At 44.8% G+C, this 55,752-nt stretch overlaps 2 protein-coding genes across 2 annotated transcripts; one reads left to right on the forward strand and one right to left on the reverse strand.

The window, feature by feature from the left end:
- On the reverse strand, positions 24,727–40,383 carry METTL6 (methyltransferase like 6). Its single transcript, XM_005675713.2, has 6 exons — positions 40,260–40,383; positions 39,019–39,405; positions 38,158–38,292; positions 32,596–32,766; positions 27,374–27,515; positions 24,727–25,038 (listed from the first exon to the last, which is right to left on the reverse strand). Exons 2-6 carry the CDS (start codon positions 39,241–39,243, stop codon positions 24,857–24,859), a joined length of 855 nt encoding a protein of 284 aa, XP_005675770.2. The 5' UTR covers positions 39,244–39,405; positions 40,260–40,383; the 3' UTR covers positions 24,727–24,856.
- On the forward strand, positions 40,299–54,518 carry EAF1 (ELL associated factor 1). Its single transcript, XM_018052973.1, has 6 exons — positions 40,299–40,671; positions 42,620–42,714; positions 44,630–44,766; positions 46,674–46,870; positions 48,464–48,703; positions 51,183–54,518. The coding sequence occupies exons 1-6, from the start codon at positions 40,299–40,301 to the stop codon at positions 51,227–51,229; spliced, it is 1,089 nt and encodes a 362-aa protein (XP_017908462.1). The 3' UTR covers positions 51,230–54,518.

Consider the following 55,752-nt stretch of genomic DNA (forward strand, 5'->3'; position numbering starts at 1 on the left):
AAAAAAAAATTTTAAGTCCTCTATTACTCCTTTAATTTTCACTTTTATAGCCTACTATTACTTTGCAAAAAAAAAGACCCTATTTTTTAAAAGCAAACTTCATATGTATATATTTTATAATTTTTGTGACTTTTTTTTCTTCTTTTCTTTAATATTGTATTTTTGAAATTCCAAACTCTACTCTAGATTTTTAATCTTTGCTTTTTGGTATTTGTTATCAATTTTGTACTTTTAAGAACCCAATCTTCAGTACCCATTTTTACTTGGGAGCGAGATTACTGGCTTGATTGCTCTCTCCCTCTTTGGACTCTCCTTTTTCTCCACCAGGTCACCTGTGTCTCCTCCCTACCCCCTCTCTTCTCTACCCAGCTCTGTGAGTTTCTGTGTGTTCCAGACAGTGGAGAACACTTAGGGAACTGATTACTGGCTGGATCTGTCTCTCTGCTTTTGATTCCCCCCTTTTATCCTCCTGGCCACCTCTGTCTCCTTCCTCCCTCTTCTCTTCTCTGTATAACTCTGTGAACATCTCTGACCAGTCCAGACTGTGGAGCGCACATAAGGAAGTGATTACTGGCTAGCTTGCTCTCTCCTCTATTTATTCCACCTCATCTCATCCGGGTCACCTCTAACTCCCTCCTCCCTCTTCTCTTCTCCATGTAACACTGTGAATCTCTCTGGGTGTCCCTCACTGTGGAGAAACTTTTAATCTTTAACCTAGATGCTTTATCAATGGTGTTGTATAGAAGGAGAAGTCTTGAGACTACTGTAAAAATAAGACTGAAAACCAGAAGCAGGAGGCTTAAGTCCAAAACCCTGAGAACACCAGAGAACTCCTGCCTCCAGGGAACATTAATTGACAGGAGCTCATCAAACGCCTCCATACCTACACTGAAACCAAGCACCACCCAAGGGCCAACAAGTTCCAGAGTTCCAGAGCAAGACGTAACATGCAAATTCTCCAGCAACACAGAACACAGCCCTGAGCTCCAATATACAGGCTGCCCAAAGTTACTCCAAAACCACTGACATCTTATAACTCATTACTGGACACTTCATTGCACTCCAGAGAGAGGAAATCCAGCTCCACCCACCAGAACACCGACACAAGCTTCCCTAACCGGGAAACCTTGACAAGCCACTGATACAACCCCACCCACAGTGAGGAAACTCCACAATAAAGAGAACTCCACAAACTGCCAGAATACAGAAAGGACGCCCCAAACTCAGCAATGTAAACAAGATGAAGAGACAGAGGAATACCCAGCAGGTAAAGGAACAGGATAAATGCCCACTAAACCAAACAAAAGAGGAAGAGATAGGGAATCTACCTGATAAAGAATTCCAAATAATGATAGTGAAAATGATCCAAAATCTTGAAATCAAAATGGAATCACAGATAAATAGCCTGGAGACAAGGATTGAGAAGAGATGCAAGAAAGGTTTAACAAGGACCTAGAAGAAATAAAAAAGAGTCAATATATAATGAATAATGCAATAAATGAGATCAAAAACACTCTGGAGGGAACCAACAGTAGAATAACAGAGGCAGAAGATAGGATTAGTGAATTAGAAGATAAAATGGTAGAAATAAATGAATCAGAGAGGAAAAAAGAAAAACAAATGAAAAGAAATGAGGACAATCTCAGAGACCTCCAGGACAGTGTTAAATGCCCCAACATTCGAATCATAGGAGTCCCAGAAGAAGAAGGCAAAAAGAAAGACCATGAGAAAATACTTGGGGAGATAATAGTTGAAAACTTCCCTAAAATGGGGAAGGAAATAATCACCCAACTCCAAGAAACCCAGAGAGTCCCAAACAGGATAAACCCAAGGCGAAACACCCCAAGACACATATTAATCAAATTAACAAAGATCAAACACAAAGAACAAATATTAAAAGCAGCAAGGGAAAACCAACAAACAACACACAAGGGGATTCCCATAAGGATAACAGCTGATCTTTCAATAGAAACTCTTCAGGCCAGGAGGGAATGGCAAGACATACCTAAAGTGATGAAAGAAAATAACCTACAGCCCAGATTACTGTACCCAGCAAGGATCTCATTCAAATATGAAAGAGAAATCAAAAGCTTTACAGAGAAGCAAAAGCCGAGAGAATTCAGCACCACCAAACCAGCTCTCCAACAAATGCAAAAAGATATTCTCTAGACAGGAAACACAAAAAGGGTGTATAAACTTGAACCCAAAACAATAAAGTAAATGGCAACGGGATCATACTTCTCAATAATTACTTTAAATGTAAATGGGTTGAATGCCCCAACCAAAAGACAAAGACTGGCTGAATGGATACAAAAATAAGACCCCTATATATGCTGCTTACAAGAGACCCACCTCGAAACAGGGGACACATACAGACTGAAAGTGAAGGGCTGGAAAAAAGATTTTCCATGCAAATAGAGACCAAAAGAAAGCAGGAGTAGCAATACTCATATCAGATAAAATAGACTTTAAAACAAAGGCTGTGGAAAGAGACAAAGAAGGACACTACATAATGATCAAAGGATCAATCCAAGAAGAAGATAAAACAATTATAAATATATATGCACCCAACATAGGAGCACCACAGTATGTAAGACAAATGCTAACAAGTATGAAAGGGGAAATTAACAGTAACACAATAATAGTGGGAGACTTTAATACCCCACTCACACCTATGGATAGATCAACTAAACAGAAAATTAACAAGGAAACAAACTTTAAATGATACAATAGACCAGTTAGACCTAATTGTTATCTATAGGACATTTCATCCCAAAACAATGAATTTCACCTTTTTCTCAAGTGCTCACGGAAACTTCTCCAGGATAGATCACATCCTGGGCCATAAATCTAGCCTTGGTAAATTCAAAAAAATTGAAATCATCCCAGGCATTTTTTCTGACCACAATGCAGTAAGATTAGATCTCAATTACAGGAGAAAAACTATTAAAAATTCCAACATATAGAGGCTGAACAACATGCTGCTGAATAACCAACAAATCACAGAAGAAATAAAAAAAGAAATCAAAATATGCATAGAAACTAATGAAAATGAAAACACAACAACCCAAAACCTGTGGGACACTGTAAAAGCAGTGCTAAGGAGAAAAGTTCATAGCAATACAGGCATACCTCAAGAAACAAGAAAAAAGTCAAATAAATAACCTAACTCTACACCTAAAGCAACTAGAAAGGGGAGAAATGAAGAACCCCAGGGTTAGTAGAAGGAAAGAAATCTTAAAAATTAGGGCAGAAATAAATGCAAAAGAAACAAAAGAGACCACAGCAAAAATCAACAAAGCCAAAAGCTGGTTCTTTGAAAGGATAAATAAAATTGACAAACTATTAGCCAGACTCATCAAGAAACAAAGGGAGAAAAATCAAATCAATAAAATTAGAAATGAAAATGGAGAGATCACAACAGACAACACAGAAATACAAAGGATCATAAGACACTACTATCAGCAATTATATGCCAATAAAATGGACAACTTGGAAGAAATGGACAAATTCTTAGAAAAGTACAACTTTCTGAAACTGAACCAGGAAGAAATAGAAAATCTTAACAGACCCATTACAAGCACAGAAATTGAAACTGTAATCAGAAATCTTCCAGCAAACAAAAGCCCAGGTCCAGACAGCTTCACAGCTGAATTCTACCAAAAATTTAGAGAAGAGCTAACACCTATCCTACTCAAACTCTTCCAGAAAATTGCAGAGGAAGCTAAACTTTCAAACCCATTCTATGAGGCCACTATCACCCTAATACCAAAACCTGACAAAGATGCCGCAAAAAAAGAAAACTACAGGCCAATATCACTGATGAACATAGATGCAAAAATCCTTAACAAAATTCTAGCAATCAGAATCCAACAACACATTGATAAGATCATACACCATGACCAAGTGGGCTTTATCCCAGGGATGCAAGGATTCTTCAATATCTGCAAATCAATCAATGTAATACACCACATTAACAAATTGAAAAATAAAAGCCATATGATTATCTCAATAGAAGCAGAGAAAGCCTTTGACAAAATTCAACATCTATTTATAATAAAACCTCTCCAGAAAGCAGGAATAGAAGGAACATACCTCAACATAATAAAAGCTATATGTGACAAACCCACAGCAAACATTATCCTCAATGGTGAAAAATTGAAAGCATTTCCCCTCAAGTCAGGAACAAGACAAGGGTGCCCACTTTCACCACTACTATTCAACATAGTTTTGGAAGTTTTGGTCATAGCAATCAGAGAAGAAAAAGAAATAAAAGGAATCCAAATTGGAAAAGAAGAAGTAAAACTCTCACTGTTTGCAGATGACATGATCCTCTACATGGAAAACCCTAAAGAGTCCACCAGAAAATTACTAGAGCTAATCAATGAATATAGTAAAGTTGCAGGATATAAAATCAACACACAGAAATCCCTTGCATTCCTATACGCTAATAATGAGAAAATAGACAGAGAAATTAAGGAAACAATTCCATACACCACTGTAACGAAAAGAATAAAATACTTAGGAATACATCTACCTAAAGAAACTAAAGACCTATACATAGGAAACCATAAAACACTGGTGAAAGAAATCAAAGAGGACACTAATAGATGGAGAAATACACCATGTTCATGGATCAGAAGAATCAATATAGTGAAAATGAGTATACTACCCAAAGCAGTCTATAGATTCAATGCAATCCCTCTCAAGCAACAACGGTATTTTTCAGAGCTAGAACAAATAATTTCACAATTTGTATGGAAATACAAAAAACCTCGAATAGCCAAAGCAATCTTGAGAAAGAAGAATGGAACTGGAGGAATCAACCTGCCTGACTTCAGGCTCTACTACAAAGCCACAGTCATCAAGACAGTATGGTACTGGCACAAAGACAGAAATGTAGATCAATGGAACAAAATAGAAAGCCCAGAGATATGGACATCTTATCTTTGACAAAGGAGGCAAGAATATACAAAGGATTAAAGACAATCTCTTTAACAAGTGGTGCTGGGAAAACTGGTCAACCGCTTGTAAAAGAATGAAACTAGAACACTTTCTAACAACATACACAAAAATAAACTCAAAATGGATTAAAGATCTAAACGTAAGACCAGAAACTATAAAACTCCTAGAGGAGAACATAGGCAAAACACTCTCCGACATACAACACAGCAGGATCCTCTATGACCCACCTCCCAGAATATTGGAAATCAAAGCAAAAATAAACAAATGGGACCTAATTAAACCTAAAAGCTTCTGCACAACAAAGGAAACTATAAGCAAGGTGAAAAGACAGCCTTCGGAATGGGAGAAAATAATAGCAAATGAAGCAACTGACAAACAACTAATCTCAAAAATATATAAGCAACTCCTGCAGCTCAATTCCAGAGAAATAAATGACCCAATCAAAAAATAGGCCAAAGAACTAAACAGACATTTCTCCAAAGAAGACATACAGATGGCTAACAAACACATGAAAAGATACTCAATATCACTCATCATCAGAGAAATGCAAATCAAAACCACAATGAGGTACCATTTCATGCCAGTCAGAATGGCTGCTATCCAAAAGTCTACAAGCAATAAATGTTGGAGAGGGTGTGGAGAAAAGGGAACCCTCTTACACTGTTGGTGGGAATGCAAACTAGTACAGCCACTATGGAGAACAGTGTGGAGATTCCTTAAAAAACTGGAAATAGAACTGCCTTATGACCCAGCAATCCCACTGCTGGGCATACACACTGAAGAAACCAGAATTGAAAGAGACACGTGTACCCCAATGTTCATCACAGCAGTGTTTATAATAGCCAGGACATGGAAGCAACCTAGATATCCATCAGCAGACGAATGGATAAGAAAGCTGTGGTACATATACACAATGGAGTATTACTCAGCCACTAAAAAGAATACATCTGAATCAATTCTAATGAAGTGGATGAAACTGGAGCCTATTATACAGAGTGAAGTAAGCCAGAAAGAAAAACACCAATACAGTATACTAACACATATATATGGAATTTAGAAAGGTGGTAATGATAACCCTGTATGTGAGACAGCAAAAGAGACACAGATGTATAGAACAGTCTTTTGGACTCTGTGGGAGAGGGCAAGGGTGGGATGATTTGGGAGAACAGCATTGAAACACGTATAATATCATATATGAAACAAATCACCAGTCCAGGTTTGATGCATGATACTGGATGCTTGGGGCTGGTGCACTGGGATGACCCAGAGGGATGGTACGGGGAGGGAGAAGGGAGGGGGTTCCAGGATGGGGAACACGTGTATACCTGTGGCGAACTCCTGTTGATGTGCGGCAAAACCAATACAATATTGTAAAGTAATTAACCTCCAATTAAAATAAATAAATTTATATTTTAAAAAAACACATAGATCTATGGAACAGAATAGACAGCTCAGAACTAAACCCACATGGACATGATCAGTTAATTTACAACAAAGGAAGGAGGGGAAGAAATGGTCTCTTCATTAAATGGTGCTGAAAAATTAGACAGCTACATGCAAAAATTTAAAAAAAAGGAAAAGAAAAAAGAAACTGTACTACTATTATACACCATTTACAAACATAAACTCAAAACGGATTAAAGACTTAAATGTAAGACTTGAAACCATAGGACATAGTCAGTATATCTTTGACACTGATTTTAGCAATATTATTTTGGATTTGTCTCCTCAGGCAAGGGAAACAAAAACAAAGATAAACAAATGGGACTACATCAAACTAAGAAGCTTTTGCACAACAAAGGAAACCATCAACAAATTAAAAAGGCAACCAACTGAATGGGAGAAGATATTTGTAAACAATATGCCCAATAAAGGTTTAATGGCTAAACTATAAACAGAACTCACACAACTCAACATTGAAAAAAACAATAATTAAAAAATGGGCAGAGAATCTGAATAGACATTTTTCCAAAGAAGATATACAGATGATCAATAGACATATGAATAGACATCACTAATCATGAAGGAAATGCAAGTCAAAACCACAAGGAGATATCACCTCACACCTGTCAGAAAGTTATTATCTATTATTTCATTATCCAAAAGACAACAAAGCATTGGCAAGACTGTGGAGAAGACAGAACCTGCATGCATGGTTGGTGGGAACATAAATTAGTGCAGCCACTATGGAAAACAGTATGGAGGTTCCTCAAAAAATTAAAAATAGAACTATCATATGATCCAGCAATTCTACTTCTGGGTACTTATTTGAAAAACATGAAAACACTAATTCAAACAGATATATGCACTTCTACATTCACTGGAGCACTATTTACAAGAGCCAAGAAATGGAAACCCCCTGTGTCCATCCATACAGGAGCAGATGGAGGGCGATGCATGCAGTTGGCCCTTGAGAACCGTGAGGATGAACTGCGCGGGTCCACTTACACGTTGTTTATCAATAAATAACTGCTATTACTACACAGTATACAGTTGGTGGAGTCTGTAGAGTTACCTGTAAATTGAATTGTGGATATAGAGGGCCAAATCAAGAGTTATACACGGATTTTTAAAATTTACTTTTGGCTGTGCTGGGTCTTTGCTGCAGGAGCGCTTCTCTCGTTCTGGCGAGTGCGGGCTCCTCTCTAGCTGTGAGGTGCGGGATTCTCATTCTGGAGGTTTCTCTCCTCGTGGGCACAGGCTCTAGGCATGCAGCTTCAGTGGCTGCGGCCGAAGGATCCAGAGCACAGGACAGCTGTGGAGCATAGGCTTAGCTGCTCCACAGGCTTAGCTCCTCGGCATGTGGCGTCTTCCCAGTTTAGGAACTAAACCTGTGTTCCCTGCATTTGCAGGTGGATTCTTAACCACCGGCCCACCATGGATTTACAACCACACAGAGGGCTGGTGCCTATAACTCCTGGGGTTATTCAAGGGTTAACTGTATACACAAGGGTATATTACCCAGCCATTAAAAAAAAAAAAAAAGGAAAACTTGCCATTTGTCACAATGTGGATTCACTTAGTATTATTATAAGTGAAGTAAGTCATACAGAGAAAGGCAAATACTGTATGGTTTCACTTATATGTGTAATCTAAAAACCAAAAGAAATAAACATGCGCAACGAAACGGAAAGTCTTAGATACAGAGAACAAACCGCTGGCGGCCAGAGGGGAGCAGGCGGGGAGCTGGGCGAAAGAAGTGAAGGGGATTAAGAGGTACAGACTGCTACTTATAAGACAAATAACTTATGGGGCTGTGGTGTATGTAACAGCATAGTGGGCATAGCCAGTCGTAATAACTTTTTATGGTGGCAGATGGTTACCAGGGGCCTTCCCAGGCAGTGTCAGCAGTGAGGAAAAACCTGCCTGCCAATGCAAGAGATGTTAGTGATGCAAGTTTGACCCCTGGGTTGGGAAGATTCCTGGAGGAGGGCATGGCAACCCACTCCAGTACTCTTGCCTGGAGAATCCCATGGACAGAGGAGCCTGGCGGGCTACAGTCCCTGGGGTCTCACAGAGTTGGACGCAACTGAAGCGATGGCATGCATACATAGTGACTAGATTTATCATGGTGATCAATTTGTGTTGCTTATAAATGTCAAATCACTGTGCTGCCCACCTGAAACTAACAAGATGCTGTATGTCAACTATAATACTTCAGTAAAAAGGGGAGATAGTACAGCTGCTATGGAAAATAGCACTGAGGTTCCTCAGAAACTTAGAAATAGAAATACCATATGATCCAGCCATTCTACTTCTGAGTTTATAGCCAAAGAATTAAAAGCAGGGTCTCATGGAAATATTTGTACCCCATGTTCACAACAGCATTACTCACAACAACCAAAGGTAGAAGCATCCCAAATATTTGTTGATTGATGAACAAAGTGTGGTATATACATAAAATGGAATTCTAACTTTATTTCCTTCCTTAAGCGGGAAGGAAGTTCTGTCACATGCTACAACATGGATGAAGCTTGAGGGTATTATGCTAAGTGAAATAAGTCAGGCACAAAAAGATAAAACTTGTATGATTCCACTCATCTGAGGTATCTAAAGCATTCAAATTCATAGAAACAGAAAGCAGAATACAAGGCTGGGGAAAGGGAAATGTTATTTAATGGGTAGAGAGTTTCAGTTTTGCAAGATGAAGTTCTATTGCACAACAATGTGAGTATAGTTAACACTATTGGACTGTACACTTAAAAATGGTTCAAATAGTAAATTGGGTTTTTTTTTCTTTACCAGTCAAAAAATAGCTGGTAAACTGGTGTGATGCCCCTTAACTGGCTTAACCATTCTTCTACTAGCTATTCAGATCAGAAGTCAGCAAACTGTTTCTTAAAGGACCAGACAGTAAATATTTTAGGCTTTGTTGGCCATAGTCTCTGCTGTTACAGCAGGAAAGAAGATGTAAACAATATGTCCTTGAGGGTGGCTGTGCTTCAGTACAAATGCATCTGCAAAAGTAAGAGGAAGGCCATCATGTGTTGAGCCTGGGTTTAGACTGTTTCTACAATTTCTAATTTCTAATATTATAAAAATGCTGCTAATGAATGTCTTTGTGGAAAAAGTCTATATATATTATTTATATAATACATATACTTTCCTAAGTTTTTTTTTTTTAATCGACTTCTGCTTCATTGATTATGCTAAAGCCTTTGACTGTGTGGATCACAACAAACTGTGGAATATTCTTAGTGAGATGGGAATACTACACCACCTTACCTGCTTCCTGAAAAACCTGTGTGCAGATCAAGAAGCCACAGTTAGAACCAGACATGGAACAACAGACTGGTTCCAAATTGGGCAAATACATCAAGGCTATATATTCTCACCCTGCTTATTTAACTTATATGCAGAGTACATCATGCGAAACGCAGGGCTGGATGAAGCACAAGCTGGAATCAAGATTGCTGGGAGAAATATCAACAACATCAGATATGCAGATGATATCACTTTAATGGCAGAAAGCAAAGAAGAACTAAAGAGCCTCTTAATGGAGATAAAAGAGGAAAGTGAAAAAGTTGGCTTAAAATTCAACATTCAAAAAATGAAGATCATGGCAAATAGATCGGGAAAATATGGAAACAGTATCAGATTTCGTTTTCTTGGGCTCCAAAATCACTGTGGACAGTGACTGCAGCCACGAAATTAGAAGACGCTTACTCCTTGGAAGAAGAGCTATGACAAACTTAGATAGTGAATTCAAAAGCAGAGACATCACTTTTCCAGCAAAAGTCCATACAGTCAAGGTTATGGTTTTTCCAGTGGTCATGTATGGATGTGAGAGTTGGACCATAAAGAAAGCTGAGCAGCGAAGAAATGATGCTTTTGATCTGTGGTGCTTGAGAAGACTCTTGAGAGTCCCTTGGACTGCAAGAGATCAAACCAGTCAATCCTAAAGGAAATCAACCGTGAATATTCATTGAAAGGACTGATGCTGAAGCTGAAGCTCCAATACTTTGGCCACCTGATGTGAAGAGCTGACTCATTTGAAAAGACCCTGATACTGTGAAACATTGAGGGCAAGAGAAGAAGGGGGTGACGGAGGATGAGATGCTTGGATGGCATCACTGACTCAATGAACATGAGTTTGCGCAAGCTCAGGGAGATAGTGAAGGACAGAGAAGCCTGGCATGCTGCAGTCTATGGGGTCACAAAGAGTCAGATGTGACTTAGTGACTGAACGACAATAACAATAGATAGATAGATGAGCCAAGTGTGGTATATACATAAAATGGAATTTTATTTTATTTCCTTCCTTAAGTAGGAAGGAAATTCTGTCACATGCTACCACATGGATGCAGCTTGAGGACATTATACTAAGTGAAATGAGCCTATATATAATAGCCTATATATTATATATACAGTAATACTATGTATATATAGTAACTTTTCTTAGGAAAGTATGTATATTATAAGTATATTATATACTTTCTCTTCTTAGGAAAGAATTCTACAAATTCTTAATGGAGTAAAATTACGGCTATTTCTAAGGTCCTTGAAGCACACTCTTGGATACGGCTTGAAGCTGCTTTCTGATCCTGATTTAGCAACACCTTTGGACTCTGCTGAGGCAGTACCTGGAATGGAGAGCCTAAGGAGAGCCTAAGTTCTAAGGCTGCACCACTCAGTCCAGCTCCGCCTCCTTGTCTCTGCCCCTGCAGGTCTGCCAGGCCCTTTACCCTCAGCCAGCAGGCCATCTGCCTCCTGCTCAACCTGTCCACCAACCCGTGTGCTGCCTTTTCCTTCCCAGCGCACGAGTCACTCAGTTCTCACGTGCAGACTGCACGCAGGGACTTCCTCCAGCTCCTTCTGGAAACCCTAGAATATGACAGCAAGAGGATCCTGCACCGCACAAAAGCACACAGAGACGATAAGACGTGGTGGGGCTTGAACACAGAAGGATGAGTAGCCGCTGACTTGTAGATGACAAGCTGAATCTGAGGCCCAGGGTGAGGAAAGGCAAGGAGCGACTCAGCCTGCTGAGAACTCCCACAGGCTCTGTGGCCCAGTACTTGGTGGTACCAGCTGTTTCCAGAAGTGTGGGTGCAGATGGCACTGGGTGAAAGTCATTAGAGAGTGTCTCTTCCCCACGTTCACACAGCCAGACCACTGCATGGCCCCAAGCCCGCAACAAGACTAAACGGCTGAAAACACAAGTCTCTGGATAAAGGCACAGCAGGCAGCCGTGAGGACGGGGCACCGGACTGAAGACAGCACGATACTAGAGATTCTCACAGTGAACTGAGAGAAAGCTTACGTGCCAAGGGCTGAGATCCGCCCCACTCTTCGCTGGCTTGGCTCCCAGACCACAGGTAGCTAGGATGGTATCTTCCAGGCACATACTGGAAGATACTTTCTGGAGAGACCTAAAGATACAAAAATGTGGGTTACATAAGGCAACAGGTGGATTGCCATACAGAGAAGCCCACGTTATCAACTCCCCATGATGCACAAAGTTCTCAGCAGCTTTTAGCTCCCCATTTTAAAATATGAATGGAAAACCAAGTTTCCCCACAAATCTGAGGAGAGCCTCTAACAAGAAAGGTAGAGACCAAAACAGGAAAGGAAAAAAAAAAAAAAAGTAAATGGAGGGTGATGACTGGGCCTCTGAACATCCGGATAGGTTAGATATTATTTCTAAGTGTGTCTGTGAGGGTGTTTCTGGATGAAGCCAACGTTTGCGTCAGTAGGCTGAGTCGAGCAGATTGCCCTCCCTGTGTCAGTGGGCCTCACCCAATCTGCTGAGGACCTGCACAGAATGAAAGCCTGAGTGAGAAAGAATTCTCCCTGCCTGTCTGTATCTGGGTCATTGGTCTTCTCCCGCTTTCAGACTCAGACTTGAACTTAAACAACAATAGTCTTGCATCTCAGGCTGTCAGACGCAGGCTGAAATTATCCTGTCTGCTCCCCGAGGCCCCCAGCTTGAAAACTGTAGATCCTGGACTTCCCAGCCTCCATAACTGTGTGAGCCAACTCCTTATAGTAAACCAACCTCTCTCTCTCATTTATCTTTAAATTACCCATCTCTTTGCTTTGTTGTGAATTTCTCTATTCCCCTCCTGTTTTCTCATCTTCAACGTCAGACATTTATTTGTTTTGCTAAGTTTATATTATCCTTAATAAACCCCCCAAATCCATCCATTTGTCTGTCTGTTAAATGTCTTCACTTGTTTGAGAAGATAAAAAACATCTAACTGTGTGGATAAAATCAAATAACAAAATTATAATAAAACACTGACCAAATAAATATTATATATTTATATAACTATAAATATATATTATTATATATACAATATATATTATATATAATTATATATATTGCTCTGCTTTCTCCAGAGAATCCAGACTAATACAGAAACTATACAGGGAGATGAAAACCTAAACCTCACCTCTAAGGAGAAAAATTAGAATCAAAACTTATTTTTTCCCCAATGAAAAATTAAATATTGAAGAATATGATTTTGTCAAATAGGGTTGAGAAAACAACAATCACAGAAAACTAACCAGTCTGATCACATGGACCACAGCCTTGTCTAATTCAATGAAACTATGAGCCATGCCGTGCAGGGCCACCCAAGATAGACGGGTCCTGGTGGAGAGGTCTGACAGAAGATGGTCCACTGGAGAAGGGAATGGCAAACCACTTCAATATTCTTGCCTTGAGAACCCTATGAACAGTATAAAAAGGACTGAGTTTTGGAGAGTCACAAATTATTGCAATATCTAACATTTTTGACCAAACTTCAAAGAACTGATTTTTGCTCCTTTGGGAGACAATACTGCCCCTGTGCAGAGTGTATGCCTTAGATCAGAGAGGACATTACTTCTGTGAAATAAGACTCAGTTGCTATTTTTAAAATGGACATTGGAAGAATAAAAAAGGGTTCTTGGAAATTAAAATTATAAAAGCAGAAATTTAAAAACTCACTGAAAGGATGGCGAGCAAGATCTCCCAGAAAGCAAAATGCTAAGAAAGAAGATGGCAGAGAAGGAGAGGACGGATTGCAAAATGATGGCATCAGTTCAGGAAGCTCAACGTTTTCCTAATGAAAGTTCCAGAAAGAGAAAACAGGTGGGGTATGTGTGTGTTTGTTTTAGTGGTGAGGAATAATTCAAGTAAATTTCCCCAAGGGACTGAAGAATATGCATTTCCAAACTCAAAGCAGCCAGGGAGAGCCGAAAGGAGCAGATGAAACCCCCTTCCAAGGCACCTCCCCAAGACTCCAGAGCACTGGGAGCAAAAAGACTGTCCTGAGACACCCATTCTCTTACTCCCAGGAGGTGCCTTCCAGCTCCTGGTCGGTAAGAATCCCAAGGGTGGACAAGGCTTTTCTAGCAGATTTGTCACGAGGATTTCAGCTCATTTAACCTGACTGTGGCTCAGATCATGAACTCCTTATTGCCAAATTCAGACTTAAAGAAAGTAGGGAAAAACCACTAGACCATTCATGTATGACCTAAATCAAATTCCTTATGATGATACAGTGGAAGTGAGAAATAGATTTAAGGGACTAGATCTGATAGATAGAGTGCCTGATGAACTAGGGAATGAAGTTCATGACATTGTAAAGGTAACAGGGATCAAGACCATCCCCATGGAAAAGAAATGCAAAAAAGCAAAATGGCTGTTTGGGGAGGACTTACAAATAGCTGTGAAAAGAAGCGAAGCGAAAAGCAAAGAAGAAAAGGAAAGATATAAGCATCTGAATGCAGAGTTCCAAAGAATAGCAAGAAGAGATAAGAAAGCCTTCTTCAATGATCAATGTAAAGAAATAGAGGAAAACAACAGAATGGGAAAGACTAGAGATCTCTTCAAGAAAATTAGAGACACCAAGGGAACCGTTCATGCAAAGATGAGCTCGATAAAGGACAGAAATGGTAGGGACCTAACAGAAGCAGAATATATTAAGAAGAGGTGGCAAGAATACACAGAAGAACTGTACAAAAAAGATCTTCACAACCAAGATAATTACGATGGTGTGATCACTCACCTAGAGCCAGACATCCTGGAATATGAAGTCAAGTGGGTCTTAGAAAGCCTCAATACGAACAAAGCTAGCGGAGGTGATGGTATTCCAGTTGAGCTATTTCAAATCCTGAAAGATGATGCTGTGAAAGTGCTGCACTCAATATGCCAGCACATTTGGAAAACTCAGCAGTGGCCACAGGACTGGAAAAGGTCAGTTTTCATTCCAATCCCAAAGAAAGGCAATGCCAAAGAATGCTCAAACTACCGCACAATTGCACTCATCTCACATGCTAGTAAAGTAATGCTCAAAATTCTCCAAGCCAGGCTTCAGCAATATGTGAATCGTGAACATCCAGATGTTCAAGCTGGTTTCAGAAAAGGCAGAGGAACCAGAGATCAAATTGCCAACATCCGCTGGATCATGGAAAAAGCAAGAAAGTTCCAGAAAAACATCTATTTCTGCTTTATTGAGTATGCCAAAGCCTTTGACTATGTGGATAACAAGAAACTGTGGAAAATTCTGAAAGATGGGAATACCAGACCACCTAACCTGCCTCTTGAGAAACCTGTATGCAGGTCAGGAAGCAACAGTTAGAACTGGACATGGAACAACACACTGGTTCCAAATAAGAAAAGGAGTACGTCAAGGCTGTATATTGTCACCCTGCTTATTTAACTAATATGCAGAGTACATCATGAGAAACGCTGGGCTGGAAGAAACACAAGCTGGAATCAAGATTGCTAGGAGAAATATCAATAACCTCAGATATGCAGATGACACCACCCTTATGGCAGAAAGTGAAGAGGAACTAAAAATCCTTTCGATGAAAGTGAAAGAGGAGAGTGAAAAAGTTGGCTTAAAGCTCAACATTCAGAAAACAAAGATCATGGCATCTGGTCCCACCACTTCATGGGAAATAGATGGGGAAACAGTGGAAACAGTGTCAGACTTTATTTTGGGGGGCTCCAAAATCACTGCAGATGGTGACTGCAGCCATGAAATTATAAGACACTTACTCCTTGGAAGGAATGTTATGACCAACCTAGACAGCATATTCAAAAGCAGAGACATTACTTTGCTTACAAAGGTCCGTCTAGTCAAGGCTATAGTTTTCCTAGTAGTCATGTATGGATATGAGAGTTGGACTGTGAAGAAGGCTGAGTGCCAAAGAACTGATGCTTTTGAACTGTGGTGTTGGAGAAGACTCTTGAGAGTCCCTTGGATTGCAAGGAGATCCAACCAGTCCATCCTAAAGGAGATCAGTCCTGAGTGTTCATAGGAAGGATTGATGTTAAAGCTGAAACTCTAGTACTTTGGCCACCTCATGCGAAGAGTTGACTCACTGGAAAAGACTCTGATGCTGGGAGGGATTGTGGGCAGGAGGAGAAGTGGATGACGACAGAGGATGAGATGGCTGGATGGCATCACCGACTCAATGCACATGAGTCTGAGTGAACTCCGGGAGTTGGTGATGGACAGGGAGGCCTGGAGTGCTGCGATTCATGGGGTCGCAAAGAGTCGGACACAACTGAGTGACTGAACTGAATTGAACCCAAGAGGTTTTGAAAGGAGTTCTGAGGGCTAGATCACTTTTTCCCTTACTGTAGAAAGAATATATGCTCATTACAGAAAACATGGACATTTCAGAAAAGTATGGAGAAGGAAAAGCATCATCTATAATTGAAAAAAAGTCTGAACGTTTATTTATTTACCAGCATGGAGCTTTCTTTCTCAAGCTTTATTCCTTTCATAGGAAAAAGGAGCCTTAATTTACTTATAATTATTTTTAATTAGAGTTGACTATGTATTTTTTTTTTGTTTCCAAACTTATTCATTTTTAATTGAAGGAAAACTGCTTCAGTGAATTGTGTTGGTCTCTGCCACACAACAGCGTGAGTCAGCCATAGGCGCACGCATCCCCTCCCTCTGGACCCCCCTCCCCCCTCCCACCCCTTCCCACCCCTCTAGGTTGTCACAGAGCCCCGGCTTGAGTTCCCTGGGTCACACAGCAAGCCCCCATTGGTTATCTGTTTCACACGTGGTGTGTGTGCTTCCATGTCAGTCTCTCCATTCATCCCTCCCCCCTTTCCCCCCACCTGTGTCCATAAGTTCTGTCTTGCGTCTCCACTGTTGCCCTGTAAATAGGTTCATCAGTACCATCTTCCCAGATCCCATACACATGCATTTATATAGGATGGCAGTTTTCCTCTTTCTGACTTACTTCACTCTGTATAAGAGGCTCTAGGTTCATCCACCCCATTGGAACTGACGCAAATGTGTTCCTTTTTGTGGCTGAGTAATATTCCGTTGTGTATACACCATACTTCTTTATCCAGTCACCTGTCCATGGACATCTAGGTCACTTCCATGTCCTAGCTATTGTAAGTAGTGCTGCAATGGACACTGGGGCACACACGCCTTTTTCAGTTTCGGTTTCCTCAGAGTATATGCCAAGTAGTGGGACTGCTGGGTTATATGGTAGTTCTGCTGCTGCTGCTGCTAAGTCACTTCAGTCATGCCCAACTCTGTGCGACCCCATAAACAGCAGCCCACCGGGCTCCCCCGTCCCTGGGACTCTCCAGGCAAGAATGCTGGAGTGGGCTGCCATTTCCTTCTCCAGTGCTTGAAAGTGAAAAGGGAAAGTGAAGTCTCTCAGTCGTGGCCGACTCTTAGCGACCCCATGGACTGCAGCCCACCAGGCTCCCCCGTCCCTGGGAGTCTCCAGGCAAGAACGCTGGAGTGGGCTGCCATTTCCTTCTCCAATGCATGAAAGTGCAAAGAGAAAGTGAAGTCCTACTCTCAGCTTGTTCAGGAATCTCCATATCATCTTCCATAGTGGCTGTATCAGTTTATATTCCAACCAACAGTCCAAGAGGGTTCCCTTTTCTCCACACCCTCTCCAGCATTTATTATTTGTGCTTCTTTTTGGCCATTGTGACCAGTGTGAGGTGATCTCTCTTTATAGTTTTGATTTGCATTTCTCTAATGAGCCATGTTGAGCATCTTCTCATGTGTTTATTAGCCATTTGTATGTCTTCTTTGGAGAAAAGTCTGTTTAGGTCTTTTTGCCCACTTTCTGTTGGGCTGTTTTTCTGGTATTCAGTTTTATGAGCTGCTCGCATATTTTAGAGATTAATCCTTCTTCAGTTGTTTCATTCATTATTCATTTTCTCCCACTCTGAGGGTTATCTTGTCACCCTGTTTGTAGTTTCCTAGGCTGTGCAAAAGCTAATTAGGTCCCACTTGTTTATTTTTCTTTTTATTTCCATTACGTTGGGAGGTGAGTCACAGAGGATCTTGCTGTGATTCAATAGAGTTGACTGTATTTTTAGCAGTTATAATTCCTCTGGGAATCATCTAGTTTTGATATTCTTCCCGATGTGCTTGGTAAGATATCCTAGAGGAGATGTGGGCCACGTTCTCATCTCTGCGGCCATCCCAGACCGCGATGCTTCTGCTGTGGACGTGTGGAAATGCTCTTTCTAAGCGATGCCACTTGCTGCACTTAGGTTTCCGGTAGTCTGTCTTCCTGTTCCTCTTTCCTCTGGTGTCTTGCGGGTTTGGGTTCCTCTCTGTTGCCCTGGCTTAGTGAAGACCTGGCTGGGGCTGCCCCTCAGCACGTGCCTGCACTCTCCTCCCTTCCAACCCTGTGATTCAGCCACAGGGACCCCATGGGGCTCTCTGTCCAGCTGGCACCTACTGAACACCATCCAGTGAAATGTCACACATCGGAGAGAGGCAGAAAGCAAAAATGAAGAAGAAAAAAAACCAGCTGATTTTATTTTTGCTTTTGGTAGTGGAGCCTATTTAAGTTTCTGTTAAATATTTGTTCCTCAACAGCAGACTTGCTCCTGGAGTGTTTTTCTCTCTTGGTGGACATAATTTATTTCACGATTTCCCCTCCCTTGATGGACAACTGTGAAATACGGAGCCAAAGGCTGTCAAAGTTTAACTGAATAACATGGGAGGGAAACAAGGGTCCACGCTGCGGTTCCCTCTCTTGCTTTAAACCCAGACAAGCACAAAAGCACGTCCACAGAACCATCTGAGAATGACGAAGAGGCCTTGCAGACCGCTTCAGAGTCCACTGCCTAACAATGTCGTCATAAGTAGGCAAAGGAGAATGGACGCTGGATAGAGCACCTTCCTTTCTCATCCCCACAGCGAGGCAAAAATTGGCCTTATGAGCTGAAGCTGACCTAGAAAACATATTTGTAAGGTTTGCCCTTCCTCTTCAAAGTACAAAAATGGACACACTTGAAACGCAATTAAGACTGGGGCCGGAGAAGGCCAGTGGGACTATTTGGCGTCTAGCGCCACCTTGTGGTGGCTCATTCAAATCCCAGGCCCTTTCAAAGGGTCCCGTAGGACCGAATACTGACAGCCTTCTTGAAGAGTGTAGATTAAGTCATTTTCTTAGGCGATAAAAACTAACAGAAATAACGAGAACTTAACTGTAACTCTACAGTAAGCAAAGTCCTCACTTAGTCCTGGTAGCAGTCCCACGCTGCAAGTATTAGGATCTCAGTCCTAGAAGCATGACGGCCAAAGCTTGAAGAAGCAGGCTACGTGTATGCAGCGTCCTGGACTTAAACCCAGATGTTCATATTCTAAATAGCGTAACACAGTTAGAACTGTTGCATGCAGTAGACATAGAAACTCAAAAGAGATTAATAGTGCCATATAGTGCTGCATATGCTATGATGTTGTCCAGTTGCTCAGTCGTGTCCAACCCTGCACCCTCTGCAGCACGCCAGGCCTCCCTGTCCTTCACCATCTCCTGGAGTTTGCTCAGCTCAGTTCAGTTCAGTCACTCAGGCATGTCTGACTCTTTGTGACCTCATGAACCGCAGCACGCCAGGCCTCCCTGTTCATCACCAACTCCCGGAGTTTGCCCAAACTCATGCCCATTGGTTGGTGATGCCATCCAACCATCTCATCCACTGTCATCCACTTCTCCTCCTGCCCTCAATCTTGCCCAGCATCAGGGTTTTTTTCAAATGAATCGGTCAGTTCCTTGCGTCAGGTGGCCAAAGTATTGGAGTTTTGGCTTCAGCATCAGTCCTTCCAATGAACACTCAGCACTGATTTCCTTTAGGATGGACTGGTTGGATCTCCTTGCAGTCCAAGGGACTCTCAAGAGTCTTCTCCAACACCGCAGTTCAAAAGCATCAATTCTTTGGCACTCAGCTTTCTTTATAGCCCACTCTCACATCCATACACGACCACTGGAAAAACCATAGCCTTGACTAGACAGACATTGGTTGACAAAGCAATGTCTCTGCTTTTTAACATGCTATCTAGGTTGGTCATAACTTTCCTTCCAAGGAGTAAGCATCTTTTAATTTCATGGCTGCAGTCACCATCTGTGGTGATTTTGGAGCCCCAAAAAATGAAGTCAGCCACTGTTTCCACTGTTTCCCCATCTATTTGCCATGAAGTGATAGGACCGGATGCCATGATCTTAGTTTTCTGAATATTGAACTTTAAGCCAACTTTTTCACTCTCTTCTTTCACTTTCATCCAGAGGCTTTTTAGTTCCTCTTCACTCTCTGCCATGAGGGTGGTGTCACCTGCATATCTGAGGTTATTGATATTTCTGCCGGTAATCTTGATTCAAGTTTGTGCTTTATCCAGCCCAGCGTTTCTCATGATGTACTCTGAATATAAGTTAAATAAGCAGGGTGACAATATACAGCCTTGATGTACTTCTTTTCCTATTTGGAACCAGTCTGTTGTTCCATGTCCAGTTTTGCTCACTCATGTCCATCGAGTCAATGATGCCATCCAACCATCCAGTCATCTGTCTTACCCTTCTCCTTCTGCCTTCAATCTTTCCCAGCATCAGGGCCTTTTCTAATGAGCTGACTCTTCGCATCAGGTGGCCAAAGTATTAGCGCTTAAGCTTCAGCATCAGTCCTTCCAATGAATATTCAGGACTGATTTCCTTTAGGATGGACTGGTTGGATCTCCTTGCAGTCCAAGGGACTCTCAAGAGTCTTCTCCAACACCACAGTTCAAAAGCATCAATTCCTCAGCGCTCAGCTCTCTTTATGGTCCAACTCTCACATCCATACCTGACTACTGGTAAAACAATAGCTTTGACTAGACAGAACTTTGTTGGTAAAGTGATGTCTCTGCTTCCTCATATGTCTGTCTAGGTTGGTCACAGCTTTTCTTTCAAGAAGCAAGCAACTTTTAATTTCATGGCTGCAGTCACCATCTGCAGTGATTTTGGAGTCCAAGAAAATAAAGTCTGTCACTGTTTCCATTGTTTCCCCATCTATTTGCCATGAAGTGATGGGACCAGATGATATCATCATAGTTTTCTGAATGTTGAGTTTTAAGCCAGCTTTTTCACTCTCCTCTTTCACTTTGAAGAGGCTCTTTAGTTCCTTTTCGCTTTCTGCCAGAAGGGTAGTATCATCTGCATATCTGAGGTTATTGATATTTCTCCCTGCAATCTTGATTCCAGCTTGTGCTTCATCCAGTCTGGCATTTTCCATGATGTGCTCCACATATAAGTTAAATAAGCAGGGTGACAATATACAGCCTTGATGTACTCCTTTCCCTCTGGGAACTCCTCTCTGTTGTTCCATGTCCGGTTCTAATTGTTGTTTCTTGACCTGCATACAGATTTCTCAGAAGGCAGGTCAGGTGGTCTGGCATTCACATGTCTTTAAGAATTTTCTGCAGTTTGTTGTGATCCACACAGTCAAAAGCTTTAGCATAGTCAATGAAGCAGAAGTCGATGCTTTTCTGGAATTCTCTTCCTTTCTCTATGATCCAACTGATGTCAGCAATTTGTTCTTTGGTTCTCTGCCTTTTCTAAATCCAGCCTGTACATCTGAGAGTTCTCGGTTCATGTATTGCTGAAGCCTGGCTTGGAGAATTTTTAGCATTACTTTGCTACCATGTGAGATGAGTGCAATTGTGCGGTAGTGTGGGCATTCTTTGGCATTGCCTTTCTTTGGGATAGGAATGAAAACTGACCTTTTCCAGTCCTGTGGCCACTGCGGAGTTTTCCCAATGTGCTGGCATATTGAGTGCAGCTTTCACAGCATCATCTTTTAGGATTTGAAACAGCTCAGCTGGAATTCCATCACCTCCACCAGCTTCGTTCATAGTGACGCTTCCTAAGGCCCACTTGACTTGGCACTCCAGGGTGTCTGGCTCTAGGTGAGTGATCGCAGAGTCGTGGTTATCTGGGTCGTGAAGATCTTTTTTGTACAGTTCTTCTGTGTATTCTTGCCACCTCTCCTTAATATCCTCTGCTTCTATTAGGTCCATACCATTTCTGTCCTTTATTGTGTCCATCTTTGCATGAAATGTTCCCTTGGTATCTCTAATTTTTTTTTTAAAGAGATCTCTAGTCTCACCCATTCTGCTGTTTTTCTCTTTTTCTTTGCATTGATTGCTTAGGAAGCCTTTCTTATCTCTCCTTGCTATTCTTTGGAACTCTGCATTCAGATGAGTATATCTTTCCTTTTCTCCTTTGCCTTTTGCTTCTTTTTTAATCTATTTGTAAGGCCTTCTCAGATAACTATTTTGCCTTCCTGCATTTCTTTTATCTGGGGGATGGTTTTGATCACTGTCTCCTTTACAATGTCACACACCTCTGTCCATAGTTCTTTAGGCACTCTGTCTATCAGATCTAATCCCTTGAATCTATTTGTCACTTCCACTGAATAATCACAAGGGATTTGATTTAGGTCATACCTGAATGGACTGGTGGTTTTCCCTACTTTCTTCAATTGAAGTCTGAATTTGGCAGTAAGGAGTCCATGGTCTGAGCCACAGTCCGCCCCCGGTGCACACACTGCTATACAGCGTGTGTATGTGCATAGTATAATGGGCTGCCCAGGTAGGACTAGTGGTAAAGAACCCCCCTGCCAATTCAGGAGACATCAAAGACGTGGCTTTGATCCTTGGTTTGGGAAGACCCCCTGGAGGAGATGACAACCCTCTCAAGCTTGCCTGGAGAATCCCATGGACATGAGAGGCTGGTGAGCTATGGTTCATAGGATCGCAGAGTCAAACACAACTGAAGCAACTTAGCACGCACGTGTAGTATAATAAATATCCTATACTATATATAGTATACGCCTTACTCTAGAGGGAGATAGTACTTGTGCTCTTTTCTGTAGCACTATAAACCAGTATTCACTACCTTTCAGGGGTCACTTCCTGCCTGTGAAGACAAGGCAATATTGATTGACTCCTGGAGAAGGAAATGGCAACCCACTCCAGTATTCTTGCCTGGAGAATCCCATGGACAGAGGAGCCTGGTAGGCTACAGTCCACGGGGTCGCAAAGAGTCGGACACGACTGAGCAACTTCACTCACTCACTCACTCACTTGGCAGTGTATGATTGAGCAACTGCTGTTACAGAGTTTTGCTACTAAACCAACTGCGGCCTTTTTTCCTGGGTCCTCTGGGCACCCAACCTGCAGAAGACCCTGCTTCTCTGTCAGTCTGGGGTGCAGTAATGGAGGGGTCCCAGGGAGAAGGGACATGGGAACACTGGGGCAAGAGAACTGAGGCCGGCTTTCATCATCTCTAACCCCAGTCTACCGGCCCAAACCATGACACTCGTTCCCAGTTACTGGCACCTCATTCAGTTAACTGTAAGTATATTTTACAACCCATTTATTTTAAGGTGGGGTCAGAGTCAGAGCTGCACGTGTCCTTAGGCCAGCTTTAAACATTCCCAGTGCACAACGTGCAGGGTCAAGAGTCCGGGCCCATCAGTGCTCCTGAGGATGGAGACAGCTCCAAGCTGTGCTCGGAGGAAACCCTGTACCTTGCTCACAGGCCGACCGCCGGCACAGGGGACTGTTCTTAGAGCTAGGTCCTTATCAGCCTGCTCAGCATGCTTCAGGTCCACCCCTGGCTCCAGGGCGCGTGGCGGGCCGGGTCAGCAACCTCCAGCAGGTCTCAAGACAGTTACCCAGGCCTTACAAGGAAGGAATCCGAGGTTCTAACAGAGTAAGGCCACAATGATTTCCGATGACAAAGCCCACCCTTACCCTACCACCACTGCTCTCCACGTCCTACTTCAAATATGCTGTCTTTATCCGGCTCAGCCATTAAAAGCCAAGTGACGCTGGTCGGAAGCGGTGGAGGAAAAGCGTGAAAGGGGCTCTGAGGAGGGGGCATTGAGCGGCGTGCCAGGGCTAAGCAGGGTGTGGGATAAAAAGGGAAGAGCCTGGACTGGGGCGGGGGAGCCTGGGGCTGGTGGAGGCGCGCAGCTAACCAGCTGCTCTGGGGCTGGGCCTGCCCCTTGCTTAACGAGAAGGCCTGTGAGCGTTCTCCCCTTGGTTTCTTCACAGGTTGATTTCAAAGGACAACTGTACTAAGCCCTCCTCAGTTTTGCTCTCAGCCGGGCTAGCCACCGTCCAGCCTTCAAAAGGGGAGAGAATACGCACAGCCACATAGCAGGTACAGTCAGCAGTTCCTCTTGCTTCCTGCCCGTCAGACCCCTCCAGCCAGGGAGAGACGGCAGACGGCTGACGCCGGACGAGCACGCTGTCTGAGCCCACTGTGTGTCCCTCTCCTCTCCAGGAGCTCACTGTACAGAATACTTATGACTCTGTCCAGCCCCTCCCTGCGGGGGCCACGCCCTCTCAGAGGTGACTCGGGTTTTAGGGCCTCGGCTGGCTGCGTGGGCAGCCCAGACAATACACTCCAGACACATGTTCTCATCAAGAGCTTTCTGCAAAAACGGAAACATAAAGGCTTCCAGGATCCACCTGTTGGCAGGCCAAAAGGACTCTGATTATATGAAGTAAAAGTTGTCACACAGGAGTCCTTGGGAAACAGGTTATGGATGGTCCCACGGGCCACCTCAGCACTGGGCATGGTGGTCCTGACCTCCTAGCGGCCCCTGCCCTATGTCCCAGAGGGGTGCGGGGACAGGTGACGTGTGCAGGGTCCCAAGAACAAGGCAGGGGGGCATGGGGTGTTCTTGAGACGCAGCAGAAATGGAATTTGTAGACACTGGTCTTGAGGTGGCATACAAATGAACCAAAGCAGAGGAAAATGGGCAAATATGAGACAGTGGAAAAAGAGAGCACTCCTTCAAGCTAAACATGCACTTGGAGGTGTTATGTTGGTCTGCCTGGCCTCCTTTTCCACGGGATTGTCTGACACGCTGCGTGGAGGCACAATCAGACTTGCAGGAGCGATGAATAACATGGGTCTCGCCAAGTGCTCAGGGCCCTCATGCTTTTCTACGTGGAACCTTATTATGCTACACCACAAAACTTTCCTTTTCAGGAACTACTATTATATTTGTATTTTTATTTGTATACATATTCTTTTAAAAAAGTTAAAATACAAAAATATACAAAATAAAGAGTGACTTTAAATTCTGCCCGTCAAGGGCAGGCACAGAGGTCAACATTGCGGAAGGTCAGGATTCATGGCCCAGGTCCGGGCTAACAGGAACTGGGGTCTTCTGAGACTTTCGAAACTTGCTCTGAAGGAAAACCCTCGGCACACACAGTCCTTCTTTTTTATTCACCGTCTCACGAAACACATATTCATTCACCTCTTCTTCGTAACCTGCGTCCAGAAAGAGCCGCGCCAGGAATTCTGGAAGACAAGCAGATCACCAGCGCTCGCCGTCTGGATGCCACTGCACCCTGAGCAAGTCAGTGTAGCGGGGGGCTGAGAGAACCTCAGTGCAAGGGGGTGAGAAGGCTCTGCTCTGGGAGCTGACACACTCCTACATCTGCCTGTCAACAGAAACTCCCAAATCATCACCAAGAGGTTCACCAACCTGTCACACGCTCCTCGACCCATCAGGACTCCCCACGAGCAGCACAGGCCCAGACCCTGCACTCACAGTGTACGTGTGCTTACACGATATGTGTGTTCATGCAGTGTGTGTGGGGTCACTCAGTGTGTGCTCAGTGTTCATAGCGTGTGCTCACTCAGTGTGTTCGGTGCGTGTGCTCACACAGTGTGTGAGCTCACGGTGTGTGCGTTCATACAATGTCCATGCAGTGTGCACGCTCATTCATACAGCGTATGCTCAGTGCGTGTGTTCAAAGTGTGTGCTCATACAGCATATAGGTGCGTTCAGTGTGTGCACTCACTCATACAGTGTGCTCAGTGTGTGCTCATACAGTGTGTGTGTGCTCACTCATGGTGTGCGTGCTCACTCATCCAGTGTGTTCATACAGCATGTGCTAATACAGTGTGTTCATAGTGTGTTCACTTGTACAGTGTGCTGTGTGTTCAGTGTGTGCTCACTGCGTGCACTCAGTGTGGGTTCAGTGTGTGGTCACAGTGTGTGTGTTCATATAGTCTGTGTGCTCACTCAGTGTGCGTGTTCAGTGTGTGTGCTCATAGTGTGTTCGGTGTGTGCTCACTCACTGATACAGTATGTGTGTTCACAGTGTGTGCGTTCACTCACTCAGTGTGCGCGCGCTCACTCATACAGTGTGTATGTGTGCACTCAGTGTGTGCACTCACTCATACAGTGTCTGTTCACTCTGTGCGCTCACTCAGTGTGTGTGCATGCACTCATACAGTGTGAGAGTGTGTGAGTGTGTGTGTGTGCGTGTGTGTGCACGTGCATGCATGCTCCATCTGTTTACATCAAGCACCTCATCTACCCTGACATGACCAGGGACAGTCAGGCAGCAGGGTGCAGAGAAAAAAAACACCTGCTGTGACAGCCTAAGGGACAGTGGACCCAAGCAACGATCACTCCACGTGAAGTGAAACAGAAAGGATGGCTACGGGACTCTTGTCAGGGGCATGACTCCAAAGGACGTACTTTGAAGCACTTTGCAGATACTACTACATCTTCTCAATTATTTATAATTGATTTAATCAGACTTCATGAATCCAAAACATTAAAACAAATTTTTAATTTTCACTGTATGTTTTCATGCTGTTGTAGTCTTAATGGTAATCACTAACTTTTAGCTTTATTTTTGAGTTTAAGAGAATATTTCAAGAAGTAACAAATGTAAAAATTAGAGCTTAAGAAGGTAATTATATCACAGTTCATATTACAGGCATACCTCAGAGATACTGTGGGTTCAGCTCACCACAATAAAGGTGAAAAAAGCAATAAAGTGAGCCTCACAAATTTTCTGGTTCTCTAGTGTATTTAAGTTATGTTTACACTATGCTGTGGTCTTTTAAGTGTGCAATAGCATTGTGTCTAAAAACACCATGTACATTCCTTAATTACAAAATACTTTATTATTAACCATCATTTGAGTCTTCAGTGAGTCTTAGCAGTAACATTAAAGGTGATCACAGATCACCATAGCAAATATAATACTAACGAAAAAGTCTGAAATACTGCAAGACATGAAGTGAGAAAATGCTATTGGAAAAATGGTGGCAATAGACTTGCTCAACACAGGGTTGCCACAAACCGCCCATCTGTGAAAAACAGAGTATTTGCAAAGCACAGTAAAATACGGTACTCCCGTATAAAACAGGCTTAGAACTAATGTTCAGAATACTAAAATCATAGTCAACATTTGTTTTCTTATCAAAAATGACCTTTTAAGGACCCCTCTATTAGCAAGTCTGTGTACTTAAGAAGTCTCAATCACTTTTATAGAAAAGAAGGTCTCTTACCTTTGTGAAACTCAAGTAATGTCAAGGCACTATCCTTTCCTATTTGCTCGCTTTCTGAGGGAACGAAGTGAAGATTCTGGTTTGCCCTCCCAGGCTTCCCAACACAGCTCCTGGCCTCATCCACATGGCACAGCAGAGCATTTCCACTGACTCGGTTCACTAACTGGACACCCTCACTAGAGAGCCTGTGAGCTCACAGCTGATGTGGTGAGTGGTGTGTGTGAGGGTTTGGCTCAGGCCCGTGTGGCTGTGTGTGGAGTCCAGTCGCCCCCACCCACGCAGGACCACAGGGACAGTGCAAGACAGATTCCAGCAATCTTACCATCAGTGAAAAAATATGATCGGGTTCCGTCTTGTCTAACATAAAAGTTTTCTGCAAGTTTGCTCCCGGCTTTAAACCTAAGCATGGCGTGATCATACAGCCCATAGTCGCGAAACAGGACACTTCTGCCTGGTTTTAATACCTACGAAACAGAACAAGCTGCACATAACTCAGGGATCCTGTCAGACAGAACTTACTATAAAATAAAACCTGATTATTTTATGGATGAGAATAACTTACATTTGTGACAGTGATGAAAAGCTCCATACTGAAATGCCCGTACTACGAAGGCAAAGGGCCTGCCACGCAAAGGTGTGCTAAGGCCTGGCTGAGTCCCTTGCGCTGGGGGGGTACTTCCTGAGCACTGAGGAGAGCACCCTTGGAGGTCCAGTGTCTCAATTAAAACGCTGAAGACATCAGAGGAAAAAAAAGTACCCTCACTAAACTATTAGCACGTTCTCCCATCATTTTATCAGCCATCTCCTAATCCATGACCCTGTAAGTCAAATTGTTTCTTTAAATATCTATGTAATCAATACATTTTGGCTTTTTACTGATGTTCTGGCCTTCCTCAGCCTGAGTGTCAGTTCTGGGCTCCTGCACTGCAATTCTGTACGGCTTGCTCACTATGCTAACACCACGCTAAGCCCTCTACAGCTGACCAGACATTTTCTCACTAGGTCTTCATGCAACTCTGGAGGAAAAGTGTGATTATCCCGAGACCAAGAGACTGGGAGCAGAAAAAGGAAGTGACGTGGCCACAATCATACAGCAGCTGCTAAACAGCAAAGTCCGAGCTCATACTTGGGTCAGAGGCATGACGAGAGGGTCGGGGATGTCTGTCAGTCCCGGGCAGCGATGGGAAGCGGGAGTGTCAGTTCAGTTCCGTCCTCACTCCTGACAAGACCAGAGAGGCTGGGAGGGAGGGGTAACACCACCCATCCTCCCCGGCTGCTGCACTCCTTGCTTTCAGGCGGAGCGCCCACAGGCCAGTGCGGTGTGTAGAGAAGGGGCAAGTGCCAGGCCCCGGTGGGAGCCCCTTACCACAGCCTTTAGAAACAGCTGTCACAGAGCAGACGTTTCAGAAACTGGAAGGTAAAATCTGCAGAGCATGGTGTAACTGCTCCTCTCCTACAAGGCAAACAGCCATATGCTTTTCAGAATGAAAAGAACAAGGTACTCGCTGTGACACTTGCTTTTTGAGTGGGTATTCTTTCAAACTGTGTAACATTACCAAGCGAGAGTGGTCTTCAAACAGGGGCACTGATTTTACTATGTATACTCTGACTCTTCACATTAGCAAGATAACCTTGAAAACATGACAAATATTACCTATTACAGTAGATAGCTGATATCTGAGGTAATTTGATATTTCCTCTTCCTGAATAGAATATGAAAGACTGTCCATAATACTTCCAAGTGTGCTGCAGATTTTCTCACTTAGCAAATTCTTATCAACACTAGCATGCATTTAAAATACTGTCAATAAAGAGCCTCTTGGATAAAAATTTTCTTACTTTGGTCAGAAATGCTAAATTTTAAAATATGACTGACTAAATAATCTGAAAACTTTAATTTGTATGAGACTCACTTATTTTCAGAAAGAAGGGAAGGCCGCATGGGACTCTCGCTCAGGAATCTGGGAACTCCTGATCCATGGGCCAGCTCTTCTGTTAACTGGCTGAATGACCCCAGCTAAGTTATGTCATCCTTCTGAATGTGCTTTCTCATCCGTAAGACAGAAATTACGGTACTAACACCTCCTCTCAGGCAGGACTGTGCCTTTGCTGGGCTTTCTCATCCTCCCAGCAGCTCCAGAGAGATGGCGGGTGAGCAGTCAGCCCCTCTCTTGGTGAGTGAGGCGCAGGGCACAGGCGATTTGCCTGGGCTTTCAAGGCAAGTCAGTGGCACAGGGAAGACAAAATCCTGTCTTCCAATAACAAACTTAGTTGATTTTTACTTTACCGTTTCATTCCAAAAATGAGGGAACCCAACTTTAAGGTTCCCTTTCAGTTTAAAATTAAGTGGTTTAAAAATTTCCCCAGTGTTAGCATCCTACAGTAATTAGCTCTACCATGAAGAGCATGTTTCTGTGGCTGTTCAAACTGGAGAGCTGCCCAAAGGGTGTCTGACTGTCAGAAGCTGAGAGACTGCTTCTTCCACTAACTTCCTGGTAAAGCACATGATATCCAATTAACGAACCAGTCACCGCGTATGGTGGCCTCACACTGCTGCTGTGCACTCATTCCAGGTCAGCTGAAAAAGGAATTCTATTGGGGGCTAAAACAGAAGGAGGCTGAAATGGAACTTATTAGCATAAGAAAGGTTACAACAGAGGCCAGGTGTGGACTGAGACAGCTCAGGTCAGTGTTTTTAGTTTTAACATAACATTTCATTAAATACACACAATATGCTATATCTTTTCATTTAAATCAAGAAGAGGGATATCCTCATTAATACTTGGCTTCATTGGACTTTATTATAATCTAATAGTGTCTCATTAAGGTTTTATTTTCCATTTCCTGGGTTATCATATGTTAACTTACTATCTGTATATTCTCTTCTATAAAAAGAGGTTTTCCATTGTCATTCTTACTGTTACCCAAGAATTCTTTATAAATTCTGAAATACTAATCTTTGTCTGTTGAATAGTTTTGTTTTGTTTTTTTTTGCTACAGCGAGTGGCATGTGGGATCTTAGTTCCCCAAACAGAGGACCAGGGATCAAACCCATGCCCCTCTGCAGGGGAAGTGAGGAGTCTTAATCACTGGACTACCAGGGAAGGCTCTCAGCTGAGTAGATTTTAAGTTACTTTTCCCACCTGGTCTCTCTAATTTCTTTGTATCATCTTAATCGTTTGAAGAAAACAAACTCCTAATTTTATTATATCATCTTCATGCATAGAATGCTTTTCAGTCTTTGAGAAAATTTTCCCCACTCTGAAGTCAAAGATGTTTTCCTATAGTCTCTTTTGAAAGGCTTACACTTTTGTCTTTTCCAGTTAAGTCTTTAAATCTACCTTTAAATCCATACATAATAACTTTTGTGTAAGGATGTGAAGCAGAAAACGATTTTGGATTTTCCCCACACGGACCACCAATGGTCCCAGAATCACTTCCTGAGCAGTCCTTTCCCCAGTGATCTTCCAATGTCACCTCTATCAACTATCAAATTTCCATACATACATGGATCTACTTCTAAGCTATCATATTCCATTTGTCAATTTTTCTGTTCCTCTGCAAATACCATCTGTCTTAATAACTGTAGCTGTAATAAACCTTTATATCTGGTAAGGTATAAATCTCCCTATCTCCTTCTTCAGGAATGTTTTGACTCTTTATTCCTTCATGTAAATTTAGAACCAACTTGTTAATCTCCCCCCCAAAAATAAAAAGTCTACCAAAAACCTCCAACTTAAACAAAAGGGTAAAATATAATATGAAGTGGAACAGATTACACAGTGCATGTTCCTTTTTAAAATAAAGTATACAATTCTGTGGCACTGAGTACATTCATCTTATATCTGTGTAGTTCTTTAATATTAATAGTCTTTAATATTTTCTCATAAGACAATTACACTACTTGAAGACAATGTTTTCTTTCTTTCTCATTCTTTTTTCTGCTGCTTTCCAGCTGACTGGGACGTCCAGCACAGCGATGAACAGTACCGACAGTGGCCACTGTCATCCCCACAAAGTCCCAGACATCCTGACTCCTGTCTCCCGCTCCTTCCTAGTCCCTGGAACCTTCGTCAGTGAAATCACTGGTATCCTGAATGCTCCCTTCACATCCCAGCGCTAACAACCTGACTGGCCCCTGAGGACACGGTTTTCCCTGCCACCTCTCAAGCAGGCAGTGTTTTCTCCCACGGCCCTAGTACCACTGAGTGCGGGGATGGGGCAGGGCCTCCTTGCCCCCACTGCTCCTTTCTCTGCATCCCCCCTTCTCCCCTCAAGTTTCAGCTCCGAACCTCCTGTCATCAGATCATACCACCACCCACTACCCCGTATTATTGCTGTTGCGAGTCACTAAGTCGTGTCCGACTCTTTGTGACACTATGGCCTGCCAGGCTCCTGCCCATGGGATTTCCCAGGTGAGAGCACTGGAGTTGTCTGCCTAATTCCTGCTCCAGGAGATGGTCCCAACCCAGGTGTGGGATCGAACCCATGTCTCCTGCACTGGCAGATGGATTCTTTACCACTGAGCCACGAGGGCATCTATTAGTTCCAGGGTCATTTCCCTCGATTTCATGATGAATGTGTCTTCTGGTTTATGCTCTTATCCATACACTACTCCAATTAACTCCAATTAATTTCAACATACACAGGAATTACCCTTCCAAACATGCAGGATTCAATGGTTTGAGCTTCTCTCTTTCAAAGACTTTGTCCTTCACCTTACCTTAATCACTCACTGCCACAGTAATGTTCTAAAGTCTTACCCACACTGTGAAGGCAATACTTTCAATGTTACACAAGTCACCCTCTGACCACTCCCATATTTTTCCAGCTGTCTAACTGCCCAGCTTTCTCAATCCTTCACTTTCACCTGAACCATCAAAGGGAAGATGATAAGGTGGCCTGTCTCGAGTCCCCTGACTTGGAAGTGCAACTCCACTCCCCGAGTGCCGCAGCAGCCTGCTGGTGGCCGCAGCAGCTTGGGTCCTAACGGCAACGATGGGAGAGACAGCAATGACCACGCTGCCTTTTAAGAGCACTCGCCACTACTAGGCACTGCCCCAGGCATTGAGAACACACCTCAGATAGCCTACCCCAAACCCCAACATCGAGGAACCATTATCTCAACACTCCACAGGGAATGAAACGGAGGCTCAGAGAGGTAAAGGAAGCGGCCTACATCGGGAAGTAAGGTTTAACTCGAGCACGCTGTGTGCTCCTGTGTGGGGGCCCCTGCTCCCTCTCGCTTTACCGCAGGGCTCTACAGATCCCAGGCAGGGCTCCACAGATCCCAGGCAGGGCTCCACAGATCCCAGGCAGCTGCTCCAAGGCTGGCCAAGCTCTGAAGGGCAGCCATGGCCACTAAGCCAATCAGAATTTAAGGTGGATGTTCCACGCAGCAGAACTTCTTTTCATACACTGACTACACAGCCCACCTTGTAAGAACAGGGAGACTGTGAATTAAGACGGCACGTGAGCCTCACAGGGAATGTAAGTGAAAAGTCAGGATGTCGAACCCTCAAATGCAGGCTCGCAATCACTAACCTTGTAAATGTTTTGTAAGACAAGGTGCATCTTATCAGGGTGAACTGCAGAGAGCACAAATATCAGTGTGACAGCATCCACAGACTCTGGGGGCACGTGTTCCAGAAGGTCATCTTTGGTCAGATCACACTGGAACACCTTGCATCTTTCTGTGTCATAAAGAGGATTTTGCTAGAGAGAAAAACACAAAATACCTTCAATGCAACACCCCTGCTGATGCACACAGAAAAGCACAGCAAACGTGGAGATGCCACTTCCATGTGCGCACTGCTGCACACAACTCAGCCACCACTGCTGCTGGGCAGACAGACTAACAGGTCATTTTGACATTAAAGCATGTACCATTCAATACTGCCACAAGGGGCAAGATCTCATTTTAACAAATAATTTTGTTCCTTTTTTTCTTTAAAATTTTTTCATTTTATATTGGAGTATAGTTGATTAACAGCGCTGCCTTAGTTTCAGGTGTAGAGTGATTCAGTTACACATATACATGCATCTTCTCTTTCAAATTCTTTTCCCATTTATGTTATTAGAGTATTGAGCTGAGTTCCCTGTGCTATACAGTAGGTCCTTATTGATGACCTCTTTTAAACACATCAACAAATTATTTTTAACTGCGTATACAGTCTATCACATATTCCAAACTGAGCATTTAGAAGCATGTAACTCCAGAGGAATGATAAATCAAACCCTGCCTCTGCTCCCTTAACCCTCCTCTGACTCATCCACTATAACCCTGAATCCTATGAGAGGTCCTTCCGGCTCCCTTTACTGAGATGCTCCCACCCTTCTTCTGGGTATGGTGGTTGCTTGATGCAACAAGCTAAGAAAACTTTTTTTAAACTACAAGTGTGTTCCTGGTACATTCTGGTAATAGGTTTCAACACATATATAACAGCATTATGGAGAAAAATAATAAACTTTCTTTAATGTAAGGACCTTAATAAGCAGATACATAAAGTTATAGGATGGGTCAGTTCTACCTACAACTCTGCTTATATACTGGAGTTTATTACAATCTCAACCGAATCCTCAGATTTCTAGAAATTTGATAAGGTGAATTTTATTCATCTAGAAGTGAAAACCTTTAGGAACAGCCAAGACAATTTTTAGATGAAAAACAATGGAGGAAGAGGCATACTACAGGACATCAAAACACATTACAAAATGTAGTGCTAAACAGTGTGGCTTGAGAATGGGGACCAACGGATGGGTGAGACAAGAGTGTCCCCACACAGACCCATGTATTTAGAGGGATCAGTAGTGTATATGATAGAAGATAGGTGACCAAAATGACATTAAATTGTTTAAAAAGATAGAGAACAAAGGTTACGATGATCAGGAATGGAAAATGAACTTCTCCCTCAATTCACTGTTTGAACAGTTAGCTCTACCCACTTGTGTTAAAGGACAGCAGAGAAATAAAAAGAATGCCAGCTCCAGTGCAGAGGTGGAGAGATGGAGAGTCTACCCTAACACGGCCACGAGCGGGACAGACAGCAACTTCATGTGAACCCACGAGAGAGCAGAGGTCAAAGAACCACCGGCCACCCGCAGATGTGGAGAGGGAGAGGCGCCTTCAGGGAGACGCAGGACCCACGCGTTTGCTTACCTGAGGCCTCTAGAAAACTAGAAACGTGATAAGCAGCATGAGGCTCCCAGGGCTGAAGCCATCGGGATGTCCACACCCCAGCAGGTGTTTCCACCAGGGACTTCACTTAGGCTCTCACAAAAAGAACGGGGCTCTTTCTGGGGCTGGACCTTCTCAGCTCCTTTAAGGGAGAAAAGGTTTCACATGCAGGGGAAAAGTCATCTGGGCCTTGGGTCCTTGGGGTACTGGTGGAATATCACTGCCCCTGGGGAGGGCACTGCTCTGCCCAAACTTTGTCTTCATCTGCAGAGAACGGCCTCATGACCACGGAGTATGACAGAGGAGGGGAGGGGATGAGAAAGAAAAGCTCTACTCCTGGAGAAACAGAAACACTTGTGGGAAAGCTACAAGAGACAGACTCTTCATGGGGAACAGCACAAAGGAAAGATCCAAAGCCAACAGGAGCAACAAAGTCACCAGGGTTTGAAGTCTCACGGGCCCATAGCAACAACAAACCTCATAGGTAACTATAGCAACAACAGACTTTAACACAGAGCACAACTCCAGTCTAGATTATTACAAATCTTTATTACCTATCCACTGCCCTGTATAACTCTCAATAGAAGAAGAACTAGGCACACCATGAGGCAAGAAAAAACACAGTGTGAAGAGACAACCATGAAAACCAGACTTGAATATGACACAGACAATGGAACTACAGGTTTGGACACTAAAAAACAAAAAAATTATGATTAACGTATTACAGGCTTTAATGAAAAAGGCGGACAATGTTCAAGATCAGATAGGTAATTTCAGAGATATAGAAACTGCAAATCAATGGGAGATGCTAAAAATCAAAAACATAGTAACAGAAATGAAAATTGCTTCTGACAGGCTCATCAATAGGAATGCTTCCTGCCTAAAAGGAATCAGTGAACTTGATGATAAGACAACAGAAAGTACACAAACTGAAAATGCAAAGGGCAAAAAAGTTAAAAACAAACAAACAAAAAGCCAGCATCCAAGAGCTGTGAAACAACAGCAAAGGGTATAACAGAGAGATAACTGGAATCCTCGGAGAAAACAAGAGCTCAAGAAATACTCGAGAAATAATGGTCAAACTTTTCCAGATTAATTAAAAAATCCTCTAACCAAAATTATAAAAAGCATATCTCTGTGATTATAGAACTCCAAAGACACAAAACCTTAGTACCTCAAAAGGAAATGATTATTCATTTGATATGATCACTTAAATTCTATAATAAAACAATACCATAAAACAATGCCTAACAAGCTGGAAGAAATGTTTGCAACAGATATAACGGAATATATCCACAAAATAAGAAACAAAATGACAGAAAAATAGACAAAGGTATGAACAGACAATTCATACTACCATAAAAGCCCAATATGGGTGAGGGTTTTGTTTCCTACTCCATCCCAATGCTTAGAACAGTGATTGGCCTACACTACGCTCCTGCCAGCAAATCTGGAAAACTCAGCAGTGGCCACAGGACTGGAAAAGGTCAGTTTTCATTCCAATCCCAAAGAAAGGCAATGCCAAAGAATGCTCAAACTACTGCACAATTGCACACGCTAGTAAAGAGATGCTCAAAATTCTCCAAGCCAGGCTTCAGCAATACATGAACCATGAAACTTCCAGATGTTCAAGCTGGTTTTAGAAGAGGCAGAGGAACCAGAGATCAAATTGCCAACATCCGCTAGATCATGGAAAAAGCAAGAGAGTTCCATAAAAACATCTATTTCTGGTTTATTGACTATGCCAAAGCCTTTGACTGTGTGGATCACAATAAACTGTGGAAAATTCTGAAAGAGATGGGAATACCAGACCACCTAACCTGCCTCTTGAGAAACCTGTATGCAGGTCAGGAAGCAACAGTTAGAACTGGACAGGGAACAACAGACTGGTTCCAAATAGGAAAAGGAGTCCGTCAAGGCTGTATATTGTCACCCTGCTTATTTAACTTCTATGCAGAGTACATCATGAAACACTGGGCTGGAAGAAGCACAAGCTGGAATCAGTGTCGGGAGAAATATCAATAACCTCAGACATGCAGATGACACCACCCTTATGGCAGAAAGTGAAGAGGAACTAAAAAGCCTCTTGATGAAAGTAAAGAGGAGAGTGAAAAAGTTGGCTTAAAGCTCAACATTCAGAAAACGAAGATCATGGCATCCGGTCCCATCACTTCATGGGAAATAGATGGGCAAACAGTGGAAACAGTGTCAGACTTTATTTTTTGGGCTCCAAAATCACTGCAGATGGTGACTGCAGCCATGAAATTAAGACACTTGCTCCTTGGAAGAAAAGTTATGACCAACCTAGACAGCTAATTCAAAGGCAGAGACATTACTTTGCCAACAAAGGTCTGTCTAGTCAAGGTTATGGTTTTTCCTGTGGTCATGTATGGATGTGAGAGTTGGACTGTGAAGAAAGCTGAGTGCCGAAGAATTGATGCTTTTGAACTGTGGTGTTGGAGAAGACTCCTGAGAGTCCCTTGGACTGCAAGGAGATCCAACCAGTCCATTCTGAAGGAGATCAGCCCTGGGATTTCTTTGGAGGGAATGATGCTAAAGCTGAAACTCCAGTACTTTGGCCACCTCATGGCCTATAAGATTGGGAGATACAGAAAAGACTGACGGTGGGACTTCCCAAGTGGCCCAGGAGGTAAGATTCTGTGCTTTCAATGCATGGGGGCGTGGGTTTGATCCCTGATTGAGGAACTAAGATCCCCCTCGCTATACAGTGCTGCCAAAAAAAGGACTGATGTTAAATGTTGATGGCATAGAGGAAAATAATATCTTATATTATTGGTGAAATTATAAATTGATATAATTTTCTGGATGGACAGCGGGCATTATCTATTTACATTTTAATGTGTATGCTTCCTCCAAGGAATTCCATTTCTTCTATTAGTCACCACAGAGACTTGTACACGTGTTTGGGGCATGCGTATAATTCTGATTACATCAATCCGACTTGTGGGAGCAAAAAATTAGAAGCAATTTGAACAATCATCAACAAGGCAATTATTACTATATGGCACATCCTTTCTGTGAAATACTACAAGAGGTAAATGTAATGCGGTAGACCTACATATACTGGGATGAAAACACTCGGCAAGATATAATGCAGAGCGAAGAAGGTAGGTTATAGCACAATGTGCTATCACTATTAATAAAGTCTAGGTGCTAAAACTGTGAAAGGTTGATGGGAAACAGATATCTGCACATTGCCAAAGCAACCCTCACACATCTGTCAATGACAAAAGGAGACACCTGTGCAACAGAGCAATTAGGGAGTCTCCTTAGACCCAGTGCCCAACTAGCATCACCTACAGTGAGATCAGATCACTGCCTCTTGACAGGGTGCAGTATGGAAGCTACATCATCACCCGCTGAAGTATTTCTGCTCAAAATATTTTACCTGATTTAACTTCTGGTTTACAGAACACACAAGGCATAAAGCAACAAGTTAAACAATGACAGACAGAAATAATCAGCCATACTGGAACGCGCGACCTCGTTACATAAAATTGCTTGCTCTCCCAAAACTCGATGTCACCGGGGAAAAAGTCAAAGGGAAGGGCAGGAATGTTTTAGGCTAAGAAGATTTAAGGTACATAATGAAGTGTAAGCTGCAGTCCTTAACTAAATACAACTATAAATGGCACTATAAAAATTTATGAAGCAAAAGCAGCAAAATGCTGCCAATCATTAAATCTGGACACAAGTTTATGGACGTTGTCTGGTATTTCTTTCTACTTTTCTAAATAATGCTCTGTTTCTCTATGTATTATACATGCACATACACAGGAAAACTACATTTACAGTGATCACAGCCGGTCCTTCAGGAAGAGGACCGGAACTGGGAAAACGGGTGTAGAAGTCAGGTCCAACAAGTCTAGGAAAACAGAGACATAACAACACACGGATGGTGCACCAACCTTGACATATTCCACAGCTCTTGGAGAAAAATCACAGGCATAGGCAAAGATATCTGGATCTTCTTCTAAAAGTGGGAATAAACAGTTCCCAACCCCACAGCCAGCTTCAAGAATAGTCAATTTCTGATCTTCAAACTGAGGAAAGAGAACCCAAAGTTACAGTACACAACATCCCACCTAATGAAGAAACAAACTAAAAGGTCCAGAACATGAAACAAGGTCTCTGCCCCCATGGAGTAGACAATTAACCACTGAACGGATAACCCAAAGCAACTGATGCCTCATCTGTTGTCCAACACTGGGTAATCTGGTGTGGGGAAAACAACAGCGTAATGGCTAACACAACAGGCTCTGAGGTTAAACTGCCTGCATGCAAATCTGAACTCTTCCCCTCACCCTGCGTTCCGTCACTGAACAAGTCACTCACACAGCTTTGTCCCTCAGTTTCATCAGCAAGTGGGAATGACACTAACGCTAAACTTCAACATGTTACTTTAAGGTTTAAATTACAGAACACTACTGTTAAGTTCATGTGAAGGGCTGTGGTGAAGCATTCATCACCATTATCATCATGAACCTGTCACTGAAATCATTCAGTATGAACTCGATATTTACAACTTTCACGTTCGCTTTAAAGAAACAGAAAATGCCCACTAAAGTCCTCTCTCCTCTGTATTTTACAACTCAGAAACTGCTAAAACTATTTGAGACAGTGTATACCTAAGCTACAAAAACTCATGAAGCCTTTGACAGGTTTCATAAATTTTCTACCTCACACTCGCCCTGAGAATGCAATAAAACACCCCTCTTCTACACATTTTAAATGGAGAATCGCTCGAACAAGGTGCAGTACTAGTTTACCTCTCTACATGATCTGAGCTCCTCAAACTCTCTGGTGGTCCAGTGTCTATCTTTGAAGAAATTAGTGCTGTTTCTTTTGTAAAAAAGGTCCCAGTTCTTCTGAGCCTCTTTTTCCAGTTTCTGCTGTTTAAAATCAGACACTAAAGCCTGGTCTCTCTTCAGTTTCTCCTCTTCTTCAGAGCTGAGAATCCTTGTCTGCAGCCCTCTCCTTTGCAAAGCAGCCATCTCCGACGTGGACGGTCATATGTTGAACATTCAACACTGCTGGAGATGGTCCATTCACCTCCTCAACAACCTGAGGACTTCAAGCGGATACCACAGACACAGGCAGGGTCCTCTCAGATGTGGTCCCTCAGGCGGGGTTCAAGCCTGAAGCAGCATCGGATACTTCGCAGGAAAGAAAAAGAAAAAAAAAAAAGACCTTCCGGTGGGGGGTTCTAGAACAGGTTTTTTTTTTTTAAGATGCTCAGTTAGCGGTTCTTGATTAGTTCTTTCACTTAACATTTCAATTCCGCAAACATTTACTAGATGCTGACCCTACACAAAGCCCTACCCCACTACAGAAGAGGTCACAAAGAGCAAGACACAGACCCCCGCCTGCAGGGGGCTGACATCCAGCGGCCAGGGCTCTCACGCACAGAAAGGCTTAATTCCAACCCGAACAGTCAGCAAGCCGCTTTCAGTCAGGAAAAAAAGTCACTCTCAAGAACTGACTGAGAAACCTTACGGTTCCTCAGGGTTCGGTGTCCGTGAAACGGGGGTGTCTTTAAAAACAACCACGACGGCTGTCCAAGCCGGAGGCGGTCGGTCACCGTCGCCAAGGACGCGAGAGACGGCGTTTATCAGGGAAAACGGAGCTACTACGCCCGGGTGGCCTGGGTCTGTCTCATGAACCCCAGGGGGCGTCCCTTTCGGGAACTGAGGCCCTCGCGCCGCCCTGGGCGCGCGAAAGGGACGAAAAAGAGGCTCAGGGACGCGGAGAGTGGGGCCGCCAGGACCCTGCGGATGAGCCGGGCCGCCCAGCCGCGAGGGGCGGCGGCGACCCGCGTGAGCCTAGTCCACCGCGCGCCGGGCGCCCCAGTCAGCAGTTCCTAGGTTCCCCTGAAGGGTGGGGCCGGGCGCGCTGAGCCCCCAGCCAGGCGCAGCCTCAGAAGCAGAACTTGGGAGCCACCGCGGGAAACAAACAAACAATCCAAAACCCTTCGCCTGGTCAACACCCAGCCCCCGCCCCGCAGAGAGACCTCGAATCCGGATTCTCCCGGCGGAAAGGATCCTCGGCCATGGCACCGCCCCCCCTACTTCCGCTGCGGGCCCGGACGTCCCTCCTCGGCGCCGGAAGTTCCGCCGTCGGGTCTCCTCGGAGTCGTCCCCCGCCCAGACGCGCAGGCCCGAGCTCGTTTCCGGCCTGCGCGGGTGGGCGCCGGCTCGGCTCCCCGCGCGCCCCCGAGCGCCGTCCCGGGAGCGCGGCTTCTCCGGACGCCGGCGCCGGCGGCTCGGGCCGGGGCCGCGCCAGGAGGGCGCCCGGGCGGGCGCGAGGCCCGTGCGGGGCCATGAACGGGACGGCCAACCCGCTGCTGGACCGCGAGGAGCACTGCCTGCGGCTCGGGGAGAGCTTCGAGAAGCGGCCGCGGGCCTCCTTCCACACCATCCGCTGTGAGTCCGCCCCCCGGTCGCCCTCTGCCCCGGAGAAGGCCAGGGGGCCTTGCCGGCGTTCCCTCCCTCGGGGGACCTCGGGTTTTTCCTTTGGTTTTTTCCCAGCTCCCTCTTCTCAGACCAGACCCTTCCCTCAGCTCCCAGGATTTCTCCGCTTTGCGCTACCAAATGCTTCTCCCGAAGGTCATTGGACCCTCTTGCGCCCCGAACCTCCACGTCCCCCTGTTACTACCGAAGGGCTGCGACCCCATCAGTTTCCAGCTTCTTTGTATTCCAGCCTCTCCTCACCCCCACCGCCCCCCACACACCCAGATCCCCGCGCTTCAGGAGCTCTTCTCGTTTCCTCGGGATTGGCATCCTCCACCTTCCCCTCTTATTACCGAAGGGCTGCGACCCCACATCAGTTTCCAGCTTCTTTGTATTCCAGCCCCCTCCTCCCCCTCGATCCACACCCCGATCCCCACTGGGCATCTCCACGCTTCAGGAGCTCTTCTCGTTTTCCTCGGCGTTGGCCTCCACTCCCTCCTGTTCCATTCCCTTCCTGCCTTCTTTCCTTTTCTTTCCTTGCCCCCTTGGGTTCTGGCCTCCGCGACGCCCGGCTGCAGCCCCAGAGCCCGCAGCTCTGCGCCCCGTCCGCCTTCTTTTCCTCCATATATCTGTGCCAGCTTGTCTCGCGCTTTGATGTCTTTTTGAGGTCACCAGACTACCCCTCACTTTTTCTCCAGACCCAGTCCCTTGTGGGTGGAAAGTAAAATTAGGATTGGAGAGCCAGGAATAAGTTAGAGCTTGATCTATGTTTGGAAGCAAAAGCCAGCAGGCATAAGGAGTGTGCAGATAGTCATTATGCTGGACCTCTTTTTTTCTCCATGATTACAGACTCTGTTGAGGGAGGGCCTTTCCACTGTGTATCCTGGGTGAAGAATTGGCCGCCAGAGCATCCCACTATGATTCACAGACTCCTGGTGTCGCGTCCCGGTAGCCCCAGTACTGGTTAAGACTTGTTTTTGTCCGAGGAGTTCTTAGATGTGACTCAACACCTTGAAATGGGCGTAGTAGATGGTGAACTTCTGTCTTCTTGTGGTCACTTGCCAGGCCATTACTCTGCTTCCTGCTGACAGCAGATCAGCCCTCTGAGGGGCTGGGTTTTGGGAATGTGAGAAGAGCAGCATCATTTCCTGAGCAGTTTACTAAGTTGATGTTGTACCAGAATGAAGGGCAACGTGCAGTTTAAATAAGACACTTGACAGAAGTACCTGGCCTGCAGTCTGAGGCAGGTTTGTGTTAAAAGGCAGTAAGATGGCTGTTCATGCTGTGCCTTAACTGCAATTCAGAAACATGGGCAGGATTAACCTTTGGAAATACAGTGCAACCTTCTGCTCCAGATATCTGTAGGAATATTCTTGTTAAAGCTATGGAACTTGAGTGTGGCAAATCCTAACTTTGACAGTTCTTATCAAAATGCTGTGACCTTTCATGTTTCATATTGTGTTTTACAATCACAGGGTTTTAAAGACATACTCTGTTGCTTTTCATCCTTATCATAACCCTAATAAAACACCTCATTGTAGGTAATAAGGCATGAATTTTCATCTGTCACTTAGGGGAAGGGAGTATCTGCTTAATGAAAAGTTACATAAATTCTAGCCTTTTTCCTTCAGAATTATCCAGTGAGGATAAGAGGGAAAGTATATGGAGGTATAGATGAAACTGTATTGCCCCAGAACTCGTAATGAAGCTGGGTGATGGTATGCAGGACTCATTATATTATTCTCTTTGCTGTTGTATATGAGAAATTTTCCACAGTGAGATAACATTTTAAGAAATTCTAAGTGGTTTGTATTTTCTTTTATCTGAGTTATAAAAAATTTCCATTCTAACATGTGAATGCCGTGCAAGCACTTAATACAAGTAACCTGGTGGATAAATGCTTTTTTTCCTTTCCCTTTAGATGACTTTAAGCCGGCGTCTATAGACACTTCCTGTGAAGGAGAGCTTCAGGTCGGCAAAGGAGATGAAGTCACAATTACGCTGCCACATATCCCTGTAGGTTTTATTACATCGTTGTTGTTGTTGTTTAATGTGGAATCACAGTGAATCCTCATATTGTTATTGCAATTTGATTTCCTCCTTTTTAAAAACTTCTAGATTTCTGAAGTGCCAGCATGAGAAAAGGAACTATGGGGGTCCGATGGGATGGGATTCATGCTTCCCAGGCTCCTGAGTAAAAAAAGTTCTTTGTCGTTTTTCCCAAACTCCCTTTCCCCATTTGTTCCTAAGAAGGCAAGGTGGAACCTGGCTCCTCCTTTAGACATATGTAGCCTCTCCCAACAGCTGCAGAGAAAGAGGCCCAAGTGCTCTATGGGTATAAAACAGCAACGGCTTAGGGGCGTGGAGAGGCAGGGGCGGGATCAGCATGGTTCATGAATCTGGCAGGGGGTGATGTGCAGGCTGGTGGTTTCAGGCAGGACCTAGGTTCAGAGCCGCAGGTTAAAAGCTGAGTGGAGAACCCTCGCAGAGAGACACTGCTGAAGTCTTACCAAGGCACCACTCTGATCGCAAGGATCAGACAGAATAGTCTTAATGAACACGTGCATGTCCCAGGCCTGTCCTGGAACATGATAAGCTCTTGGTAACCAGTGAGAGAATGAAAAGGCTCTGGACAGAGAGCCTTGGGAAGCGTTGTGCTGACAAAAAACTGTCTGCCAGTTCAGACAGCTCTCATTAGTTGTTGCCTTTGGCAGGTTACATCATCTTCCTTTGGACCTTAGTTTCCCAAATGTAAAATAAAGAGGTTAGATAAATGATCCCTAGGGTCCCTTCCAGCTCTTAATTTTTACTGTATGAACCAGGAGTCAAGGAGCCAACCAATTTCTGATTCCATCCAGGGGATTTAACGATACATTCGGCAAATACTAACATCTACCCACGGTGGTGCTGGCTCATTACTAGGTACTGAGAATATAGTCTTGAAGAAAACAAGCGTGTTTCTCGTCCTTAGGGAGTTTAAATAACTGCAGGAAAACGTAGCACTTACTTTAGAAAGTCTAGGGAGACTTGCGTGAGGAAGTGATCTTTGAGCAGGTTTGAAGGTTGACTAATTGAGAGGGAGGGAGGGATTGGGATGTTGTGGACAGAATCCTTGTTAAATCCCTGCAAGACAGAACTTGCGGTTCTGAGAGAGGACTGGTGCCTTCTTCTCTGGAACCTGCAGAGCCCGGGGTGAAAGAAGCCGGGTGCAGTGGAGGGGCCAGGTGGCTGGTTTGAAGGGTTTCTGCTTGGGCCTTATGCACTGGGCAGTCATGGAAGGCCTTAGGCAGGTTAGTGGCTTGAGGTACTTGAACTAGCCAGAACGGTGAGCTTGGAGAAGGTGTATAGTTACTTAGCATGAAGGGGAAGCCCGAACTCTCCAATTACAAGGAAATGCAGAGATCGCTCTATTGCTCATAGTGAGAGCTCTGCTCAGTGTCAGACAGGAACGCATCATTTGTGTTTCTCAGTTCACACTTTACTATTATTTGTAACATTTCCCAAATCTGTGGAAAATGTACAGTAACTTAAAAATTCTATATTTATTTCTTGATTACTTAGAGCTGGTTGCACAGTTATAGATTCTTGCTATGTTATTTCCTCTTTAACTCCTGGCTTCCCAAGCAAAAATAAAATGCAAATCAGCTTATTCTATTTCTTAAAAAAAAAAAAATTTATTTATTTGACTGTGCTGAGTCTTAGTTGCAGCATGTGGGATCTAGTTCCTTGACCAGGAACTGAACCCGGGCCCCCTGCATTGCAAGCACAGAGTCTTAGCCACTGGACCACCAAGGAAGCCCCCTTTCTCTTCCTGTTTGGGTAGTTCTGGTAAGAGATTTGCTGAGATAAAGCCAGCTGTAAATTCAGTCTTGATATTCATAACTGGGGTATCTGGTTTGATTGTCTGAACTGTTCTTTTGTGGCGGAAAAGGGATCCACACCACCGATGACTGTGTTCAAGGGGAACAAGCGGCCTTACCAGAAGGACTGTGTGCTGATCATCAATCACGACACTGGAGAGTATGTGCTGGAAAAGCTCAGCAGCAGCATCCAGGTCAAGAAGACGCGGTATGTAAAAAAGCAGATAGAGGTTGCTGTGCTGTTTCTGTAGACTTACCTTGTCTATTCAGTTATTTTATAGGAGTGTACCCGTCTGGGAACTTAGTGTCCTGTTGGCAGGCTCAGCAACTCCCACGTGTGTCTTCTCAGACAAGTCATAAAATGTTTTTTCCTCAAAGGCAATGAAAATAAATAATGTTTATAAGACCTGAAACATAGAAGTCATTGGGGAGAAGGGTGTGCTTTATGATTAAGTCAGTTTTATTAATCTCATGGTTGTTGATACAGTACCACCAAAGGGATAAGATTTAAGTTTACAGACTTAAAATTATGAAAGAGTAATTGAGTAATATATATTCTTTTTTAGAGTGACAACATTAAATTTTCCTAAGATGCATTTGAGATTATTATAATATCAAAGCTGTACCTAATTTCTTCGAATAGTGAGCTCTCTTTTATTGACAGGCATTACATGTGTCATATGAGGCCAATTAGATTTTATTTTAAAGTCAAATTTTACTCTCTTAAGTAGAAGTAATCTAGTAGTTCTATTAGTGATACAGTAATTACTGTACTAGAGTAAATTTTAAAGAGAGGGTTACGGTCTGATGTTTTTCTGTGTATGCTTCCTCAAGCTGTTTTTCTTTGCTCATTCCACAAAAAGGAAAGGTACCCACCATTTACTGAGGTCTTATCACAGGCCAGGCACTGTGCTAGATGTTTCACACGCATTGTCTAACTTTTACAAGTAACTTTCGGAAAGGCGGTGTCACCCTTCCGCACACACGCTCACAGATGAAGAGACGGGGTCGGTGCGCTGGTGCCTGCCTGAGCTCAGGGCCACGGCGCTCACAGATGAAGAGACGGGTCGGTGCGCTGGTGCCTGCCTGAGCTCAGGGCCACGGCGCTCACAGATGAAGAGACGGGGTCGGTGCGCTGGTGCCTGCCTGAGCTCAGGGCCACGGCGCTCACAGATGAAGAGACGGGTCGGTGCGCTGGTGCCTGCCTGAGCTCAGGGCCACGGCGCTCACAGATGAGGAGACGGGTCGGTGCGCTGGTGCCTGCCTGAGCTCAGGGCCACGGGGAGCTCTGCCGGGTGGGTGCCCCGGGGCCCCTCCTGCTGCTCACTGTGCTGGTAGGCCACCTCCTCCAGCCAGGGGCTGCGGGCAGCCTGCCGGAAGCCTGGTGGTTGTGGGGCTGCTGTTACTGCTCAGTGTCATCTGGGAACCAGCAGTGTTTCATCACTTAAGTGTTTGTTAAGAATGCGAGATTTCAGGACCTAGTAAGTCAGAGTCTGCACTTTAATAGAGATTCCCCAAAGTGGGGTCGCACAGAGTTGGACACGACTGAAGCGACTTAGCAGCAGCAGCAGCAGCAGCAAAGTCTGGAAAATGCTGAGCTAGTCCATTTACAAAAGAAATTGTTGATGGATGGTACTTCCTAGGTCTGAGGTGGAATGCTCTGCCTGTCTGCCAGCAAGAGCTGGCCTGTGAAAAAATGAGCAAGTGGTAAATAGATAATGGGGAAAAAACTGCAAACAGGCCAGTATTTCCAGAGCTGGTTATCTTTAATAACTCATTTGCCTGTGGTTATAACTTTATAGTGTGCAGAAGTTGAGTAGTTACGTTTTCTGTTACTCAGACGGGTTCTCATAATCACGGTGTATCCTACCTCCGTGCCTTAGCTGCTGCTCGGTAAAGAAACGTGAGCTTGAGGGCAGCGAGTCTCGTATCCGTGTGTCTCTGGTGCACAATGCGCAACGGGCGCGGCGGAATGCGTAGTTGGTGTGGCGGCATTACAGGCACAGTCTTCTGAAGCCTGCGGTTCTGCAGCTGCTTCCAGGTACTTGGTAACTGGGGCAGATCTGAGAACCACTATTTTTGCCCCTCCAATTCACAGGCCGTTTCTCATTTCAGAGCTGAGGGGAGCAGTAAAATCCAAGCCCGAATGGAACAGCAGCCCCCTCGACCCCCACAGCCGTCCCAGCCGCCGCCGCCGCCGCCGCCTCCACCTGTGCCGTTCAGAGCGCCAACCAAGCCTCCGGCTGGACCGAAAACCTCTCCCTTAAAAGATAACCCCTCACCTGAACCTCAGCTGGATGACATCAAAAGAGGTAGAGGGCGGTTTCTGGAGCCCTGGTAGCAACTTGGAGGAGGGCACTGATGTTTCTTTGGAGGTCACAGGGCTGGTGGCATGGGCGTTCTCTGCCACTGTAGCAGTTTATGCAGGGGTCACCTTTCCTGACGTGATGGGTGTGCGGGGTTACCACTCACCTCGTTTGATATGGGGGAGTTCAGAGACTTGGGCTGTGGCGCTCTTTGCAGCAGTCTGCTTAGAGGCCCGGGGTTTAAACAAGCCTGTCTACCGTCTCAAGGTCCGTATGGCACACCTTTAAGGTTTTGGAAGAAGAGAGTTTCCAGGTGCTGGGGATGAAAACCAAGCAGGCCAATGTTAATACAGTGTCTAGATTCCTCAGCCAGTGCTTTGTACTGACACACAGTGTGAAGTAGGAAAGCTCCATGAGGACCAGTGGCCTCGAAGGACTTAGCTGTCTGGTCAGGCTCTCTCCAGTGCAAGCCTGAGACAGAGCTCACCGTGGTTTTCTCCCCAAAACAGTGGATGGTTTTAGTTGTCCAGGCTCTTAGGAAGTTATGAAGGTAAGTGTTGTATTTCATAGTTTTGAAGTTTTATGAAATAAAATTAAACCCATAAGAGTAGTAAACAGGAAAAGATAAAAAGTTGCCCTTGGGAAATTTGCCTTTTCCACCTTGTGGAAATACTGTCTCTTTGCAAATGAGATCACTCTGTGTGTGGGGCACAGTTGTTAAGCCTCTGGATTTTGTTTTTCCTCCTGGACATTGGAATGCTGTCTGTGGAAGTTTTCACTTTAGCTGAATAGGAATTGGGCCATGAGTGGTTGGTTGTTGCCAGTTTCGCTTAAAGGAACCATTGTCATTTAAGGTCTCCTGGTGTGTTTGGACAGGGAAATCTGGCATCTTCCCCGATGTGTTCTGTGGTGGGTCCTTAATATATTCACGGACACTGAAGTGGTCGGGTAGAACGTGTTCTTTCCCTGCTTTACGTTTGATACAAACGCAGCACCTGAAGGCATGGCTGTCCATCAGATGTGTAAAGAGGACAGAGGAGGAAGAAAAAGACACTCTTGAGCAGCCTTGGCCCCTCTTATGAGCCTTGTGGGACGTGCAAGCTGGAAAGGACCCCAGAGGCTGTCTGCTCTGGCCCTTCCTTTTTCCAGAGCGTCCTGGAAAATTCATTGCCTTCCACCTGGGTCTGCCAGCTGGTTAGAGGTGGATCCAAAGCAAGTGCTCAGACCTTCCAGTTCCTGGTCAGATATTGCTCAGCCCCTGAGCAGAATATTGCTCTTCTCCTATTTGGTGTTTAATCCTGTTATTCACAGTCTTTCTTTTTTAAGCAGGTAAGGCCAAACAGACTTAGCTCCATTTCTTAAAAGAATCATTATCTTGAACCAGTGTGCGTTTTGGGTGCTTTGGGTGAATTAAATGTTTCCATTGTCTCTCCGGAGACATGTTAGGGGTTTTTGTTTGTTGGTTTTGGTCATCTTGTTTGTTTTTAAGGTCTCGAGAGGCAGGAGCTCATCTTCAGGTATCCCTGGTTGCTCTGGGTTTCGCCCGTGCCTGTGTACGGAAAGCTTGACGCGCTGACCCCGCCCTGTCGTCTATTCCAGAACTGAGGGCCGAGGTGGACATCATTGAGCAGATGAGCAGCAGCAGTGGGAGCAGCTCCTCGGACTCGGAGAGCTCGTCGGGGAGTGACGACGACAGCTCCAGCAGCGGCGGCGAGGACAGCGGCCCCGCGTCGCCCCCGCAGCCCGTGCCCCCACAGCCCTACGGCGGCCGGCCGGCCGTGGCCAACGGGACCGGAGCCACGCGGCTGCCAGGGAGCACGCAGCTCATGAGCACCCTTAGTAAGTGTGCCTTCCTGCTTCCAGCCGGGGCGGAGCTGGGAGGGCCGGCCGGAGCGGTGGCTTCGGTCTGTCTTACGCCAGAGTCTATAAACCTGAAGATATTTACAGCATAAGAAAGGGTCCTGCAAAGACAGTTTGAAGCAGAAAGGAGCAAGTAAAGTCCCCAAGCAGTAAAAACAGGAAGCACAAAACTAAAAATCTGTTTCTTCTCTTTGCTTTTCTGTATTGGCACAAATTAAGTTTTGTGGATTCCGGGAAGTGCTGATATGTGAGTTTGGAACCAGCCAACCTTGGGTAGGAGGGAAGAGAGGGACACTGTAGTGTCTGTGACCTTCGGCATAGCTGGTGGTGGTAAGGCAGAGGGGAACAAAAACAGCCGTCTTCGTCTTGGACGCGGGGAGACGCCGGTCTGTGTGCTGTCCTCTCACCAGAGTCCCTGAAGCTGGGTGTCCCGGGCTGACTTCGGGATGTGTCATAACCCTGCTCCTGTGGGGTAGGCAGAGTCCCTCTCAGCTCCACACTGTAGCCGTCTAACAGACCCCCTTGTGTGGGGCCGGCCTTGTAGGCCTCTGTCCGCTGGGGGCGAGAGCACTCCCCGCCTACTCCAACACACACGCACACTCCCGTGTGTGCCGGGCCCTACTCCCCTACCTGAGTGAGTTCAGCACTGTTGTGACGCCAGAGAAGGCTGTCTTCTGCCCTCTCACGATACAGGCTGAGCTTCTGGATTTCGGGTATACTTGGCGCTCTTCCCCGTTGGCTCAGGAAACTAAGTTTTACACTGGACCTCTGGTATTCATACTGGAGAATGACCACAGCTCCTGTGACTGTGTAACTCAGCTCTTGGTTTTACCCAGTCAGTGCTAACCTTCCTCTCCTCCCAGAAAGTAAGAGCCGAAAATGGCCCAGTGCATGTTACTCACCCAGTGCGTGTTTAAGTGCCTTAAGCTCCTTTTTAGCTCTTTACGGCTCTTTATTAGCTCTCCCGGCTTGTAGCTTTTCCAATGGCAAGACCTTAATCTTTACATACCACATATACAATAAAGTACGGAAGTTACCTAAACCAGGATCGTCAACCAGAACCAACTTACAGACCCTGAAGTCACAGTAAATAGCACAAATCTCCTAAACCCTAATGTGAAAACATAGAGAGTGATGATGGTATTATTTTCCTAAATGGTAACGTGCATTATATTTTTTCCTCCAAAAAACAAATGGATCAGTTTGAACCTGCGTCAAATAAGAAATCTCAGAACTGAGTCTTCAGCTCCGTTATGCTGAGCTGTTCACATGCACGTTACCTTCTTCGTAAGCGATGGTGCTCGGCTCTTCTGATTGGAATTACTTGCTTGTGCTGTGCCCTCCTTCCCACGTCTGGAACAGTAGGGGTCACCTTTATTGGTCTCAGACCTCTTTATGTCATAAAAATTATTGAGGACTCCAGGGAGTTTTTAGTAGCTTGTGTCCGTGTTTTACCACATTAGAAATTAAAACTGAGACATGCTTAAAATACTCAGTAATTCATCTGAAAAAATGACAATCAGCCATATGATAATAAAAATAACACTTTTATGAAAAGTTTTCTAAATAAGAAAATATTCAGTGTGAAGAGTAACATTGCTTTAAAATTTTGCAAATCTCTTTTACAAAGTAGGGAGTCTTACATCTGCTTCTGCATTCAGCCTTGCCATCAGTTGTGTGGGTTGAAGTCGATGAAGAAAATCTGGCATCACAAAGGTTTATAGTTAGAAAAGGGAGGAGCTTGGGGGTGTTCTGAAAGGGCCTCGGGGACCCTGGGGTCCTGAGAACACCCTGAGCGGAGGTGGCCCAGAGATCAGTGATCCAGAAATGTAGAAGTTCACTTTTGTTCTATTCTAGGTGGTATCAGCTGGGGTCCTGTGAGTCCTCTTATTCTTTTAGGTGGAAAATCTTTACATTCTTCACTCCTAAACCTAGATGTTGCACGCTGAGCAAAATTTAAGGTTTTACAGAGCTCAGCAGTTCAGATCTGAAGTGTAAAGTAACGTGACTGTTCCGGCCAGAGGGGCTGGGGGTGTGTGTATGCTGCGTTAGCAGGTTATTGGCATAGACAGAATTTAGCTGCCTGACCAGGAAACCCAACTGGGCATTATTATTTTCACTCTTATGAAGAAACCTGATATGAACAATTCCACTAAGTAGTCAATTTATGACTAGTTTTTACTGTTTATTGAGACATGTAAACACTGTGTAGCCAGTCCTTCCCCGCTCTGCCTCAGTGTGCAGTATTGCTGTCCTTTGCAGATGCGAAAATAGCAATTCTTTTAAAACGTTGACGGCACCAGTTTTGTGGCTGAGCCAAATCAGTTTTCCTCCATAATTAAACTGAACCAGCCTGGTGTTACTGGAGCGTGAGAGCCCAGACGGGCAACCAAAGAACCATGGGGGCGTTGTTTTTAAACTTGTGTCCTTTTGGTCTGATTCTGTTTTCTCTTTATAGGAAATGACTTGCAGTTGAGCGAGTCTGGCAGTGACAGTGATGACTAGAGCCGGATCTTTTGAAATCAACTTTTTGGTGCACAGATCTGCCGCGAGAACAGGCTGCTTTAGCGTGCAGTCCACGCTGAGAGGAAAATGTGGGGATCGTGACTCTAGGAGGAATTGGAGGCTCTGAAGCACTCAGATGTGCATGTCTTTAACTTAGTGGTGATGGGTGATTTTCTCACGTAATTTTTGAACAATCTCAACGTTTCAAAGTTTTAAGTAGATCTATAGCAGAACTAACAGAATTGTATCTCTATTTGGTTAACACTGTTAATGGAAACCAGGCAAATGTGCCCTGGTCTAGGTTCCTCAAAGGCCACTTCTGGCCAGTGCTTCAGTGTCAAACCTTAGCAGCCACCAACGTGGCCAAATGGTTTGCCCCAGTGAAAGGAGGGGTAGGGGGAGAGGGCAGCCTCAAACCCCAGCACAGACGCATGTTCCAGCCACTTCCAGCTATGGACGTGTGGTGGTGAGGAGGTTCTGCCTGACCCAGCCTGGCAGGCCTGTGTGGAAACGGACTTCAGGAAGGGGTACGAGAGCGTCTGTGGGGGGGCCTGGAGTCGTGGCTCAGCCCCATGCCTGCAGATGAGGAAGGGATGTGCATGGCTGGCGTGGGGCCAGTGTCTTGCCCCAGGCCAGGCCTTCCCACTGCTGCCCCTAAATCTCTTACTGGAACCAGAGAGTCTTGTCCATGGGCCTGTGTAAGAGCTGTGTTGTGCATCAGAGCTTTTCCTGGATTCCAAAAGATAGAAGTGTGGGCTCCTCTCCAGTTTTGATCCACGCAGTCCCTGAATACATCAGTCCCTCGTGAGTGGGGTGGGGAGCAAAGGAAGCCAGCAGCCATGGTGCTGATGCCCACGACTCGCTTGAACTGGGGCTTTCAGCTCCGCGTGGGTCCATAACGCAGGCTTCTTTCGGAGGCTGCCAGCGGGGACGAACGGGAGGGCTGAGGTGAGGAGGCCTCTGGGCACATGGGCCGGCAGCTGCTCTCCAGACTGCGGTCTGGGTGGGAGGCATGCAGTGTGCAACGAGCAGGTGTTGGCAGGGCTCCCCAGTTCTTGCTTTTGCACCGCTGTTGGTGCTTGAGTCCCAAGCTGGCTCGTTTTTTATACACAACCAGAAGAAAGTCACGGGATTGCCTTCTGCGGTGTGCCATTTCCAGATGAATCCGTTACGAGGGGGAACTGGTCACTAGGAAGCGTTCCGTACACAGTGGATGTGTGATAAGTCTTCCCACAGTCAGTGCATTAGTGTGGAGTCGCCCACTTCTGTCATTTGAATGATTACGTCCTGAGAAACGTCTGTTGGCTTCGATTCAGCCGTATTGAGAACGTGAAGACTGACCTTTCTCCTGCCGGTGACCTCTCCCTCCTTGGCTAGTGGAAGGAAGCAGTCTGGACCCAGGAAGAAGCTAGGTGATTGGTGGCAGGGGCTTTGAGTTGAGCCTTACAAAGTCACCTGTGTCCCCTGCACGGTGGCCCCAGTAAGCTAGAGCGGGGGCTGGGCAGCCACCAGCTGCCCTAAGGGCTCACGCCAGCGCCTGTGCTGGGTCCTCCGCCCGTCATGCAGCTTCGTGGAGTTCATGGCAGGTAGGAACTTACTTAAAATGAATTGGTTGTTTTTAATTTCTTGATAATGACAGCTCAGGGAAGCTGAAGGTCGTGGTTGTGTGTTAGTCACTCACTCATGTCCAACTCTTTGCGACCCCATGGACCGGAACCCGCCAGGCTCCTCTGTCCATAGGATTCTCCAGCAAGAATATTGGAGTGGGTTGCCATTTCCTTCTCCAGGGGATCTTCCTGAGTGAGGAATCGAAGCCAGGTCTCCTGCACTGCAGGGGGATGCTTTCCTGTCTGAGCTGCCAGGGAACCCCGAAGGTGATGGTTGGGAGACGTGAATTGTTCCTGGATGTGGGAATTGTTTCACCGCTCTTCACTTGCTCAGGCTGGGACGGGCACCAGGAACTTGGACTAAAGATAGATCTATTTAAGTCTCTCTCTCTCCCTCCCCTCAGAGGCTTGATGTGCGTGGCCAGCCTGGGGTCTGGGCCTGTCCAGGGTCTGCTGGTGCATCAGCAGTGCCTGCTGGTGGCCTGTCGGGGGGTGGGCTCTGCATGCAGCCCCCGCCCCATCCCCGCGTGCCGGCCCTACAGGCCTGTCACAGCAGCTGGCCCAGCCCCAGTTCTGTTCTCTGCACAAGTCTCTGCCGGTTGCCTCTGCATGCCCTCCAGCTTTGCCCCGCAGAGTAAGGAATCCTTTCTTTTTGGAAATGAAGCCTCCAGCCTCACAGACTCCCCCTCACGAGTGCCCTCCTGCCAGCCAAGCTGGACCTGTTCTTCCTGCCTCTGTGCCTTGTCAGCCACCTGCCCTGGCCCCGCTCACGGGGCTCTGTGGGTGCCACCAGCCCACACGGACCTTCCCCTTGCTCAGGTGCTGGTTGGCGCAGGCCCCGGGCGGGCCCTGTGGTTCTCCTCTCTCTTCCCTGGAGCTCGCGGGAGCAGACTGGAGAGGCTCACAGCCTGGTGGGAAGAGGGCACAGAACCGCGGGGACACTCCCGGCCTCCGGGGACAGCTGGAGACTGTCCGACTGAAGTGTTAAAACGGCCTTTCCTTTGTTCTGTGTACCATCTGTCACTGGGTGCAGTGAAATGTGAAGACTTCAGTCCGAAGCATCTGAGGAGCCATGGCAAGCAAGCCGCCGTACGGGCGTGATTCGGGGAAACAGACTAGAGCTGTGTCAGGACGCCACTCATCAACTCTTATTTCTGTAGCAGAATCAGTTTTTTAAAGTTTTTTTTCATAGTTTTAATGTGTATGTGTTTCAGTGGTGGGAAAACTTGAAAATTCCAAGATCCTTATTACTTCCGTATTTGAGAGGCTGGTTAAGTAGGGTGTGTGGGGGGGTGTGCATGTGATGTATTTATTACACTATCTGAAAGGGTAATTGTGTCTCATGTGGATATGCACTAGGTACAGCCACAGTGTATGTTTCCATTTGGTGAGGAAGGTAGGATCCATAAAACTCAGGCCTTAACCAGTAGGTTGGACGACAAGACCAATTGAAATGTCATGAAATGTCTTTGTTGCTCCTGTTATTTCTGTCTTGAATTCATTGTCTCGTTCTTTAATGATTATTAAAATCTTGTGCCTGAAAGTTTTATTTTGCTTAATTATGAAGTAGACATGCATGTTTATATTTATGCAAAATATTTGCTGTAAAGGTTTTTTTTTTTTTGGTTTACTCTTTTTAAAAAAAATCACTATATTTAAGTAAAAAATGAAGGTCAGCAATATACATTTCTCGAGTTTTCTTTTTTTACTAGAAATCGATCTAGGAGTCTGAAAAATGTAGGGTTCTGCCGGGGTCCAGCCCCGGTGGATCCAGGGAATTCGAAGGGTGGATGGAGTTGGCGAGGAAAAAAATTATTTATTTATTAATATAAGATTAGATTAGGAAGAAATAGTGTAGTAGGAAAATTAAGTGGAGAAAGAGGGCTGAATAACTTGGATTACGCGGAAGACCAATAAAATTCCAGACAAGGAATTTGCACCATCTACGTCGGGCCACCGGCGCTCGCTTGAATATCTAAGGGTGCCTCGCCTTAGGCTCCCTTTCGCGCGGGTCTTAACAGCCAGGGCAAGTAAGTAGACTTGGCGGGCCTCCGCGCCCCAAATGGGAATTCAGCCTGAAATTAAAGTAAAGAGCAGAGGGAGGGAAAGGAGAAAGAGAGAGACAAGGGGGAAACCAGTCCAGCCCCAATTGTTCAGAAGGCCTTTTATACTTTTGATAAAACATGGAGATCAGTGGGTAACAAAGTTATGCAGCGTTAACAGTCCAGACTCTTATCAAAACCAGGCTTCTCTCTGCATACCTAATTGTATACACAAGTCTTAGGTGATTTACATCATCTTCTGGCTAACAGGGGCAAATTAACATTTTATAGCCTTTTTTCTGATAAGGGTTTATCAATCAGAAGACTTATTTGTGTTGATCTTCCCAAAGTCTGGTGCCACTCTCAGAAAGCACTAAATAAAGTTACATTCTTACATAGCAAAGATACAGCAGTTTATAACAAGTGAAAGGAGTACAGTGATTTATAACAAAAGAAGAGTAATTAACTCAAAAGTCTAGTGTTGCTAACATCAAAACTACTATACTCCTTTTTCTATATCCCAATTACATTGATTAATATCCTTCAGGTGTTAAAAGATAAAAAATATGGAGGCCTGGCAACAGTCATTGACTCAACAGTGAAAACCCATCACCAATATGATTTTTAACTCTTTAGAAAAGGCTCTGTATCTTTAAGATGCTTTTAAGCTTTATGCCTCTCGCGGATGGGGGGCTGTAAGCAATTCACAAGCTGTGAGAGGTCCAGGGAACCTGTTAGGCAAGCTAGAGAGCAATCGGGGTTTAACTGAAACATCCCTTTCAAATGCAGAAGACTAAAGCTCTGAGTTGACTTTTTTCCAGAGAATATCAGAAAAGTGGAAAAGCAGAGCACAAAAGCTGGCAGATTTTTGTTT

The sequence above is a fragment of the Capra hircus genome, chromosome 1 (genome assembly GCF_001704415.2).
Source record: "Capra hircus breed San Clemente chromosome 1, ASM170441v1, whole genome shotgun sequence".
NCBI classification, from domain to species: Eukaryota; Metazoa; Chordata; class Mammalia; order Artiodactyla; family Bovidae; genus Capra; species Capra hircus.

Coding starts and splice junctions, on each gene's coding strand:
- METTL6 (XM_005675713.2), bottom strand. CDS start 39,243: ATGGCTGCTTTGCAAAGGAGAGGGCTGCAGACAAGGATTCTCAGCTCT. Junction 27,516..32,595: donor TCTTACAAAACATTTACAAG/GTTAGTGATTGC, acceptor TCTGTTTCGTAG/GTATTAAAACCAGGCAGAAG. Junction 25,039..27,373: donor ATCATATTTTTTCACTGATG/GTAAGATTGCTG, acceptor CTTGTCTTCCAG/AATTCCTGGCGCGGCTCTTT.
- EAF1 (XM_018052973.1), top strand. CDS start 40,299: ATGGCACCGCCCCCCCTACTTCCGCTGCGGGCCCGGACGTCCCTCCTC. Junction 40,672..42,619: donor CTCCTTCCACACCATCCGCT/GTGAGTCCGCCC, acceptor CTTTCCCTTTAG/ATGACTTTAAGCCGGCGTCT. Junction 46,871..48,463: donor GCTGGATGACATCAAAAGAG/GTAGAGGGCGGT, acceptor CGTCTATTCCAG/AACTGAGGGCCGAGGTGGAC.